Here is a 72089-nt window from a genome sequence, read left to right on the forward strand (position 1 = left end):
ACGAGCCAAAGGGGGACACCGGAAACATAATAAGGACACCCTCAAAGCCTCCCTGGTAAAGTGCAACATCACCACTGACACTTGGGAGACCCTGGCCGCAGACCGCCCGAGGTGGAGAAAGTCCATCTTTGAGTCTCAACGCAAAGAGCATGAAGAGGCTAGGCACAGGCAGCGGAAGGAGCGTGTGGCAAACCAGCCCCACCCCTTCCATCGATGAATGTCTGTCCCACCTGTAACAGGGTCTGTGGCTCTCGTATCGTACTGTTCAGCCACCAGAGAACTCACTTTGGGAGTGGAAGCAAGTCTTCCTCGATTCCGAGGGACTGCCTATGATGATGATGATGATGATGATGACCCCTGGTTCTATACTCTCCAGTCAGGGGGATACATCCTCTCTGCATCTACCCTGTTAAGACCCTGTAAGAATGTTGTATGTTTCAATGAGATCACCTCTCATTCTTCTAAAACTCGAGAAGTGAAATTTAAGTTTAGAAAAAAAGACTGATCAACTCTTTTAAACATAAGGTGCTGTATTTATTCTTTTTAGGAATGAGACATATCACAAAATATGCAACATTTTAAATTTATAAAGCTATTTTTAGCTCTGTTTTGGTGTCATTGAGGGAGGAGGAGTCAGTTGCTGCAGCTCCCTTGTCTGAATGGGGCTCTCAGCGCCGCCTCCCATTGGCTGGCGACCGCGTCACAGCCCCGGGCTGAGATCCCTCCCTCCAGGTGGGGGGGGAGGGGGAAGAAAAAGTAGTGCATGCGTTTGTTGGCTATTGCGGCCGCCTGGGGGACAGTCCCGGGAAGGAAACCCGTGGGGGGATGAGAGGGTTACGAGCGCTGGATGTCGTCCACGGTGGGTGTTGGGCGGGGAAGGAAGACGGGGTTACGGTAAGGCGGATGGATCTTGCGGGTTGGTCCTCCCAGGGCGAGGCGGTCGGGTCCTCCCAGAGTGAAGCGGCGGCGGCGGATGGATGGATGGATCTGCTGCGGTCGGTCCTCCCCGGGTGAGGCGGTCGTGTCCTCCGGCGGAGGGTGACGGTGCGGCGGTGGCGGGGCAAGGCGGGCGGGGGCGAAGGGTATAAAAGGAGAGTCGGCAGCGGGCGGGCGTGTACTTTGTCGGCGGCTGGCGAGCGTTGGGTAGGTTGGTGTTCGCGGCGGGTTTAAAATGGCGGGGCGTGAGGGAATTTCTTCCACATGGCGAGGCGATGGTTTGATGCGAGAAGCCACGGGGGCGGGCGGACGGGCGATCGGTGAGGGCCCCCGGCTCCCCTCGCTGCGGTGCTCCAACTCCCTCCCTCTCCCCCCGGGCCCAGTGCTCACACTGCCCCCCATCCTCCAAACTGCCCGAGCCTTTCCTCTCACCTTAAACCTGACTTCTCCAAAACGTTATTTTTTCACTAATTGTCTTTTTCAAATCCTTTTAAAATTGTCTTTTTTTCCAGACCCTTTTAAAATTGTCTTTATTTTCAGACCTTTTTTAAAAATTGTTTTAAACCCTTTTTTAAAAATTTTTTTCAAACGTTATCTCATTAATTATCTTTAAAATAGCTTTTTTAATCTTTTTTAAATTAGCCATTATCTACCTTTTTAAAATTAGTCTTATCTTCGTCTCTTTATCCTTAATTGTTTTATCTAAATTCTCTGTTAATCCTTTAAATTCTCTTCGTTCAACCTGAGTCTTTTTTCCTCCCTGAAGGGCAATGAATTATTTCTTTCCCCCATTCATCATGCGGCACGGTACTTGCACGTAGGCATGTTCTACCGCAGTCCTAAATTAAAAATGTAAATAGTAATTTGGGGATAGTGGGTGTATTTGCATGTTTTTTTTGTGCTCCGGACAATGCTCCTTCTGAGGTTAAAACGGGTTGCTCCAGGCTTGTTGCGGGAGGGGATGAAATGTTCTACATGCCCTTGAAATGTGCTTCTGCTTCACGCTTGCTTATCTCTCTTGTGCGACCTCTTTCTTCCATTTCTAGTTTGCATCCAGCTTTTATTGGGAGTTTGGAATTACATCCTGGTTTTCCTCACCAAAGCAGTTTAAACTTAAAAAAAAAATTATTCTGTCAATTATCTTTGGAGACCAGATCGCTTCAAAAACTTTCCATCTGCAGTGTGGTAACCTGCTCCCTGGGTTAATTTTAATCTCCGTGTAAATCACTCCAGTTACTGAAGGATGGATATCTCCTTGGCCCAATGGTGAAGGAGGTAGTCATGGTTTCGCGTGTCCAGCAATGTGATACCTGGCACTCGTCAGGCAAGACCTTCACCCGATGTGACTTTGCTATCGAATTATCCAGATCTCTTCACTTTGGAACTATATCCTAACCTCCTAATACATCTTGTGCTATTTCTAACCCTAGCTAGCTTCACCTAAGGAGATAATATAACCCCACTTTCGCGCTCTCTAAAGGTGGGATTATATTATATCCATAGTGAAGCTAGCTAGAGTTAGAAATAGCACTGTGTGTGTTTATCTATATATAATATATATCAATCTCTATTTTATTTATCTGTTATATCTCTATGTATGTTATATATATCTATATTTATATCTATCGTATTTATTAACCTAGTTTTGCATCTCGTAATAGATGTGTTTTACTCTAACTGAGCAAGATTTTTGGTCCATAGAATTTGTCAAGTAGGGAAATATTCCATATTAAAGAAAACAAGTGCTTGCAGACCAAACCGTTCTGGCAAAGGTTAATTTATTTGCCTTTAAATGTTAACCTACCTGTTTTCCTAATTTAGCAATATTCCAAGGGCTACTCTTTCCTAGCTACTTCTGTTTTATCCAGCACATTAAAATTCAGTTGCAGCTTAAATTTTTTTTTGATCGTCTCTTCAGACGTCATTGGAAATAATGTGGTGTCAGTAATGCTGGCAGGGCTGGCATAGGGAGTTGCAAGGTGGCGTTACTCGGGTTGCAACCTATTGTGTGGCGTTACAGAACAGAGGATCGGTGCAGGTTGCTGCATTTTTCCGTGTGTGGAAGATGGAGTCTCCAGTTCCTTCACATTTTGAGATGTGAAACTGCAAGACTTGCAACAAGTCACCATGCGGTCGTTTCTGCGTTTTTTTTCCCCTCTGGCGAATTCTCAGCCGAATTTAACTAATGGGCTTCAGTTAAACCCCCTCCGCAATTGACTGGCGCATCTCATCCACGTTTTGAAATTCTCTTGATGCAGTAATTTTCGGAATGACTAGCGGATTTTTTCTCTTTTTCGCTCTTCCCCCTTTTCTGAGTCAGGGTCTGTGTGCGAGTCAGACTGCACGTAGCCACAGTGCTATAGGGACGTGACTCGATGCGTGGATTTAGTGTTGTAGGCAGAGCATCTCTAATCCCAACATCCAATCGTAATCGACCTTCCCGTGCCCTGATTTTTTGCGGCAGACTTATTTCTAAATGCCCTTTTCCCCATGCCTATGATTTCCATTCCGCTAAATTTTAACGGTGCCATAATAACTGCGGATGCTGGAAATCTGAACTAACACGAAATGCTGGGAACACTGGCAGGACAGGCAGCATCTGTGGAGAGAGAAAAACAGTTAATGTTTCAGGCAACAATATTTTAAAGATGTCTTTGGTAACTAGTACAGGATTCTGACTTGACATGTCAGTACCATACTGCTTTGTTCCAGTACTGCATTTATATATTTGAAATAAGTTTGCAGATGAAAGCCATTTTTCCTTTTATAATCCTGCTTCATCTGTGTTCTCTTCCTGCTCAGAAAAGCAGCTGTCTGCATCAGGACAATTTAAACAGAATTGAGTTTATAGTTTAATGCTTGCATAGCAATAGGTGCTGTACAGAATTTTCCAAGAAGATGTACTCCATCTCCCCTGAACATGAAATCCAAAATTACCTTAACCTCACTACAATTCCAGCTTTTTGAATGCTATATCTAACAGATTAATGTAATTAATCCATGTCGAGTAATATGAACAATTCATTGCATCAGTCTTGCATTAAAACTAATCTGGTAAAATGTTTTTTTATTCAGTTAGAATGTGATGTACTTTATGTATTATAATAAAACTTACTGCTGTGAGAATAAAATGTTGAATAAGTATTATTCCCTGTTGCAATTGTGCATAAACAATTAAACCATTGTAGTTGGGAGTCAGTTTCCAATATAGCTGGTCTCCACTATAATTTGGAGACCTGCTTCCTGCATCTATAAGAACATCAGAAATTGGGAGCAGGAGTAGACCATTTAGCCCCTTGAGCCTGATCCACCATTCAATAAGATCATGGCTCAAACTAGGTCCCTTAATCCATTGGGACATTTGTTGATCCTTTATGGAGATTTGCAACAGGCCAGTATGAATGACTATTCCCTAATTCTCTAGAGAAATCCTACAACTCTGATTAGGTGCTGTGGTCTTGATCAATACCATGAAAATAGCAAATTCTCTCCATTTATCTAGCAGTATATCTCCAATATCATTGTGCTTTGTTGTAGAGGATCACTGCCTTTCAACTATAGGCAGACCTGGACCATGGTTACACTTGGTGCTTAGTGAGCACATTGTTTGTCTTGTAAGTGAATTTAGTGTCTCAATCGAGTTCTCCCTTTTCCTAGGACTTCAGACTCAAGTCTGCCCTTCTTTCCTATCTTGTATTTTAACTGCCAGATTTGGTGTCTAATCACCGTTTGCTGGTTTGCTCAATTCTTTCATTCTCCACCCATTGCTTTAGCCTTCACCAGGGGAGTTTGACTGGTCCTGGAATAGGTTTCTTCTCTACCATCATGGCTGTAAATTGGTTTGAGGTCTGGAGTGGAATTACAGGATTCATGACCTTTAAAAACTATCATTGGATCACTTTACAAGGTTGTTCTGAAGCATTCTCAACCTACCGCCAACCCATCTCAAATCTAGGCAGCCATTTTGAACTGTTGCCAAAGCCCTTGAGTGATCTCCTCAGCCTCCATGACCGATGGCAAAATGCTCAGAAGAACTGACATATGGAATTTCTCCTCATCGGTTTTAAATGGGCAGCCCCATGTTCTAAGATCATGCCCTCTGGGGAGACTAGAACTAATGAGTGAAAACATCCTCTCTGCATCCACCTTGTCAAGTCCCCTCATAATCTTAATATGTTTCGATAAGATCACCTTGCATTCTTCTGAATTCCAATGAGTATAGGTTCAACTTTTCCTCATAAGTCAACCCCCTCATTTCTGGATCAACCTAATTATCTTCTCTGAACTGCCTCCAAAGCAAGTATATCCTTTCGTATATATGGAAACCAAAACTGCACGCAGTATTCCAGGTGTGGCCTCACCAATAGCCTATACAACTGGAGCAAGACTTCCCTGCTTTTATAGTCGGGAAATTGTGTTGGGGAAATTGATGGGATTGAAGGCCGATAAATCCCCAGGGCCTGATGGACTGCATCCCAGAGTACTTAAGGAGGTGGCCTTGGAAATAGCGGGTGCATTGACAGTCATTTTCCAACATTCCATTGACTCTGGATCAGTTCCTATCGAGTGGAGAGTAGCCAAATTAACCCCACTTTTTTTAAAAAAGGAGGGAGAGATAAAACAGGGAATTATAGACCAGTCAGCCTGACATCGGTAGTGGGTAAAATAATGGAATCAATTATTAAGGATGTCATAGCAGTGCATTTGGAAAGAGGTGACATGATGGGTCCAAGTCAGCATGGATTTGTGAAAGGGAAATCATGCTTGACAAATCTTCTGGAATTTTGTGTGTCCAGTAAAGTGGACGAGAGAACCAGTTGATGTGGTGTATTTGGACTTTCAGAAGGCTTTTGACAAGGTCCCACACAAGAGATTAATGTGCAAAGTTAAAGCACATGGGATTGAGGGTAGTATGCTGACATGGATTGAGAACTGGTTGTCGGAGACAGAAAGCAAAGAGTAGGAGTAAATGGGGACTTTTCAGAATGGCAGGCAGTGACTAGTGGGGTACCACAAGGTTCCGTGCTGGGGCCCCAGGTGTTTACACTGTACATTAATGATTTAGACGAGGGGATTAAATGTAGTATCTCCAAATTTGCGGATGACACTAAGTTGGGTGGCAGTGTGAGCTGCGAGGAGGATGCTATGAGGCTGCAGAGCGACTTGGTTAGGTGAGTGGGCAAATGAATGGCAGATGAAGTATAATGTGGATAAATGTGAGGTTATCCACTTTGGTGGTTAAAAACAGACAGACTATTACTGAATGGTGACAGATTAGGAAAAGGAGAGGTGCAACGAGACCTGGGTGTCATGGTACATCAGTCATTGAAGGTTGGCATGCAGGTACAGCAGGTGGTTAAGAAAGCAAATGGCATGTTGGCCTTCATAGCGAGGGGATTTGAGTACAGGGGCAGGGAGGTGTTGCTACAGTTGTACAGGGCCTTGGTGAGGCCACACCTGGAGTATTGTGTACAGTTTTGGTCTCCTAACCTGAGGAAGGACATTCTTGCTATTGAGGGAGTGCAGCGAAGGTTCACCAGACTGATTCCCAGGATGGTGGGACTGACCTATCAAGAAAGACTGGATCAACTGGGCTTGTATTCACTGGAGTTCAGAAGAATGAGATGGGATCTCATAGAAAAGTTTAAAATTCTTACGGGTTAAACAGGTTAGATGCAGGAAGAATGTTCCCAATGTTGGGGAAGTCCAGAACCAGGGGTCACAGTCTAAGGATAAGGGGTAAGCCATTTAGGACCGAGATGAGGAGAAACTTCTTCACCCAGAGAGTGGTGAACCTGTGGAATTCTCTACCACAGAAAGTTGTTGAGGCCAATTCACTAAATATATTCAAAAAGGAGTTAGATGAAGTCCTTACTACTCGGGGGATCAAGGGGTATGGCGAGAAAGCAGGAATAGGGTACTGAAGTTGCATGTTCAGGGATGAACTCATTGAATGGCCTACTCCTGCACCGATTTTCTATGTTTCTATACTCCATCCCCTTTGCAATAAAGGCCAAGATTACATTTGCCTTCCTGATCACTTGCTGTACTTGCATACAAACCTTTAGTGTTTCATGCACAAGTACCCCCAGATCCTGCTGTACTGCAGCACTTTGCAATTTTTTGTAAATAGTTGGGGTCCCAACACTGATCCCTGCGGCACCCCACTTGTTACTGATTGCCACCCTGAGAATGAACCATAACCCTATATGAACCTTCCTCGCAAACACTGGACAATCATCAACTGCCTCGGAACTGACCATGATGGATGCTGCCACCTTCTCCATCAGTAGAAGATTAAAGCATCCCCATCGTGTGACTGTCGCTCTGAATTAGATCCTGGATCACATCACAGGAAATGGGCAGGCAGCCTACAAGATATTCACACACTGGAAGCTTTGGCCTGGATATCCAACTTGGATATTGACATTTGATTTGCTTTGCTGCTATCCATGCAAAAGAAGTGGTCTTGGCAGTGATCCAGGTGTCTTGGGTGTGGTTTTAGAAGGATGAAGGTGTGCTTTCATCTGTATAAATGACTCTTAATCTGCTACAAGAATTTTTGGGTCATTACTACAATCTGGGTCGAGTTCGGTTACCAGCTTCAATATTACTTAAGGTTCTCTGGTCTGAAGGATCAGACCTTGAATGTTACATTGTATATACAGCACAGAAACAGGCCATTCACCCCAACCAGTCCATGTTGGAGTTTATGCTTCACTCGAGCCTCTTCCCATCTTTCCTCATCTAAATCAGCATAACTTGCCTCAACTGCTCCTGGTGGTAGAGTTCCATGTTCTTGCCACTCTGGGTGGAGAAATATCTTCTGAATTCCAATAGTTGATGATTTTGCTGACTTTTGTATTGATGATCTCTAGTTTGGCACGACCCTGCAAGTGGAAACACCTGCTTTGTATCCACTCCCTATCAAAACCTTTTATAATTTTCCATCATCTGCTGGTCACCACTCAGCCTACTCTTCAAGAGAAGAGACCAGCCTGATCATTTTCTGATGGATACAACCTCACATTAAGTACAAGTTGCTTAAAACTTTCACCTGCTGATGAGGGATACGTTCTCAAGATTGCTTGTTTTTGCTGTCGCTTTTAATAAAAGTCTTAACAGTTGTGGTTTTGAGAAGAGCGAGCCCCCAGTGGGTAAATGCATTGCCATTACCAGATAGTGAGCTGTGTGGATGGTCCTGAATTTGGTTCACGCTGTTAACTGATTTCGGCAAGTCCTGGCTGGGGTAGTGGCGCAAAATAAGTGCGATAGCCACCCATGATTACTAATCACGGACAGCTTTGGGAAATGCAGATATGGATGTTGATTTGAGGATGGACATTTTATTGTTACTTCTATTGTTGTGTAGTCTGTCTTGGCTCATGGGTATTTTTGCAAACTGGAACTATGCCCAAATGTCTATGCCATAAAATAGTAATTGCTGAGATTAAAGCTTTCATCTCAAGTAATGTGTTCTGAAAGTTGTAGCAGAAGAGGAGAAAACTTGCTTTCCAGCCTCTGGACGTTCCAGTCCTTGGTCAATGAAGTGTAGTCACTGTCGGAAAATGTGATTCAGATATTGAGCCCAGATGATGCAGTATGTTAGAGTGCATCTGCAGAGAAATGCTTTTCGATCAGCCATTTCTATTGTAAATTCTGTTTTGAATCGCCCAAGTAAATCAGCTGGCTTTTTTTTTTACTGAATCTAAAGCACTATATATGGAGATGTGTAGTGGGCAAGTGCAAAATACAAACATGACTGAGATTTTAAGTAAAGGAAGGATTCTTCAACACTGACTCTTCTGCTATCTTGCATGCAATGCAATGGTATTAATCATTGCCAATACGAATCCAAAGTGCAAATTATGTGGTTGGAAAAATTCCGTCATTCAAGTGTACGTCATTCTCGATTTTATAAAATCTAACTATCACTTTTATAAATGCATTTTGTCCCACAGGAACTGTGCTACATTTTGGTTTCGAATCATCCAATCGGTTTGCAAATATTGGAGCTATTGTACTACCAGCATTTATATAGCCCCTTAATGCAATATCCCAAGGCACTGGATTTAGAGGGGCCCCTTTAAAGATGGGGACAGTGAGGCAGAGGAGTTCAGGGAGAGTTCCAAATATCCAGTTCTGTTGCTGTGCATTCCACGTCTTCTGCTCCACCATTGGTGGCAGAGCCTCCTGGACAGTGGAGCAGAGGAAGTTGGCCAGAACTGGAGGACAAAAGAATGGGGGATGGTAACTGGTGACTTGCACTGGAGGACAGAAGAACCAAGCTGTGTTTTGTACATAAAAATCTAGCATGCACTTTATAGAGCCAGACATTCTGCAATTATTGACTACTGCTCTAGTTAAATTATATGAATACAATTATTTATATTAAGAAAAGGCAGTAAATGAATTTTGCTACATCTTATGAATCTCAAACTGCTTTAAAATAATAAATTGGTGAACCTACTTTCTCTATTCTTTACATCCAGCCTCCCTTTGTAGATGCATATTGAGCCATTGGTGCAAGTTAAGGTCTGAGTTGAGGATCTCTGGTGTCACCTTAAGAGCCAATCTTGGATGAGTCTTGTAACTTTCTCCATCTCAAGTCCAGAAAGTCCAATATCTTCAGCTCCCATCAGATTGATGCCTTGCCACTGATGGCATTGCTTCCTCTGACCACAGCTACTCTGAAATCCTGTTCAACCCTGAGCTGAACTTCAAGCCATTTATCCTTCCCATTACCAAGACCACTTGCTCTTGTGTATGCCCTGATCTCAGTTCTTCTGCTTTGAAAGCATTAAACAGTGCTTTTGCTGCCTCCACACTTGACTACTCTGCACTTGCTGTTCAAAAACATGCATGTAACATGTCCCACTTGCCCATCGCCCTTGTCCTCACTGACCTACAGCAGTTCCCATCCTCCCATGTTTCGATCTGCCTTGTCTGCACTGTCCTCTAACCTGCCCTCGCCCCCATTCCAATCTAAAACCACCTGCCTCTGGTGAAATCTTCCTTTTCTCCATCTCTTCCTGCCCAACAATTGGGGGTGACTGCTTTTTTTTTAAACTGACACAATTCCAGGGAGGTGAAATTATTTCCCTAAACCCCTTCCCTTTTTCTGAAGGCCATCTACTCAACCCCAGCTTATGGCGAACCCTCAATTTCTCCTTCCCAGCTTGGCAACCCATTTTTTCACATGTCTTGTGGAACACCTTGACATTTGTCATGTTAAAGGTGCTCTATAAATGCAAGTTGGTCAGAAGCCAACAGTTTATAGCCTCCAATTTTTTTTCCCCCGTGGGGATATTGACTTGGCATTGACAAGTGTGGTACTGAAGTGCTTATCCTTCAAGTATGAACTTGGTCGAGTGTCAGCATTTGGTGGTGCAGGCCTGGAAAAGAGTCCGTGAATAACATTGTGCTTGGAGTTGATGGCTGCTTGCTTGTGCTTCTTGACCCAAGAATATTGCAAATAGGATGCTAGTTTGTGATTTTAATGTGAAATACAAGTCTTGACTTCAAGAAGACTTGGTTACCAATATGCACTGCCAACTAGTGTATTTAAAGTCATGATACCCTCTACACTTAAGCATAACATTGTAAGGAGTCAGTCTGTCCTTGGTAAAGGTTATCCTGTGAGCACAGCTTTTATATAGGCTGGCTGCTTAATGAATTTAGCTGCACTGTAAAGCTGTTGTGACATATATTATAATTGCTGCAAGTTTGTCAGTTGTACTCAAAGTTATTGGTTTCAATATTGTGCAAGAAGAAAGCTACTCAACAAAAACTGTTAGCAAACCTAATTGGTTCAAAGATTTGTTTACACAATGACCTTAAACTCGTGGTAGAGTTAGCATGACTGCCTATGGCCAAGTAACGAAGTATCCCATTTTTAATTTCAATTAATTTTAGTTGCTTATGTATGGGTGAGGTGTTTATGCCACTTGCTGTTGAAGCACCAGTTTGGCACAGCCTGTAACGTCCCTAGTTTGCACTTGCTGAATTCCTTGAGTTCATTATACACTGACTTTAGTGCTGTGTAATTAATGTGCAGTGCATTATCTGAACTACCTTTTTAAAATGCAGTAGCCATTTTGCACACTGTCTTGCATGTGGTAATCTGAATGACTAGATTAACTATTGTTGGTGTGCCTATCGGGAACACTCCCTTTATTTGCTATGCCATGGATCTTTAGCTTGCACCTGAACCACTTGAATCATTAGGACTTTGGTTTAAAATCTTGTTTTGAATTCAAAGGACAGCATCTTCAATAATGCAGCACTCAGTACTCCACTTTCAATTGGTCTGCAATCCACACTGCCAGGATAAGGGAACTGGTCCCAGTCATTTAAACATGGAGAGCTAGTACATGGATGCCAGTCTTAAAGATCCACTTGTGTCTTAATGTCAACAATCTAATGGTAATTTTGGAGTTCAGCGTGCACTTTTTTAATAATGTAATCTAATCTTAATCAATAGGCCTATCATTAAATGCAACGACTTGCATTTATATAGTACTTTCAATGTAGTAAAACGTCCCAAGAGGCTTCACAGAACCATAATCAATTGATAGCAAGCCAAAGGAGACATTAGGACAGGTAGCCAAAAGCTTGTTGTAAGGAAAGGAGCAGAGTTGACTGGGGAGGTTTAATGAAGGAATTCCAGAGCTTGGGGCCCAGACAGTGGGAGGTGTGGTTGCCATTGGTGGAGTGAAGGAAGTTGGGGTGCACAAGAAGCCAGAATTGGAATGCAGAGTTCCTGGAGGGTTGTAGGGCTAGAGGAGGTTAGATGGGGAGGGGCAAAGCTTTGAAAGGATTTGACCACCAGGATGGGAATTTAAAATTTGAGGTGTTGGTGGACAAGGAGCCAATGTAGCAAGTGCAGTTGAATGGGGTTTGGTGTGAGTTAGGTTACAGGCAGCAGAATTCTGGATGAGCTCAAACTTATGGGAGACTGGTCAGGAGAGCATTGGAATAGTCTAGTCTGGAGGTAATGCAAGCATGGATGTGAGTTTTTAAGCAGGGTGGAGACTGGAGAGATTAGCTTGGATTTTACCAAAGCAATGTGGCGGTGGCAGATGGGGAGATTTGGTGGGAAGCTCAGCTGTGGTTAAATAGGACGCCCGAGGTTGTGAACAGTCTGGTTCAGCCTGCAACAGGGGCCAGGGTGGGGAGTAAATTGGTGGCTAGGGAACATATTCCTAACTCAACCAGAAAATTCCCAACAAAAGCTGTTCTGTTTATATAAAAAAACTTAATTCTTGATGTGTAACTTTAGATTCGGCGTTTATAGTACTTGGGTCTTGCTCACCCTTCCAGTATCTCGTCCCAAGTTTTCAATCTTAATATTTTAAGCCTAGATAGTGAGTGCTAACATGCTATTTGACTGGGAGCATTATAGAATTGTCCAATCCTATACATACATATTTTCCAGCACTTGCACTAGATCTAGAATCGATCTGGTTTCTCTCTCCTGCCCAGAAATGCTGAGGCTCTGTTTGGGTGACCTAATTAAGATTGGCTAGCTCAGTACAGACCAGTTGATCCTGGACCTTTCTAGTAGTGTTGACTAGTTAGGTGCCTCTGATTGAATGCCCAGCACACTGGGTTTCCAGAAATGGCTCAGTAGTGAGAGGTTGTGGGTTCATCCAATCTTAGTGCAGCTTTGGCTCTTTGGTGTTAAAAGGTTGTTTTTGCTCTCGTAAGTGATTTCAAAAGTACTTCACTTGGTGCAAAGCTCTCTGGGATGTCCAGAAGATGTGGAAGGATAGGAATGGAACTTCCTGCCAGGAATGCATTAGGCGATAGGGGTGCTCAGCTCAGTACTTGGCATTTTAAAGAAAAAAACCTGCAGTCACCCCTCTGCCTGTGTAATAATGAATCTTGGCTACAAAAATTAAGTATGGGCCATTGACTAAATACTGCTCAGCACAGACTTAAGTATTGTCTGTTTCTCTCCTTCAGGATAGACTCTGCAGTTGCCATGCCGACCTCAAAAGACGCCACGCACGAAATGGGAACTGCGTTTGTTCAGCGCCAGCAGCTGAATGCTGCCATGGCTGACACCTTCCTGGAGCACCTGTGTCTGTTGGATATCGACTCCGAAGCAACAACTGCACGGAATACTGGCATCATCTGTACCATTGGTAAGTATTGGTGAATAGCCACCAAATGCTTTCTACAGTTCAGGTTTAGTTTGTACTCTGGTATGGAATTAGTTAAGATCTTTGTATTTGATATTTTGACTCTTTTACAGCTGCATGGCTCTGAACAAACTTTTATTTAAAATTTAAATATGTACGAGACATTTGTGGTGCCTTGTTTATTTTAAGTCATGTCTTGAATTTATTGACAGATGTATTCTAGGAACTGTTTGCCACCCTTAGTAGTTGAATCTAAACTCCATTCTTCTCCTGAGCTTGTGATCAAGACTGCCTGCCGCCTTGTAAAGTACACATGCTGTGGTTTATTACAAATGCACATCTTTGCTGCTGATATTTTCCCCAGTTCAAATATTCCTAGTTTCTGAGCCCCTTTTGGATTATCTGCCTAATCTAAAGTATAATTTTTTTTTGTTGTCTCAGCCTGTAGCTTCAATATCGGGGTATATATATAGAGTGATGAGAACTGTGCAAATACTTCAAGCTCATTCACATCTTGAGAGCTGAGGGAAAATGTAGGTGCTGCCTTTCATCCACAGGATTGCAAGGTGTGGTGGCCAGGTCTCTGTATGGCAGTGTTGGGTTTGCTAAAAATCTAGACGTGCAAGATCCTCTTGCGTTCCCCATGTTTGCTTAATCTGATTTCTTCCAGAAAAACACTCCACACTTGTCCTATATAAGGCCAGGTTGACTTAAGTGCTTGGTGATGCTCCCCAATACTTTAGATATCCAGCTCAATTAGGTGGCCTTTCCCCGGGTGTTTTTAAAAAAAAAAAAAAAATGCAGGGTTATATATCTTGGTTTGATCTCATAAATCATCGCCATTTTGGTCTCCAGTAATTTCCTTAAGTTTAGCCACAGGAATGTGACCTGTTTTAGCCCCTTGGGAAATTTTACTATGTTAAAGGGGCTATATAAATTTTTGTTGCATATCTTGTGCAGTTAAATGGGGAGCAAGTGCCTTGTCGTCTATGGTACCTATGATGCCCATCATCCCTATGTCATCTCTATGTAAATTATTCCTCCCATGTTGGGAAGTGCTGGGTCAACAAAAGCACTTTTTTTCCTTTTGCAGTCCCTTGCTTTCAAAGCCTCTTGAAGTTTCTTGCTGCAAAGTTAAGCATTTTGCTTCAAATATAGTGAATGTTGACCAAAGTCTGAATTTGGGTTCCATTTAGCACTCCTTTTTTAAAATCTTGTATTAATCTATCGCATGTTTCCACCTGCAGAGTTTAAATTTGAAACTTCCCCCCCTCCCCATATTTCTTGCACTACTTTTGGCCAATAATTTCCTCCTTGTAGTGTGTTTATTTTCTGTCATTTATATTTTTCCTTTGAAGGTCTAGCTGCCCACCAATCATGGTTTCCTCATTCCTTCGAGATTTGTTTTCCTAAAGTTTGACCTGTTGTGCTTGGGATGCCTGTCTGCTCTTTGGAGGTGCTGTTATGACACATCCCCCCCCCCCCCCCACACACCCACACACCCACAATCACCATCCTGGGTTTGATGTGTCTCCATTCTTAATGAAGGTTTCTTTAATTGTGTAATCAATACGCTGATCAGAAATGTTTTGTACTCCTTTCATCAGGACCTTCCCATTTATCCTTGTAGCCTTCCTTAACAATCGTGCTTTCCTTCTCATGCTAATCTCTGCCTGATCTGGTGGCCTAAATGGGACCTGATAGCTTAAAGGATTGCTGTTATTTCCACAGGATTGCACTTTATCTCTACCTGATCCATTCCTTTCTATGTTGATTTGTATACTTTTCCTGATTCCTGATTGTTGCATCCCTTCAAGTTTATCCTTTTATCTATGAACTTGGAAATGTTAGTTGCATTTCCAAAGTTATTGTATTTGATCCCCCAGTGGATCAACCATAAGCTTCTGTCTTTACTCTTGCTCCACATTTTTTTTTTATTTGTTCATGGGATGTGTGTCGCTGGCAAGGCCAGCATTTATTGCCCGAGAAACATAGAAATGATCAGAGCAGAAGGAGGCCATTTCAGCCCATCGTGTCCACCACACGGCCCTCAGTCAGTAGCCCTGAAGGTTACATATAAACTAATGAACAATAGCGGACAGGTAAAGAGCATCCGCCCCAACCAGTCCACCCCACACAACTGTGACACCCCATGTATCACCATTTTATACTCCACCCTATCCAGAGCCATGCGATCTCCTGGGGGAAGCTTAAAAACCCAGGTGTATGTCGTAGGTTTGGGAGGTGCTGCTGAAGAAGCCCTGGCGAGTTGCTACTGTATCTTGTGGATAGTACACACTGCAACTAAGGTACGTCCCATCACGCCTTTGGTTGTGAAATGTAGTGTGTGGTAGTATCACATTGTATTTCTCCTCCTTTGTCAGAGGCAAATGGAAAATAAATCAACAATTATCTGCTTGGTTGAAACTGATGTTTCGCTGCTTACTTACTTCCAGGACCTGCCTCCAGATCTGTTGAGACACTGAAGGAGATGATCAAAGCTGGGATGAATGTGGCACGGATGAACTTTTCACATGGTACACATGAGGTAATCTGAATTATTCAACTCTAAACTGGAACGCTGTGTCAAACCTTAGTGGAGCACTAAGCCATGCAAGTCAGAAGGTTCTGATTTGATTCTAGTCTGTGCAGTTGGCTAACTCCTCCAGGGTGACAATTTGAAGCGTGGAGAGTGCGGTCAACCCTTGGCTAGGGACGGGGAAATTTGCCAGTGTTCATGCTCCTTGCAACTATTTAGTTAATGTGGATATTTGGCAAGCTTAAAATCTTTGACTACAATGCTGTCTATTGAGTGGTAGTTGTCCAGGCTCACGAGGATTGGCCTTGATGACAATGTACTGGAGGACTACTGTTTGCTAGCACATAAATCTAGGCTGACACTCGAGTGCAGTACTGTTACTTCCATTAACACAATCAGTTGAACCAAGCCTTTCCCTGACTCTCCAACTCTAAATATACTAACCTCTGGAGCCACATTTACTTAAAAAAAAAAAACATATTTACAAAGTGCCTTTCATGACCTCGGGGCATCCCAAAGTGTTTGCAACCAATGAGGTACATTTGCAGTACAGGTTGTACCTCTCCAGTCCGGGACTCTTTGGTTGGGCATCATTCCCGGGGGGGGGGGGGTCGTCACGACCCACGCTGTCACCTGGGGCTGACTGCTCCTCTTCTCCCTGCTCTCTCTGGTGTTCCCTCCTTGGCTGGGTCAGCGCGAAGAGGGAGCGACGAGTGGCCGCTGCCTGACTGAGGCGCTGAAGCTGGGCCTGAGCAATGCTACGCAGTAGGCTTCTGCGCAGAACGTACCCGGTAAGTCGAGGGTACTGCTGACAATGCTAGGGTTGGCATCACCTCCCGTGGTCTAGAAAATTCTTTGGTCCGGCACTGGTCAGGTCCCAAGGGTGCTGGACTGGAGAGGTACAACTGTGTATAGTAACTGTTGTAGGAAAAGTGGCAGCCAAATTGCATACAGCAAGCTCCCTAAACAGTGATGGCAAGATAATTTGTTTTTGTGATGTTGATTGAGGGATAAATATTGGCCAGGACACTGCTTTGAAATAAGATCATTTACATCCACCTGAGGGCAGGAAGGGCCTCTGTTTAACATCTGATCCAAAAGACGCCACCTCTGACAGTGCAGCACTCCCTCAGCACTGCACTGGAGTGTCAATCTAGATTTGTGTGCTCAAGTCTCTGGGGTGGGTCTTGAACAAATTTGAAAAAAATTGTCTTCTGAAAATCAATCTTCCTACAGTAGGAAACAAATTGGTGTAGCACTTTTACAATGTCAGTTTTCTTGTTGTTGAATCTTTTCTTTTCTACTGTTGGGTAGATTAAATAACTCTTCAGGTTTATGCTCCTGAAATTGTTTCTTTCGCCAGTCTCTGTTGGTGGCTGGGTGGTCGTGGGAAGGAGAGGTCCATGTGTCGACACTGGCAAAAACACTATGCTGGGTGGATTAAGGTTAATTTGCCAGTAGCTCTACCTAAAATAGAAGTTTCAACCTTGGTCACCAGGGGTGGTTTTATATTTAGATGTTGGGTAGAATTACACTAGAGGTATTCCAACTTTACAAAGTTTCCTCTGAATCTTTTAGCTGAGTAAATGGGGTGCCAGTTTTAAGTTGGAGGTTTTGTACATGGAATGATTGCAATGGACGTGAACACTTGCATACTGTTGAAGGAAAGCTTTCCGTGGCTGGAAAGTGGATAGCAGACTACCACAAGGTCAAAAATAATCAAATTACAGTATCTATTGATGACTCTTTCCTCAGTGCCTCAGGGCATGGTAGCATTTTAAAAGGTCATTCTGACGAACCAGGTAGTAACAATCCATTAATTGGCAGCTCAAAGCAGATGGAGCACATCTGATCTTGGAGTATCAAAGATCAGGATTTTGCATGCTTGATCTATCCAATGCAGGCTGGTCAGTGAGGTCAGCTGACTGTCTGCTTGACCTTTTCAGATGTTGAGACTGGAATGTGTCACTTGGTGTGCATGTCTGTACAGCAGAGGTCAAGTGAAATGGAATATGTTCCATTGATCAAGCTCGACTATTTATAGGTTCTCTGGCTGTGCTGTGCAACAAATTGTATCCCTTCCACATGCTGCAAATAAGCAGGGTGTCCTGTAGTAATGGACATGGTAGAATAGATGCTCCAAATAATGCAAAAGATGGTTTAAGGCAAGTAAAACATCAGCCATGATATTTAGTGGTGCAGCTTCGAAGGGCTGAATGGCCTGCTCCTGCACCTATTTTCTATGTTGTAGAAAATCATGAGAGATTTGCCCTATTTAAGTTCCTACCCACTTGCTTTACTAATTTAACTTGAGTACAACTAGTGCACAAGTGAGGTGCACACCTTGTGGTCATAAACAGAAACCTAGAAAATAGGTGCAGGAGTAGGCCCTTCGAGCCTGCACCGCCATTCAATGAGTTCATGGCTGAACATGCAACTTCAGTACCCCATTCCTGTTTTCCTGCCATATCCCTTGATCCCCCTAGTAGTAAGGACTACATCTAACTCCTTTTTGAATATATTTAGTGAATTGGCCTCAACAACTTTCTGTGGTAGAGAATTCCACAGGTTCACCACTCTGGGTGAAGTTTCTCCTCATCTCAGTCCTAAATGGCTTACCCTTTATCCTTAGACTGTGACCCCTGGTTCTGGACTTCCCCCAACATTGGGAACATTCTTCCTGCATCTAACCTGTCTAACTAAACTGTCAGAATTTTAAACATTTCTGAGATCCCCTCAATTCTTCTGAACTCCAGTGAATACAAGCCCAGTTGATCCAGTCTTTCTTGATAGGTCAGTCCCGCCATCCCGGGAATCAGTCTGGTGAACCTTCGCTGCACTCCCTCAATAGCAAGAATGTCCTTCCTCAAGTTGGGAGGCCAAAACTGTACACAATACTCGAGGTGTGGCCTCAAGGCCCTGTACAACTTTAGTAACATCTCCCTGCCCCTGTACTCAAATCCCCTCGCTATGAAGGCCAACATGCCATTTGCTTTCTTAACCCCCTGCTGTACCTTCATGCCAACCTTCAATGACTGATGTACCATGACACCCAGGTCTCGTTGCACCTCGTCTGCTACCCACTTTCCAACCACAAAGCTTTCATTCAATACTCTGCAAGTGTTCATGTCCGTTGCAATTATTCCAGCTACAAATCCTCCAACTTAAAACTGGCATCCCATTTACTCAGCTGAGAAGTATGTTTGATACTCTTATTAACTTGGGCGGCTTACTGAACATTGTCCTTGCTACTGAATTGTACTTCGGAATAGTGGGTGGGTTTGCTTTTGGCTTTATTCACTTCAACATGCAATGTGAGATTCCAATGCTCTTCCCAGAGATGAAACAATGTCCTTCCCCAGGCACCATTTTATCTACAGCAATAGATCTCTTGTAGAATTAGTATGATCTGTTTTGAATTGTATGCCAGCATTTTTCATTGCTGTCTTACTCACCTGAAAATAACTTTGCAGATTTGTGCCTTGGCCTCCAGTACCTCTCAGCTGGCTAGCTTCTCTTCCCATGAGTGTAGTCAGTAAATGCTGGTGACTTGACTGGGGAGCATCACAGCAGAGCTCGCTGTTTTCATTTTGGTTTCGAGCAGGAATTTCGAGATAAGAATCTGAAGTAGGAACTCTTGTTCTACATTATTGCTCTAAGAACTGCAGACTGATTGCATCATACTAGTCTGGTTCAGTATCATACTAGATGATGTACTTGCCAATTACACCATTAGATGACATGAAAATAGCTTCAGTTTTGTACACAAGGCTGTAAATGGGGTTGCTTGGTCTGTCTGAGCAGGGCTAATGGTTGACATTTGGTGCAGAAAATTTTGCTGCTTTCTCCTGCGCCTGCAGTGGTCCTGCAGCGTAGCTAAGCAGTTCAGCTGCCTAATGAACAGAATGTTGATCACTGGCAATCCCTTGAGAGCAATTCCATGAGCCCATACCTGATGGTGCTACCTTTTGTGTGGGTGACTCAAAATGGCAGCTTTCCAGAGAATAGAATGAAAGTAGGAACCACTGTTATACAAATTGGTACTGTTGCAGATCACAAACAATTCAGATCTGATTTTCAGCTTACAGGTACTGTAAGATTCTGCTAAACCCTGCCCTTGCCTTTTGAAGTGCTGAAATAATTTAATATTCTAAGTGTTCACCTGTCATATTCAGCTATTCAGATTCCATTACTATGTAGCTTTATAATGACCTAAACCCCACAGTATATTTTGCAATACTATTGCACAAATTCAAATGTTGTAATTTCATGAGTTTACCCACTATTGTATAGATTAAACACATTTCCCAGGGAAGTAAAATAATTGTTAAAATGCTTGATGCTATAACTGCTGCTAATGATTGAATAGACTGGGCCATTTTGCCCAATATAATTTTAAATGGGTCAGTCCTCTGAACAGATTAATTTGTGTCTCGTCTTTAGAGCATGAAAGTATGTTGAGCCTGTTATTCTTCGGCCGTGGGAAAGAATAACTCGATGTTTGTACAAAAACCAACATACATTGTATTTGTTCAAATGGTCAGTGAAAGTAATGCACTAGATAGATAATATTGACAGAAGCTCATCAATAAAGATAACAAAGTTTGATCTGGGGGTCATTGAGTAACTGGAACTCACTGCAGAATTCATTGCTGCTGAGGCATCTACTCCAAATTGAATATTGGAAGTGGCATGGTTCAGGTGCTCATATTGTGGCAGAATGAAGGGGGTGGAAGATGGTAAGGTGGCTCCAGTGCCTGTAATAGTGACTCTGCTAGCAAGGCGGTCTTGTCTGTCTGATTCTGTGCCAGACTGCACCCAACTGGAAATGGGATTAAGGAGTATTGTAGGGCATGTGCAAAAAGTCCCACGAGTCAAATATCACACGACTGGTGCTGCGTTTTGTATCTGGCAGTACCGCTTGGGTGGTGTGCAATGTTTGCTTTAAGCTGCACGATCGCGCAGCTATCTGGACACCTTGCATTGCTGGCTTTTCAATGAGGAAAACCATGTATTTTGAATAGGCTGCACACCCAAGGAGCATTAGCGTGTAGAATTGATCTTGTAGAGGCAGACTATCACATTGATTAGTTCTTTTTCATTGGGGTGTTAAATATGACCTTTATCTGCATAGGATGCTCTACCTACATTCAGTAACTTCACTTGACTTGAGGCTTTTCCCGTATGGGGGAAAAAAGTTTGTCAGCCCACTTGCAAAGGCATTCTTGCTGGGGGGGTGGGGGGAAGGGAAGGAAAGGAGAGAGATTGCATTTTGTTCTACTGCAGTCGGGAACAGCTGTGCACACAAGCGAACCTATATGTAATATCTAACTTAACTTGTTTTGTTAAAATTTACCTGAAGCCTTTGCGAAGGCACTTAATTTCAGTATAAAACTTCAGAAACTTAACCTGAACTCTCGTTTACAGTACCATGCAGAGACCATCAAGAATGTCCGTGAGGCCACAGAAAGCTTTGCTTCGAACCCCATCGGCTACAGACCAATTGCTATTGCTCTGGACACAAAGGGACCTGAAATCCGCACGGGACTTATCGAGGGAGTAAGTACTTTGTGTAATGCGTCACTGCAACTCAGTGCTATTCTACATGAATTGAAATCTGTATTGGAGATACCACTCCTGCGGTGGGGATGGGGCAGCTCTTTTTGATAACGACTGGATCAACGAATTGAGGTTTATGTGGTACATCAAAGGGAAGCTGCTTGAATTTTCTGTATTGTGGGATTGTCAGGCAATGCAGTGGACAGCACTAAGTATTTGGGCTGAGCTGGTTCACCAGGCTCAGCTTGTATTAAAATTTTGTTGCAATTTTTACATTGAATTGAACTTTTTAGCATTTCCTTCTTATAGTGCACAAAATGCTTAAATCAAAAACTACCTGATGATTAGAAACTCGTGTGCTCATCACAGCCCTCCAGTTTAATATTGCATTCTTACAAAGTGCAGTCATAATCTGTTCTCTATATATACTTCAATGCAGAAGATGTGCATCACTGTTACGTGCAGTATTACAATGGGAGAGCTGATATAGCATGAGTTTCTAGTCACCTCTGGTCTTTGGGTTTATGCACCACAAAATGAAATGCAAAAAAGGCAATTCTTTGTAAAAATCACAACAAAATTTGAATGCATTTATGCTGGTGGCCTGCACAGCATTCCTCTGCTGGGATATTGAGGGGCAGGAAAGAGTTAATTTACAAAAGGCTTCTTGCTGTAAGCGCAGTCCCTTTAAATTTGCTGCGTGCCATCGTCCAACAGCAACAGCTAGCACGGGACCTGATGTGCACCTTAGGGTGAATATTGGCCACAGGTACTCTGAAATGGCAAGATCAATTTGCCATTTGTATCATTTGGTTACTAATTGCCCAGTTTCTTTTCAAATTACAAATTGCTAACATTTGCACTTTAACCAAGAAAATAAAGGAGAGTTTCAAATTAAAAACCAATGTGTATAAGGTGGCCAAGGTTAGTGGGAAATTGGCAGATTGGGAAAATTTTAAACGACAGCAAAGAATGACTAAAAGCAATAAAGGAAGGAAAGATAGATTATGAAAGTAAACTTGCGCAAAACATAAAAACAGATAGTAAAAGCTTTTACTGATATATAAAACGGAAAAGAGTGACTAAAGTAAATGTTCATCCCTTGGATGATAAGGAGGATTTAATAATGTGAAATGTGGAAATGGCTGAGACCTAAACCAATTATTTTGCTTCAGTCTTCACAATGGAAGACACAAAAACCATGCCAAAAATTGCTGGTCGTGGGAATGGAGGACCTTGAGATAATCACTATCACCTGGGGGGGGAGTAGTGCTGGGCAGGCTAATGGGTCTCAAGGTAGACAAGTCCCCTGGTCCTGATGAAATGCATCCTAGGATATTAAGAGATGGTGGAAGTTATAGCAGATGCATTCGTTATAATCTACCAAAATTCTCTGGACTCTGGGGAGGTACCAGCTAATGTAACGCCTCTGTTTATTATTAAAAAAAGGCAGGTAACTTTCGGCCGGTTAGTTTAACATCTGCTGTGGGGAAAATGCTTGAAGCTATGATGAAAGAAGAAATAGCGGGACATCTGGATAGGAATAGTGCAATCAAACAGACGCAACATGGGTTCATGAAGGGGAAATCATGTTTAACTAACTTACTGGAATTCTTTGAGGATATAACGAGCATGGTGGATAGAGGTGTACTGATGGACGTGGTGTATTTAGATTTCCAAAAGGCATTTGATAAGGTGCCACACAAGGTTACTGCAGAAGATAAAGGTACGCGGAGTTAGGAATGTATTGGCATGGATAGAGAATTGGCTGGCGAACAGAAAGCAGAGAGTCGGGATAAATGGGTCCTTTTCGGGTTGGAAATCGGTGGTTAGTGGTGTGCCGTTGGGACCACAACTGTTTACAATATACATAGATGACCTGGAAGAGTGGACAGAGTGTAACAAAATTTGCAGATGACAAAGATTAGTGGGAAAGCGGGTTGTGTAGAGGACACAGGTTGCAAAGAGATTTAGATAGGTTAAGCGAATGGGCTAAGGTTTGGCAGATGGAATACAATGTTGGAAAATGTGAGGTCATCCACCTGGGGGGGGGGGGGAACAGTAAAAGGGAATATTATTTGAATGGAGAAATTACAACATGCTGCGGTGCAGAGGGACCGGTGGGTCCTTGTGCATGAAACTCTTTTTGTGCATGAATCCCCAAAAGTTAGTTTGCAGGTGCAGCAGGTAATCAGGAAGGCAAATGAAATGTTGGCATTCATTGCGAGAGGGATGGAGTACAAAAGCAGGGAGATCCTGCTGCAACTGTACAGGGTATTGGTGAGGCCACACCTGGAGTACTGCGTGCAGTTTTGGTCACCTTGCTTAAGGAAGAATATACTAGCTTTGGAGGGGGTTCAGACGATTCACTCGGCTGATTCTGGAGATGAGGGGGTTACCTTATGATAGATTGAGTAGACTGGGTCTTTGCTTGTTGGAATTCAGAAGGATGAGGGGTGATCTTATAGAAACATTTAAAATAATGAAAGGGATAGACAAGATAGAGGCAGAGAGGTTGTTTCCACTGGTTGGGGAGACTAGAACTAGGGGGCACAGCCTCAAAATACAGGGGAACCAATTTAAAACCGAGTTGAGAAGGAATTTCTTCCAGTGGGTTGTGAATCTGTGGCATTCTCTGCCCAAGGAAGCAGTTGAGGCTAGCTCATTGAATGTATTCAAGTCACATAGATTGTTAACCAATAAGGGAATTGAGGGTTATGGGGAGCGGGAGGGTAAGTGGAGCTGAGTCCACGGCCAGATCAGCCATGATCTTGTTGAATGGCGGAGCAGGCTCGAGGGGCTAGATGGCCTACTCCTGTTTCTAATTCTTATGAAGTATTGTAATTCTCAGCTTTGCTCATTGGTGGGTGATTTTTTTAAAACTTGTGACTAAGTCATAGGCTGCACAATTGCATATCTTTATCAAAGTTGTAACTAGCCCATTTTGTATCACACACTTTGCATTGTTGATTTGAGTATAACATGTTAGTTCCAGTCTTAATCAATTCTTTGCTACTGTCATTCTCATCCTTGTTTACCAATCCCTCCATGGCCTCGCCCCTCCCTATCTCTCATCTATTCCAGCCTCAACCCCACAAGATGTCTGCGCTCCTCAAATTCTGCTCTCTTGAGCATCCCTAATTATAATCACTCGACCATCGGTAGTCGTGCCTTAAGCTGCTTGGGGCCCTAACCTCTGGAACTCCCTGCCTAAACCTCTTTGCCTCTACCTCTTTCCTTTTAAAGATGCTCCTTAAAACCTACCTCTAACCAAGCTTTTTGTCATCTGCCATAATTTGTGGCTCGGTGTCAAATGTATGTTGTCTTATAACATTGCTGTGAAGCGCCTTGGGGCAGTTTAATATGTTGAAGTGCTGTATAAATAAAAGTTGTTGTTTTTGCCGAGGCAACATTTATGTCATGTCTTCTAGTTCAAGGTATAAACATGACTCCACAACTATTTACTAAAGCCAATTTCTTTTCTGCAGAGTGGCACTGCTGAAGTTGAACTGAAGAAAGGAGCTAAACTTAAAATTACACTGGATGATGCCTATAAGGAGAAATGTGATGAACATGTGCTGTGGTTAGACTACAAGAATCTGCCAAAGGTGGTTGAAATCGGTAGTAAAATCTATGTGGATGATGGCTTAATTGCTCTCCGTGTGCTGGCCAAAGGTAAGAGCAAAATTGATCTGCACTTTTCTAGACAGCCTAGTAGTTTCTGTCAAACTCATTTTCTCCACCCAAACCTTTCCTGCAGTTTTTCAATTTTCTCTGGCACTGCCAAGACTCTGTCACTCCAAACCCTTCATTTTTCCTTCAAAACAGGATTCAAGTTCTTGTCCTAGTTTGCCATGGTGTCATCAGTAAAGATGTCAAGTGTCTGATGTTTAAGCACTTACAAAACCATGCCCATTTCCCCTCCTGGGCCAGGTGCTGATCAGAAATATCATTGTTCCAGTTCAGTATCCTGCAAACGGCAACTTGTATTTATATAGCACCTTTTTTTAAAGTAGTAAAACGTCAAGGTGTTCCACAAGTATTGACACAAAACTTGGCACCAAACCACAAGAAATTGGGGCAGGTGACCAAAAGTTTGCTCAGTTAGGTTTTAAGGAGTGTCTTGAAGGAGGATAGAGGGGTGGAGAGATTTAGGGCCTGGGCAGCTGAAGGCACAGCCACCAATGGTTGAGTGATTATAATCAGGGATGCTCAAGTGGGCAGAATTAGGAGTACAGACATCTTGGGTGGGGGGGGGTGTGGTTATGGGGCTGGAGGAGATTAGAGATAGGGAGGGGGTGAGGCCATGGAGGGATTTGAAAACAAGGATGAGAATTTTAAAATCAAGGTGTTGCTTAACCAGGAGCCAATGTTGTCGTCATAGGCAGGAGCCAATGTAGGTCAGTGAGCACAGAGGTGATGGGTGAGTGGGACTTGGTGCGAGTTAGGAAAGTTAAAACACAAGCAAGTGAGTCAGTAAGATGTTTGTTAGCTTGGTGGTTAGAACTGTAGCAAAATCTTGGATTGTACACAGGTTCTTTTCAAAAGTATCCAACTGCACTGAGGTGACTCTTGGAACATAGGAAATAGGAGTAGGCCATTTGGCCCCTCGAGCCTACTTTGCCATTCAATAAGATCATATGATCTGTAGTTACTTTCCCATTTTGAATGTCCAATTAAGTCTACTTGCTTTATAGACTTGTCTTTTGCTGTGTGCAGTCTGTGACCACATGCGACCCTGTTCATGTCATTACAGGTGCAGATTTTTGTGACACCGAGATTGAGAATGGAGGATCCCTGGGCAGCAAGAAGGGTGTAAACCTGCCCGGAGCAGCAGTCGACCTTCCTGCCCTCTCCGAGAAAGATCTCGCTGACTTGAAATTTGGTGTAGAGCAAAATGTCGACATGGTGTTTGCTTCTTTCATACGCAAGGCTGCTGATGTTCATGCTGTGCGGGCTGCGCTGGGTGAACAAGGAAAGCGCATCAAAATCATCAGCAAAATTGAGAACCACGAGGGTGTTCGCCGGTGAGTAGTTAATAACTCGCCCGAGACCAGTATCTAATGCTACACATTATACACTGGCATGTTCTTGCTCACTCGCATAACCTGTCTATATTCCCTTTGAAGACTTTCTTACTGTCCCACCTAACTTTATATTGTCAGCAAACTTGGATACATAACACTCTGTCCCCTCATCCAAGTCATTGATATGGATTGTAAATAGCTGAGGTCCAAGCACTGATCCTTTCACTACCTGACTAGTTATAGCCTGTTTATTCCTACTTTCTTCTGTCTGTTAACCAATTCTCAATCCATGCTAATATAGTACCCCCAGTCCCATGAGCCATAGGGGTAGCAGAAGTAAACAAATACAAATCAAGATTACTAAGTTAGTCTGGGTAGTTTTAAAATGTCACGCTTTTGTGATTGTTCCCACTTTTTGACACTTGGTTGGCTCCAACATGTTTTTGTCACAAGATCTGCTTAAACTCCGTGTTCAATGGAACTGTTGCGCAGTGACTTGAATACAGCTATTGGTCAAGTTGGAACAGATCTGACCCATGGAATGATGTAGCTTTTGCAACTACAAATACTAACTTGTGCAGAAACTAATGAAGTGTCTACACTCTGCCTGTACAAGAATAGTGTGCAGCAATTAAATGCCATTCATTACTTTCAACCCTTGTCAAAAGTACTTTGAGATTAAGGTTTGCATAATCCAGTAAAATGAGCATTTGATTTGAACCTTGTTTCAGTCCACTCTGCTTTACAGGCAAAGTTCTGATTTTACTTTGCATCCTGTATTGACCCCACCATAAATAAAAGGCTAACATAAATAACTTATTTTTGTATAATGGGGTATCTTAATGTCCAGGTTCTCTGGACTCTTCTAGTTTAGCTTCTGCTTTAGTACTGAATTAGACTAGCAAGTATAACAGTAAAAGTGGAATAATGAATGACCAATATTAGAAGTATTTCTGTAACTTAAAGAATGAAATATCCTTCCTCTAATGAGCCCAGAATTGATGTTGGACAATTAAGTATAGCTGTATGCTTGGATCTGTATAACAGTGACGATCCCACAAAGGCAATTGTAAATCGTCTTCTAAAATGGATATGTCTCCTTTTCAGATTTGATGAGGTCCTGGAGGCTAGTGATGGCATTATGGTTGCTCGTGGAGACCTGGGTATTGAAATTCCTGGTGAAAAAGTTTTCCTTGCTCAGAAAATGATGATTGGACGTTGCAACAGAGCTGGCAAACCTGTCATCTGTGCTACTCAGGTATGTAGTTACGTTTTTCAAACACTATTTTGGTATACAAAGGAGCCCTTCATAGCCTGAGGTGAGGTTTTTAATCTCCATCCTATAATACTCACTGGGGGCTATGTTTCAATTACACATTTATAATGGAACTTTGCAGTTTTAAAAGTCTAACTGGTTCATGTCTGATAGGAGTGTCCTAATAACTGAGCAGTGTACTGGAGCTGACCTCCTTTCACAGCAAGGAAGGCTTGTGATATCCTATAACCAAATGTACATGGAACTTTCTCAGAGGCTTGTGAAGATTAATTGCTGTAGAGTTCATACTTTTTTAAAACAAACTTAATTGAAATTACAGGCATCTACATTTCTTTTCTGAATTGGGAATGCACAAGATTCACGATCATGCGCTAAGTTCAAACTAAACTGAAGTTCGGAAAAAAACTAGTTATGCCTCAAAATGGGGGATTTCAGTGAAGAAATTTAACTTTTCCCCATTTCATTGCCCTGTTAGGATTTAGCACATGTGGTTATGAAGAGTAAAGCTCCCTTGCCTCTTCCAAACCTGGAAGAGTACCCTTTACTGTATCGGTGATTCTTTCACACCAACCGTCCTATTGACACCTGAATACGTGCCAAATGTTGAATGAGCAGCAGTTTTACTCTGGGTCCATTGACTGCCCAAACTCATGGCACTTGGCAGCTTGGTCGTCTTTGATGGCTGTGTTCATTCTGTCTGGGTTGAGTTTGAATGCAAGTCCCAGGGGTTAAATGCCAGTGCATGGCCCAATTGGTTATCTGGCTTGCATTTGTCTATTCTGCCACAGAAAAGCTGCCCTCCCAATGGAAATGCTTGCGCTACTCAATAACTGCTCCAGCTCCTTTCGGTATAAATATGTACGACATAAGCTGGTCTTGTGAAGTAATTTTGTATTTTATTTTCCAAGTTCCAGATTTCTTGATGGTTTTCCACATTAGATCTTGACCATAATTTGGAATAGAGCTGTCCTTCAGCAAAGCTGCTGGAGCTTTCTCTCCCTAGAATGTTGAACAGTTATCTGTTAACGATTAAGTGCACTGTGCTAATGTAAAGTGAGAGTAATGATTTCAGACCTTTTAGCAATTGTGTTGAGGTGGACTCAGAAGATTGAAGTGCTTGCTTCTAAACTTCATGGAATGCATCTTGCAACATGTTTTTTTTTTTCCCCCCCTCCTACTTTCAGATGTTGGAGAGTATGATCAAGAAACCCAGACCCACCCGAGCTGAGGGCAGTGATGTAGCTAATGCTGTGCTAGATGGTGCAGACTGTATTATGCTGTCTGGGGAGACTGCAAAAGGAGACTACCCCCTCGAGGCTGTGAAAATGCAGCACCTGGTACGTAAACAACATTAACCTTATGATTTGACCACTCTTTTGGAAACCATTAATAGTTGCAAAAGTCAAGGTGGGAGGAATTTGATCCGGGAACTAATGATTGTAAAAGTAATATGTTAAGACTCCTACTTTCAGGTTCCTGTAAGGAAGATGGGGAAACCATTTTGGGGAAAGTTCAAAGATCGTGTAATGGGAGGATATCCTTAATGTTACCTTTGCAGTTCCAGTCCTTTTCCAATCTGCAGATTCCTGGGCTGTTCAACTATTGCATTAAATGTTAAAATGAATAAAATAGTTGCTTCTGGTGCTTTGCTTTCTGCCTTGGGGATACTTGATATTTGGTTGGTTTATCGTGGCCACCATATAGCAAGTTGACAGATTTTTATCTGATTGCAATAGTTATTTCATCTTCTTGCCAGATCAATGTAATTGGCTTTATAGGAAAAAGTCATGCTGAATCTGCCATGCTTGCAGTGGGAAATGGAGAGCTTGGCTAGTTTGGCTTGCTAAAACAAAGGAGTAGCTTAAGCCACACTGTTTAACAAGATTTGAGTATTGGATTCTGAGTCGTGAAATCGTTGTACGCGTCTGGACACTTGCGTTTGACTGCTGCAGGACACAAATACATGAAAATGGCTGACTGGAGACGACTCAGCCGGTCCATCAAGCCTGGTAGTCATTATCGTGATGCAGCTTATTCACAGACATGACTGCTGGCCCCCCCAGCCAGCTGCACCATCTTTTGGGAGCGGCAAAAGAATTCAACGCTAATTTTGGGGGCGGGGGAGGGAAGACTGGGGAGGCCATACTTAACTGGGAGGCCCATTTTATTTTCATTTGTTCTGGGATATGGGCATTGCTGGAAAGTCCAGCATTAATGGCCCATCCCTAATTGCCCTTGAGAAGGTGGTGGTGAGCTTCTGTGCACGCAGTTAAGATTCCCCCACATTGCTGTGGGCCTAATCTCTCAGGCCAGACTGGGTAAGGACGGCAGATTTCCTTCCCTAAACTTGCATCAGTGAACCAGATGGGTTTTTAACGACCATCCGATAGTTTCATGGTCACCATTAATAATACTGTTTTATTTTTTAAATTCCAGATTTACTAATTAACTGAATTTAAATTTCCCAGCTGCCGTGGTGGGATTTGAACTCGTGTCCCTGGATCATTAATCCAGGCCACTGCACATAACCACTGTGCTACTGTACCCCCCACCTACCTCTTAAATCCAGCACTGTCAGTCTCCGTTTGGAACCTGTCTAGCTCTGAGCAGCGACCTATCCGATAGGTTGATTAATCTGAAATAATTAACACGACATCTAACCTAGTTTTTAGCTTGCATAACTTGTATTCATGTCCTGGTCCTTCCTAACCTATCTAACTCATAGACTATTCATTGGGATCAAATCTAATCATTTCATTATCTTAAAGACCTCAATCAAGTCCTTGGTCTATTTTTTTTAAAAAAGAGTAAAAAGCCCCAGTTCTTTCAGTCTATTGTGCCAATTCAGAGCTTTTAAACTAGGTATCAATCTAGTGGCAACCCTCTAATCCTTTGTCACTCAATGAGAGGTAGCCAACACTGGACACTATCTAGTTGAGGCATGTTCTAAGGTCTTGTACAGCAGTAGTGTATTTGATACTTCCTTACATTATGTGCTTGTAGTCTCTTTGCTTTTGCAGTAGCCTTGAGGCACTGGGTACAAACCGTCAGATTTCCTGTACTAAGACACCTAGGACTCTTGCAGTGGGCTTAAGTTTGCAATCCTGTATGAAATGCATATGCTTGGTATTGGCCCTGACCACATGTGTAACAGTACATTTATCTATGACAAATGACATGCCAGATGTGGATCTCCATCTCATCTAAGATCCTAACACCCCCACAAATCTCTTGCATCACCTGTGGAATTTCTTCCCTCTTTACCGCCCCCCCCCCCATACCCTGATTCAGATCATTGAAGAGCATCCAATGCTGATTCCTGCAAGACTTGCAGTAACTGGTCCCCATGTAGAACCATTGCTATTAATAAAACCTGCCTATGAGAATGCAACCAATTCATCAGACACAAAATACATTGTCTAATCTAATGGGGCTTTATTTTAAGTAGCCTATTGTGTGGTACATTTGAGGGAAACCTTCAACTGGACTATCTACATACTGCCTCAAAATTCAAATGGGTTGATGAAATATGGCCATCTTTTCCAAAAGCCATGTTGAGATTTTCTGTATTTCTATCAAGGTTATGGGATCTGCTGGGAAGGAGGTAAAGGATCTGCAGTATTGATCTAATTCCATTGGTTCAAAGCCTGATAAAACATGTCCAAATGAGTACAGTAGCATAGTGGTGGTTACTGGGTCAGTAATCCAGAGGCCTGGACTAATCTGGTGATGTGAGTGCAAATCCCACCACGGCAGCTGGCGAATTTACATTGTTTAAATCAATCTGAAATAAAAGGCTAGTATCCTATAACTACCCCATCTGCTTCACTAATGTCCTTGAGGGAATGAAATCTGCTGCTCTTGCCTGGTCTGGCCTGTGACTCCAGACCCACAGCAAGGTGGTTGACTCTTAACTGCCCTCTGAAATGGCCTAGCGAGACTTGGCTTGTTCAACGGCAATAAATGCCACTGTGACGCCCACAATCCTGCCAATGGATGTAAAAAAAAATAAATTGTGATGCTCACAATATTGTAATGCTCAAGTGATCTCATGGAAGTCTTTACTCTAGCTGTAGCATTCACCCAACCGCATTCCCTAAGATTGGTGCTTGCAAGGATTAACTGAAAACGATGCGCACTGCGCCTTTCTTGCTGTAACAAGAAATATCCCTATGATCACCAAGTCTGACTAAACATGTTCTGTTCACAAAAATTTCTCATTCTTTCTGCAAAAATTGAAGCTGCTAAGTTTAGTGTAGAAGACTCCAAAATCAACATGGATTTTAGGTCTTGATTTTATTGTCATGTAAACTTTAGATTTGGCATGGCACAGACTGAGTTTGAAGTGTTTCTGTCGCACTCAGTAGCCGAATCTAATACTCCAATCTCTGCTGCAAACGGATGAAGCAAACAGAAATGAGCACGTCTTGTACATGAGGAGATTTTAGCCACCAACTTGTGCAAAAAGATCTGCTTGACACTCAGCACTTGCAACCTTATTCAATTTGCACTGCATAATCAAATACTTGAAATTGACAAGTATGCTACATAGGTGGCTTTGTATGCAGATTTAACTCATCTCAGGATTTTGTTGCATGATGTCTAGTTGGTTATTGCATCTATAAATGTGGAGGCACAGCAGCCCATGTCCTGCCAAGACTGCAATAGCTTTACCCAAACTGCTGCAATACTGTTGAGCAGAAGGAGGGATTTTTTTAGGAATGGGATTTTTAGCTGTTATTTCAGCCCTCTCACTGATCTTTTGTATTGCAAGTACTTAATTTTGCCCAGTAAAAGGTCAAAACATTGGATGCACACAGCTGCTTTCCAAATGGCATTTACTGTAGCCTAGATCTGCAGTCATCTCATTTTAGACATAGCTCTGAAGATGACCAAGGCAAATTCATCTGAGCCACCTGTTGCCATGATTCCTTCTGTCGCTGGGTGACTGCGGCAGTCTAGCCTGTGGCTCGCTGGGCCTGTTTGATCCTTGTCTCAGCCCACAATTTTTTTTTGTCTCCTCCATCTATCCTGTCCTGCCCCTCCCAGCCGTCAGATATTCATGCTTGGTCATTAGTTTGGGCTTGCCCCAATGGTTCAATGCTCATGCTAATCAAGCAAAGTTGATTTTGGAGAGGGGAGACCAACTAGGCTATGATACACCTCCAGAATTGGGAGAAAGTTGTTAGCTGTCTGCTCCTGGACCATGGGATTTTTGCAAAGATGGTTGAGTGGCCATGTATAATCCCATTTTCTTTAAGGAAAGGGTTTGCTTTTGCTCGGTACCCTCCCACCCCCAAACATGTTTGAAATTGGAAACCACAGAAGTGAAGATATTCTTGTGCAGTAACCACAATCGCTCTAGAAAAGTAATGGGTTGACTGACTTAACTCCCATTGATGCTTATTGGACAGGGTCAAAATTCTCTTGCTGATCCCAGTTTTATCGTAAAAGTTGATGTTTGCCTTGCTAATCCTGCCTTTAGACATGCAGCTGCTCGCTGATGCTTGCTAATGCTGCTGTGAACCGTGCAGATCCAAGAAGCTGACTGAGATCTGCTTTAGGCCATTGAAAAGACAAGTGCTAAATGTCCAGTCTTGTGGTAATTGATTATTCTGCTGAGCTGGCAAAGCTTTTGGAAGGATTTGGAAGATGTATGGGTTACATTGCTTTATCATGGGTTTTGATGCATGAGAAAGTTTGAATTAAATTGGTATTTAACTGTTGTGGTATTAAATTGGTATGTGTGTCAAGCTAATAAAACTAAAGGTAAAATTGGATCATAGTACCATTAATCTCTGGAGAGCTGCCTAAATTCAGAAGTGGTGCAATATTTTTTCCATCTATTGAACATATTCTAAACAGTTGTTCCAAAGAATGCTCGGACCCAGCTGAAGTCAACAAGCTGGATTTGTTTGGTTCTTTCACTCCCATGCTACCTTGATTTCAGTGTGTCCAGTATGCCCTCCATGTTTCACTTCACTGGAGGAGTTACTCGCCTGGAATTTCCTGCATAATTTGAGCCCAGAGAAGGGATGCATGCAGTAGAGATGGGAAACGGATACCTGACCTAAAAGATTGTAGAGATGTAGGTACAGTTGATTTATGCACGCAATTGTGTCCAGCTGTCCTCCTTTTGCGATAACTGCTCTCTCTGCCTAATCGCCTCTCCGTTCATAATGGCCCTGTTCCCAAGTTAGTGTGGCTCCTGAGTTTCCTGCTGTTCTTGCTCCGAGGTGCTCAAACGCACAGGCACCCACAGTCACCTGAAGCAGTTACAGCTGCTCCAGGAAGCATTGAAGCCATTTTGTTAATACAAACTGCCATTTTCCAATCTCTTAAAGAAATACAAATGGCTTTTTCTGGTTCTACCCGACTTGCGATTGGGGAAAAGAACCCGAGACTAGCGGCCTGGATCGTGAAGCACTACCAGCGAGACAGCACCCCAGACACACACACTTGCCCTGGAGTTAAAAGTAATGGCATTTAGTGTGAAAGAGCAGATTCATCTTTGCTGCCCAGCCACAAAACAACTCTATGCAAATTATCTAGATATTGCCCACTTCCAGCTGAAGGAGTTTACTGGCAGTTGTATTTCTTGTAGATTGTGTAGGCGTGTAAAATAACTTCAAGGATGTCTTGACATTTTTAGATAAGTTATGCTTTGCATGAAGTCTTGGCACTGAATTACTCAATCCTTAAGACTTAAATGAATTTCTTGAAGGGTTTAAATGTTTTGTACAAGAAACAAAGGGGGCATGGAACTTAAACACATCTATACTGAATATTTTGCTCCAGTGACCTGAAGCGTGCACTTTGGCCTTACTAATTGTCCAGCTGCGATTTGCAGTAGCGAGACACCTAGAAGAGGCTTGACGAAGTGTTAATTCTCCCAACCTGGATCCCAAACTAATTGCACCCTCCACAATTAACTTGGCACAAAGCAAGAATGAATGTAACTGTGATTCATGGGCTGATGCCACTCAGTATACTTGTCCACTGCACTTAAGTTTGCTTACCTACAGAAACTTTTTGTCTGGAAATTATTCCCCATTATATGGGTATAATATTTCCATTTGTGTTACCACACTCTGCTGGTGTGGAAGCAAACTTTCCATATATTTTTGGGAAGTTTTTCAACCTAATTCCACATCAATATGGTGTTGGAATTAGGACTGAGAAAGCTGGTTTAAAACCTTATGCACGTGATCCGAGATCTTCAGTTTATAAATCTCTTGGCGCAAGGGGACAATTCAACTCCAAACGGAGGAAGAAGAATTGATGGGATATTTCAACTGCGCTTCCCTGGAAGATCTTGTGGTATTCTTTTTTCTAATTTCTCTTTTCTCTTAACCCACCCACTCATTCATCTCAAATCTTTATCAGAGAATCCATCCAATTCCAATAACTCAGTAGACCAACATAAAGCACTCAATCAACTAACGGTGCCAGGTGCTATTGCATTTTGCCTTAAGTTCTGACTTCAATTTAATGCTAAATTTGCATGTATTTAGCCTTTAATCTTCTGATCTGAATGAAGCACTGGCATGTTTAGGTGGCAGTTGTGCAACTTGTATGTAATGGCTAGAGAACATAGCTTAAAATGAAACTCTGCACAACTTGGATCTCTACTGATTGATCACCATTGGCAATTAAAATTCTGCATTGGTTTCAAATGCCTGATACAGATTCTTTGCAGCTTTAGTGAGGGCAAACAACACCCATCTAATGTAATAGTGTATAGCATTTGTTTATTCCAGCTGCTGAAGCCATCAAAATATAAGTGGGCTTTTATTCTGGTTCTGCTTAAATATTCCTGCTATGACAAACATTGCACAACTACCTATAATACTTTCACTAATATATCGTGTATAGCCCTTGCATCTTTCTCTGTTCCTGTCTTATTTGTGGCCCACAGATAGCTCGTGAGGCAGAGGCTGCAATGTATCATCGACAGATGTATGCGGAGATCTCCCATCTTGCGCCTCCCACGGGTGACACCACCGAGACTGCTGCCATTGGTGCTGTGCAGGCCTCTTTTAAATGCCTCGCTGCTGGTATTATAGTCTTGACCAAATCTGGCAGGTAGAGTAGTAAATGAGGAGTGATGCTGTGCAGAAGGTTTTACAGCTAACCATTTCTCCTTGCAGGCTTCTGGCTTGTTAAAATGGCCTGGCAGCTGGCTAGCCAAATCTTGTGGTTGGGAAATCGCTATTCTAACTGATATTGGGAGGGCGTTACAAAAAGGCTGGACATTTGAAATGCCCCCAAGTGGCCTCATCCAGCTGCCAGGCCAGAAAGGGTTGTCCAGGTCCACGATTGCAACACACCGTCAATTGGGTTGAGCTTGGCTGGAAGGTAAGTGAAGGGTAGCTTGAAACGGCAGGATGTAGGCAGGATGAATGGAGCAGAAGTGGTGCTGACTGATCGGAATGTTCCCTTCCCCGGTGCTGTTTAATGTGGCGCCTGCAGATTGCTCGTGAGGCCGAGGCCGCCATGTACCACAGGCAGCTATTCGAAGAGCTGCGTCGCCTAGCGCCTCTGTCCCGAGACCCATCCGAAGTCGCAGCCATCGGTGCCGTGGAGGCCTCTTTCAAGTGCTGCGCTGCAGCTATGATAGTCCTGACTAAGTCTGGAAGGTAGGAATGATTCTGTTGCTTGTGCCTGAACTGTTGACATTTTGCTTGCCTATTTTTGTCCCGCAGCTGGTTATCGTTGTCCTTGCAGGATACATCGAAGTCCAGACTGCAAACGTCAGTCTGATTTTAAACTAGATGTCTTTGTCCTTCTGCATTAAAATGATGTTGCCAGACCAAATTCTGTACATTTAGTATTGCATTCAGTACTATGTTATAGACAGTTTTGCTGATGTAATTTGAAACTGGTGTACAGCCAGCTAGGAACCTGAATACTGACTTGTAGATTTCTTGCCTGAGCAACTGGACCTAAAATCTAACTTTAGAAGTATTGGCTCTTCAAGTTGCAGCTTCATACTAGACCAGAAGGGCAACCAGTAATTGAGCTCTCTGGTATGAAAAAACATTACTAGTCTCTCGTGAATCACTTTTGGCCATATTACTTGGGGTTTTCCATTTTATCCATTTGCTGTTTGACAAGTTTGCTGCAAAATGAGTATCAATCCAGGGTTCTAGACAACTGTTGGGCTGTTGGCTAATTGTCAAATGGTTTGATTCTAAGCCAGGAATCGACTGAACACTGTCTTGCTCATTGCAACTACTTTGTGCAAACCTTCAATCCATTCATTCGTTGCCAATTTTAGTTACTTAAACCTGTAGAATGCAGGGCACGGAAGGCTTATACTTTTCAACCTGCTTTCAAGTGCACTTTGAAGTTAAGTCTTGGTGTATTTGGGGATTTTTAAGGCGGCACAATAGAGGTTACACTGCCAGCCCAGTACTTGGCAGGAAATGGGGAGCACAGGTTCTAAATATCAATGCAGAAAATTAGTTAGAAATCTGTCGAGCCCAAGAGCATAAATGGGAGTCAGCCCTTCGAACCTGCCCGCTGTAATTAGCACCGAACGCATCATGAAAGGAGAAAAGATGTATTCATTTGGTCTTGACAGATTACTGACCAATGTTCTCTATGCTGTTTGCCTGCACAGGATCGGCTTTATCACCATTCAGTTGCATGCACGAAGCTGTAGGCCGCATAATCCCTTAAAAGGGACTGCTCGCCCCCCCTCCCCCCCCCCCCCAAAATTAAGGGGAACATTGCTGCTGACTCTTGCTCTTTCATGCAAAATCAGCTTTACAATTCCAGATTCTAGGTGTTCTGCATACTGAAATGAAGGATCCAGTTTCCCCCTCTTCTGTAAAGGCAAAAGGAAGTGGGCATTTCTGGTTCATGTTAACATTGGATTTTGCTGTGGATTCTGTTGACTAGCCTGATGGCACTTGCTGTCCAGGTTCTTGCAGCTCCAATGCCTCAAGGACATTCTTTTGAGCAAGTACCTGTAGCACTCAGCAGAAGTTGGTGCCTTCAGGAGAGTTGGGTGAAAATGAATATTGGCCCTTGGACCTGCAGGCACAGAGCAGTGAAATGTTTACTACACAATTTCTAATTTCTAATCAAATTGCATTTCATTACTTTTTAGTTTGAGGCTGTATGTAAGACAGTGCGGTAGACTGTATCATGAAGTGGAACTGGTTTGAAAATCTCCCTCTACCCAGTTACTGTTGAGTACTAACATTGCTATTTCTGGTTAGGTCAGCACACCTGGTATCCAGATACCGCCCACGAGCTCCCATCATTGCTGTAACCCGTGACGTTCAGACTGCACGTCAGGCCCACCTTTACCGTGGCATTTTCCCAGTCCTCTTCAGACAACCCGCTGATGCAGTGTGGTCTGACGATGTTGACCACCGAGTGAATTTTGCCATGGATGTCGGTAAGTTAAACGTGTCAGCAAACTCATTTGCTTGTGGGGAGAAAGCTTACGTGAACCTTTGGGAATGGATTTCAACTGTGCATTAAAAAATATATAGGATCAGCAGTAGGCCATTGAATGAGATCATGGCTGATCTACCTCAGTTCCACATTCCTGCACTATCCCCATATCCCTTGATTCCCTTAATACCCCAAAATCTATCTGTCTTGAATATGCTCAACAACTGAGCATCCACAGCGGTCTGGGGTAGAGAATTCCAAAGATTCACCACGGAGTGAAGTTTCTCCATCATAGTCTTAAATACCTTATTCTGAGACTGACCCCTGGTTCTAGACTCCTCAGCTAGAGGAAACATCCTCCTTGCATCTACCCTGTTGAGCCCTGTAAGAATTTTGTATGTTTCAATGAGATCACCTCATTCTTTGAAACTTGAATATAGACCAAGTTTACTCAATCTGTCCTTGGGACTATCTTCCCCCCCCCCCCCCCCCCCTCCCCAAAATCCCAGGAATCAGTCTTGTGAATCTCTGTTGCACACTCTCCATGGCAAGTATATCCTCCTTTGGGTAAGGAGACCAAAACTGTATACAATACTCCAGGTGTGGTCTCATTGCAGGAAGATGCCTTTACTCGGATACTCAAAATATCTTGTAATAAAGGCCAACGTAACATTGTCTTTTATTCTACATAATTACTTGAATCGATTTTTAACTTGCAGGCAAGACTCGTGGTTTCTTCAAGAGCTGTGACATGGTGATTGTGCTGACTGGTTGGCGCCCAGGCTCTGGATCCACCAACACCATGCGTGTGCTGCAAGTGCCCTGAGTGTGCGGGGGACCTGTTTCTGATGTCCGCTGCAGTACCCCCCTCCTCCCTTTTAGGCAGCTGCAGCTTTCTGTACTGCAGAGTAGCTGCCTGCTGCTAACCTTCAAGCAGCTCCACTTGAGCAAAGTAAAGAAAAAAATGCAACATTCTTGTTTATAACCTGTTCTGCTCCTGATCACTCTGCTCTGCTGTACTACACCTGGCTGTCTGATGTAAGGCGATTATCTAATGTTTCAGTCAGTGTACTGCGTTGTACTAAGTGCACCATACCTTCACAAACCCTTATTTATATGTTTTGTGGTTGAGACCTATAAAAACGGTTAGTTCCCAATAATGCATTTCTGCATTAATCGGGCAGTGTTTTGGTTAAATGAGTTGTGCATTATTCAGAATCACTAGTTTTAAATCTTACCTAATTTGCAGTGTCTGAGATTAGGCCAGATATTTCACTTGGTACAACATGCTGTTGTGAATATAGGAGTAGAATCACGTTTAATTGTTGCATGTTTGTGGATGACATCAATAAAAGCTAGCTCCCACAAGATACCAGCTGTCTCGTCTCCTTTTCAAGCCTAATCAAACACCAGCTTTAGACTGGCATGTCTTACTACTTGGATTGTTGGAATATTCTGACTCCTGTCGACCTTGGACCACGTGAACTAGCAAGCCCTGTGTGCGTTCTGGCTTACAAATAGCATCCTGTAATAGGTCCATGCTGTAAATGTATGCAGTTGAGGGCACTACATGGGCACAGTGTTAATAAGAACATAATAGGAGTAGGCCATTTGGCCTGTCTAGCCTGCTCTGCCATTCAATAAGGTCATGGCTGATCTGATCATGGACTCAGCTCCATTTTCCTGCCCGCTCCCCATAACCCTTTACTCCCTTATCGCTCAAAAATCTTGTCTGTCTCTGCTTTAAATATATTCAATGACCCAGACTCCACAGCTCTCTGGGGTAGAGAATTCCACAGATTTATGACCCTCTGAAGAAATTCCTCCTCCATCTCAATTCTAAATTGATGACCCCTTATTAAACTATGCCCCCACATTCTAGATTCCCCACAAGGGGAAACATCCTCTCTGAATCGACCTTGTCAAGCCTCCTTAGGTTTCAATAAGATCGCCCCTCATTCTTAACTCCAATGAGTATAGGTCAAACCTGCTCAACCTTCAAGTTAACCCCTTCATCTCTGGTATCAACCTTGTGAACCTTCTCTGAACTGCCTCCAATGCAAGTATATGTCTCCTTAAATGAGACCGAAACTCCAGGTGTGGCCTCACCAATACCTTGTGCAGTTGTAGCAGGGCTTCCCTGCTTTTATACTTTAGCACAGAAACAGAAAATAGGTGCAGGAGTAGGCCCTTCGAGCCTGCAGCACCATTCAATATGATCATGCAACTTCAGTACCCCATTCCTGCTTTCTCTCCATACCCCTTGATCCCTTTAGCTGTAAGGGCCACATCCAAGTCCCTTTTGAATATATCTAACAAACTGGCCACAACAAGTTTGTGGTAGAGAATTCCACAGGTTCACAATTCTGAGTGAAGAAGTTTCTCCTCATCTCTGTCCTAAATGGCTTACCCCTTATCATTAGACTGTGACCCTTGGTTCTGGACTTCCCCCAACATTGGGAACATTCTTCCTGCATCTAACCTGTCCAATCCTGTCAATTATGTTTGAGATCCCCTCCTAAATTCCAGTGAAATATAAGCCTTGTCGATCCAGTCTTGTCTGTCCTGCCATCCCAGGAATCAGTCTGGTGAATCTTTGCTGCACTCTCTCAATAGCAAGAATGTCCTTCCTCAGATTAGGATATCAAAACGGTACACAATATTCAAGGTGTGGCCTCACTAAGGCCCTGTACAACTGTGCAGTAAGACCTCCCTACTCTACTCAAATCTTCTCACTATGAAGGCCAACATGACATTTGCTGCCTGCTGTACCTGCATGCAAATTTTTAGTGACTGATGTACAATGACACCCAGGTCTCGTTGCATCTCCCCTTTCCTAATCTGTCAGCATTCTGATAACCTGCCTTCCTATTTTTGCCACCAAAGTGGATAAACCTCACATTTATCTACATTATACTACATCTGCCAAGCATTTGCCCACTCACCTAACATGTCCAAGTCACCCTGCTGCCTCTTGGCATCCTCCTCACAGCTCACTGCCTCCCAGCTTAGTGTCATCGGCAAACTTGGAGCGAGTGCGTTCAATTCCTTCGTCTAAATCATTAACGTATATTGTAAATAGCTGGGGCCCCAGCATTGAACCTTGCGGTATACCACTAGTCACTGCCTACCATTCTGAAAAGGACCTGTTTATTTCTACTCTTTGCTTCCTGTTCGCCAACCAGTTCTCTATCCAACTCAGTACATTACCCCCAATACCATGTGCTTTAATTTTGCACCCTAATCTTTTGTATGGGACCTTGTCAAAAACCTTTTGAAAGTCCAAATACACCACATCCACTCATTCTCCCTTGTCCACTCTACTAGTTACATCCTCAAAAGAAATTCCAGAAGATATGTCATGTATGATTTCCCTTTCATAAATCCATGCTGACTTAGACTGATCCTGTCACTGCTTTCCAAATGCGCTGCTATTACATCTTTAATAATTGATTCCAACATTTTCCCCACTACCGATGTCAGGCTAGCAGTCTATAATTCCGTTTTCTCTTTTTTTAAAAAGTGGGGTTACATTAACTACCCTCCAATCCATAGGAACTGATCCAGAGTCTCTAGAATGTTGCAAAATGGCCACCAATGAATCTACTATTTCTAGGGCCATTTCCTTAAGTACTCTGGGATGTAGACTATCAGGCCCTGGGGATTTATTGGCCTTCAATCGCATCGATTTCCTAACTAAAGGATTTCCTTCAGTTCCTCCCTAGACCCTCAGTACCCTAGTATTTCCAGAAGGTTATTTGTGTCTTCCTGAGGTGAAGACAGAACCAAAATACTTGTTTAATTGGTCTGCCATTTCTTTGTTCCCCGTTATAAATTCACCTGATTCTGACTGCAAGGGACCTACATTTGTCTTCGCTAATCTTTTTCTCTTCACATATCTATAGAAGCTTTTGCAGTTAGTGTTTGTTCCCTGCAAGCTTCCCCTCATACTCAATTTTCCCCTTCCTAATTAAACCCTTTGTTGTCCTCTGAGTTATAAATTTCTCCCAGTCCTCTGCTTTTTCTGGCCAATTTATATGCCTCTTCCTTGGATTTAACACTCCCTAATTTCCCTTGTTAGCCACTGTTGATCCACCTTCCCTCTTTCATTTTTACGCCAGACAGGGATGTACAATTGTTGATGTGCTCATCCATGTGATCTTTAAATGTCTGTCATTGCTTATCCACCATCAACTCTTTGTATAATTCACCAGTCTCTTAGCCACTTCACGTCTCATACCATCGAAGTTACCTTTAAGTTGAGGACCCTAGTCCCTGAATTAACTATCACACACTGTCGTAATGGAGAATTCTACCATATTATGGTCACACTTTCCCAAGGGGCCTTGCACAACAAGATTGCTAATTAATCCTCATTACACCCAGTCTAGGATGGCTAGCTCTTTAGTGACGCATTGGTCTAGAAAACCATCCCTTATACACTCCAGGAAATCCTCCCCCACTGTATTGCTACCAGTTTGGTTAGTCCAGTCTATGTGGATTAAAGTCTCCCATGATAGCTGCTGTACTTTTATTGCATGCATCCCTAATTTCTTGTTTGCCATCCCCAACCTCACTACTACTGTTTGGTGATCTGAACACAACTCCCACTACCGTTTTCTGCCCTTTGGTATTCCGCAGCTCTACCCATACAGATTCCACATCATCCAAGCTAATGTCTTTCCTTACTATTGCACTAATCTCTAACCAGCAACGCTACCCTACCTCCTTTTCCTTTGTCTATCCTTCCTTAATATTGAATACCCCTGGATGTTGAGTTTCCAGCCTTGGTCACTCTGGAGCCATGTCTCTGTAATCCCATTACATCATATCCGTTAACAACTAATTGTGCAGTTAATTCATCCACTGTATTACGAATGCTCCTCGCATCGAGACGCAGCCTTCAGGGTTGTTTTTTTTTTTCCCCACTCTTGTCCTTTTTAGAATTATGTTGTAATGTGGCCCTTTTTGATTTTTGATTTCTCTGCCCTGCACTTTTACTTATATCCTTTCTCCCTTTTGCTTCTGCCCCCATTTTATTTCCCTCTCTCCCTGCATAGATTCCCATCTCCCTGCCAAATTAGTTTAAACCCTCCCCAACAGCACAAGCAAACACACTCTCCCTCTGACATCGGTTCCAGTCCTGCCCAGGTGCAGACCGTCCAGTTTGTACTGGTCAGTCTTTCCCCAGAACCGGTTCCAATGTCCCAGGAATTTGAATCCCTCCCTCTTGCACCATTCCTCAAACCACGTATTCCTCTTAACTCCTGCTATTTCTACTCTGACTAGCACATGGCACTGGTAACAATCCTGAGATTGCTACCTTTTTGAGGTCCTACTTTTTAATTTAACTCCTAGCTCCCTAAATTCAGCTTGTAGGACCTCATCCTGTTTTTTTTTTAAAACCTATATCATTGGTACCTATATGCACCACAACAACTGGCTGTTCACCCTCCCTCCAGAATGCCCTGCAGCCGCTCCGAGACATCCTTGTCCTTTGCACCAGGGAGGCAACATACAATCCTAGAGTCTCGATTGCGGCTGCAGAAATGCCCATCTATACCCCTTACAATAGAATCCCCTACTGCTATAGCTCTCCTACTCTCTTTCCTGCCCTCCTGTGCAGCAGAGCCACCCATGGCGCCATGAACTTGGTTGCTGCTGTTTTGCCCTGATAAGCCATCTCCAACAGTATCCAAAGCAGTATATCTGTTTTGGAGAGATGACCGCAGAGACCTCCTGCACTACCTGATGGTCACCCATCCCCTATCCCCTATCTGCCTTTGTAACCTTTTATTTGCCTTTATCAACTCACTAAACGTGCTATTCACGACATCCTCAGCGTCGCAGATGCTCCAGAGTGAATCCATGCGCAGCTGCAGTGCTGTCATGCGGTCTGACAGATTGCAGCTGGATACACTTCCTGCACATGTCGTTCCAGTGTCCCTGATTTCCCACATGGCACAGGAGAAACATGACCTGGGTCTGGGCTCTCCTGCCATGACTTAACCCTTAAATTAATTTAATTTGGCAACAATGCCAAAGGTTTCTTACTGAAAAGAAAGATAAAATACTCACCAATCCACCAGCCAATCACCTACCCGCTTGGCTGTGATGTCACACTTGGAGATTTTTTTTTACTTTGTTTACTTTCTGCCCTTGCATACCAACTTTTTTTGTTTCATGCACAAGGTCCCCCAGGTCGCTCTGTATTGCAGCAATTTTAGTTGTCCTATTTTATATATTTTTTTAAACAGCTTTTGCCAGTGGGCTGATCTCTTCTTCGTACTTAGTCGGCAAGCTACCAACTGATAACTTCCAGTATCATCTTGGAGATTAAACTCCGATCTCATCATGGGGATCAGAACAGACCTTGAATCTTGTCTAGATATAATACCAGACACACTTGCCTCTGAAAATCTACCTCCAGGCTTAATTGTGACAGTTAATTAGACACACAGCCACATTGTGATCTGAATAGAGCATTGTTTCTCTGCAGCTGTTATTTTATGGGTATATTCTTATACTGGTCCTGTTACTTACTGCAGGCTTAAATTGGTCAGAGGAAGAATTGTAAGCTGAGACACTACCAGATTTTGAAGTGCTTGAGATGACAACTTTCATGGTCTGGTTTCTGAACTGATGGGATATTTGACCGCCACTGCAGTTAAATTGGGTGGTACCATTGCTAACCTTCAGTCAGTGAACTGAAGATTGCATTGGATTGGACCCAGAATGGAGATGATTAATGACTCGGAATCACAGAAAAATTATAACACAGAAGGAGGCCATTTGGTCTATCGTGTCTGTGCCGGTCAAAAAAGAGCTACCCAGCCTAATTCCAGCTTTCCAGCACTTTTGTAGCCCTGTAGGTCACAGCTCTTCAAGTGCACATCCAAGTACTTTTTAAATGTAGTGAGGCTTTCTGCCTCCACCACCCTTCAGGTAGAGTTCCAGACCCCCACCGCCCTCTGTGAAAAATAATTTCCTCATCTCTCCTCTCATCCTTCTACCAACTACTTTAAATCTAAGCCCCCTCTGCTAAGTGAAATAGTTCCTTCCTATCCACTCTGTCTAGGCCCTTGGTAATTTTATGCACCTCAGTTAAATGTCCCCTCAGTCTATCCAATCTTTCCTTTATAGTTAAAATGTTCCAGTCCTGGCAACATCCTCAAAAATCTCTCCACTCTCTAGTGCAATCACATCTTTCCTGTAATGTGGTGACCAGAACTCAAGCTGTGGCCTAACTAGTGTTGTATACAGTTCCAGCACAACTTCCCTGCTCTTGAATTCTATGCCTCGGCTAATAAAGAGCATTCCGTCTGCCTTTTAACTACCTTATCGACCTGGCCTACCTTTTAAGGATCTGTGGACATTTACTCCAACATCTCTCTGTTCCTCTGCTCCTCAGTATCCCCCTATTTATTGTGTATTCCCAGATGCATTACCTAACACTTCTCTGGATTGAATTCCATTTTTCTGCCCAACTGACCAGTCCATTGATATCTTCCTGCAGTCTAAATCTTTTCTCCTCGCTGTCCATTTGTGTGCAGTGTTATGCACCCCATTTTAGAAAGGTGTAGCCATGGAAACTATGCCTTGTATTCGCTTGGGTAATGGGGATCAGTGGGCGTAGTTGAGAATTAAAATGTCACGGTATAGTTAGCAGCTGAAGGGGAGTAAAATAAGTTTGCTAATTCTGAGTTCTGAGAAATAATGAAGTTCCATTTCCACGGGTAAGTGAATCAGTAACAAGGGGCATAGACACGAGATGAGTATTGGAGCAAGAAATGGGGAAAGTTCTTTCCCTACGAGAGTTATTTGAATGTGGAGTACATTACTGGTGCAGTACTGAAGGATTGGGAGGATTTTAGCATTCAGAAAATGAGGGTCAAGAAATTGATGATTGGGAAAATAGAATGAGAGTAAATTAGCGAGAGACATAAAAACAGACGGTAAAAAGGAAAAGATGAGCGAAAGTAAATGTGGGTCCCTTACAAGCTCAAAGGAGAAATTATAATAGAGAATAAGGAAATGGTAGAGAAATTACACAAATACTTTGTTTCTGTCTTCGCGGAAGAAGACACAAAAAAACCTCCCGGAAATAGTGGAGACCCAGGAGTCTAGCGAGAATGAGGAACTGAAAGAAATTAGTATTTTTTTTTAAAAAGGGCTGGAGAAATTAATAGGACTGAAAGCTGATATCCCCTGGACCTGATGGCCTACATCTTAGGATTTTGAAAGAGGTGGCTATAGAGATAGTGGATGCAATGGTTGTGATATTCCAAAATTCCATAGATTGTAGACTGCAGATTGGAAGGTAGAAAATGCAACCCCGCTGCCATTAGCGGCAGGTCGGGGCCATAAAAGGAGTGGAGGTGCAGCGGCCCGGGAGCAATGTGGAGGCGTACCACTTCAGGGAGCAGCGCGAGCTGGTGCAGGAAGGCGACGGCAGCGAAGAGTGACGTCATCAAGGTCCGGGTCGGCGATTGGAGCGTGGGCAGGTACAGCAGGAGCGGTGAGATTGGGGCAAAGGAGCGGCGAGTGATTGTAGAGCGACGTGATCGGGGCCCGGGAGAGGCGAGGGCCCAGGGGCAGCACGGACCCAGCCCACACTGCGATATGTGCGCACTCGGTTCGTGCAGCAGAACTGGTCTCCAGTCGTCTTGGGTAACCCTTGCCACTGGACCAAGACCTAGCTCTGTCAAGCCCGTGTGGTGGCTGGTGTGCAACGGCCACCCCACGTTAAAAAAAATCCACGCACAGGCATCTTCCACTCTTGAGGATGTAGTTCGGGTCCTTCATTGAAACACCTGTAAACTCATCCTTTTTTGGCGTGGACCCAAGTCATCCTCGTTTGGAGGGACCGCCTATGATGATGATGATGACATTACTGGTAACTTGAAGTTGAAACGCTGGGAAATTTAAAAGCACTTAAAAGATTTTAAAAGTGGAGCACTGATGGCCAAACTATGAAAATCCCACAATTTCTGATATAAGTGAGCTTATGAACCAGTTGTAGGGCCAAATTAATGAGGTTTAAGATTGGGAGACCTGCTTGTTATTACTTGAATAGCAGCAGATGTTCTTCCACTGAGGCATTTTCACCGTCATTCTCCAGAAATACAGAACAACCAGTCTGAGGACCACCGGGCTTGCCCTGGTTGAGAACTCACCAACTGCGCTGTACACTGGCTCTTACAGACATCAAGAAGTAACATTAAAAAATTAATTTCTGCACCCCACCCAAAGGAAACTAAAATTGACAATTTTGCTGAGAGCAAAGGAACTCAAATCTTACTGCAACCCGTGATAATAAAGGATGAAACATCGGGCAATAGAATTCTGATGTGCTACTATTTATATAGCACTTTCACTCGCTCAGGATGTGGTAAAAGTGTTTTGCAACTGAAGAACTTTTTGAAGTGCAGTCCCTGTTCTATTGCCAAGCATGGCAACCATTTTGCACACAGCAAGATCGTAGCAGCCACATTGAGCTGAACATGTGTTTTTGGTAGTGAGGATGGGAAAGAACGTTTTGCGTGGTGGCAAAGGGTCTTTTATGAACCGCTAGAACAGGCAGGGTAAGGTCTGTTTAACCTCTCATTCAGTACAGCTCTCCCATGGTGCTCCACTGACATTTCAATTCCTGGTGTGGGATTTGAGCCCACAGCTTTACCCAGAGTAGCAGAATTGTAATTGAGGTCTTTATTAATCCTCTTAAATGTATTCGGGTTCCAACTTGTTTCACTTAACATACAATGCTTAACATTTATCAGCATTACATTCAATTACCCTGATTCATTATAATGCGCTCTCCTATTTAACATTTCTAGATTTAAGTTTATAAATTGGTCCATGCATCAAAGCTATCTACAGATGTTGGAAGCTTTGAGCCCCGGTCCCCTGCCCAACACTGAGTCACCGTCTAACATTAAATCTTTCTCTCAAGTACTGTGTGTATCCAACTTTTTAACCAACTTATTATCTGGCCCCTCAATCAATCATTTTTAATTTTAAATACTTCATGTGGGACCATCACCTTTTTTTTTAAAAGTCCGAATAAACTGTTGTAAAGAGTCTCTCTATCTGCTGACGACTTTGAGGTTGAATTAAACCGCCCAGTAACTGGTAATGAGCCAGTTAACGTTTTGTGGTTTGGAATTTCCACAGGCGGTAGGTGAAATGAATAACACAGTCTTACTTGTGTAAGTCTCTTCAGGTAGAGTAAGTTTTGTATTAAGTGGAGGGGCGGGGTTCAAAAGCCATTAAACATCAAAATGCAGCGACTAAAATTGCTCAAGGTAACATTTTTTGGCACCAAGAAGGCTGCCAGTGACTTGCTATGGCTGAAAATAAAATTCAACGGTGGAGCTGGATTCCAGCAAAAGTAATTTTCTGAAGATCAAGAGTCGGAGCGGTACTTCACCTCATTAAGGAGAACAACACAATTTGAGATCAACGTGACCATCCCTTCGGTGATTTCGGTAAGTGGTTTCAAACATGTCATTCACTGTTCAGAAATATAAAGAAAGACTTACATTTATATAGCGCCTTTCGCGACCACCAGACGTCTCAACATACTTTACAGCCAATGAAGTACTTTTGGAGTGTAGTCACTGTTGTAATGTGGGTGACCCTCAGGTCTCCTACCGCAGTGCCCTCTGGTGGCACATCTTATGTGACTATACAGTTAGTACACATGGTCTATGTACATGACAGTTATGTTGATTGGGGGATAAATATTGGCCTGGACACCCGGGATAACTTCCCTGCTCTTCTTCGAAATAGTGCCGTGGGATCTTTTATGTCCACTTGGTGGGATCTCAGTTTAACGTCTCATCCGAACGACGGTACCTCTGACAGTGCAATGCACAGGGAACGTTCGCCTAGATTTTTTGGTGCCCCAACCTTCTGACTGAGGCGAGTGTGCTACCCACTGAGCCACAGCTGACACGGATAGACCATATAATGTAGGTAATGCAGCATAAATGCGTGGCAACAATAGGACAAAGCTGGAGAAACAGTCGGCACCTGCAGTATTTTGCCATTTCAGTGAATGCTGGGCACGATTCAGTCACGTAGACTTGGAAAGTTCCAGGCTGAAGCCTCGGCCTATGCCGAGTTATCTGATCTTAGCCGAGCAGAGGTTGGGGTGCTACAGTTCACCTCAATGCCTTTTGAGCGAGAGAGGGGAAAAATCAACCAGGATTCCCATTCCTGATTACTACTAGGTGATGCATATTTGCATATGTAGGGTGAAAAAAAATCGTGCTCAGCTGTGGTGGAAAAAACAGGAAGGCAGAATATTATCTGAATGGTGACAGATTAGGAAAAGGGGAGGTGCAACGAGACCTGGGTGTCATGGTACATCAGTCATTGAAAGTCGGCATGCAGGTACAGCAGGTGGCGAAGAAGGCAAATGGCATGTTGGCCTTCATAGCGAGAGGAATTGAGTATAGGAGCAGGGAGCTCTTACTGCAGTTGTACAGGGCCTTGGTGAGGCCACACCTTTAATATTGTGTACAGTTTTGGTCTCCTAATCTGAGGAAGGTCATTCTTGCTTTTGAGGGAGTGCAGAGAAGGTTCACCAGACGGATTCTTGGCATGGCTGGACTGACATATGAAGAAAGACTTACATTCACTGGGATTTAGAAGAATGAGCGGGCATCTCATCGAAACATATAAAATTCTGATTGGATAGGTTAGATGCAGGAAGAATATTCCCGATGTTGGGGAAGTCCAGAACCAGGGGTCACAGTCCAAGGATAAGGGGTAAGCCATTTAGGACCGAGATGAGGAAAAACTTCTTCACTCAGAGAATTGTGAACCTGTGGAATTCTCCACCACAGAAAGTTGTTGAGGCCAGTTCGTTAGATATATTCAAAAGGGACTTAGATGTGGCCCTTACGGCTAAAGGGATCAAGGGGTATGGAGAGAAAGCAGGAATGGGGTACTGAAGTTGCATGATCAGCCATGATCATATTGAATGGTGGTGCAGGCTCGAAGGGCCAAATGGCCTACTCCTGCACCTACTTTCTATGTGATGCTCCTGTAATTGCTGTCTGTGGGAGCTTGCTGTGCTCAAATTGGCTACCGCGTTTCCCACATTACGACAGTGACTACACTCCAAAAGTACTTCATTGGCTGTAAAGCGCTTTGAGACGTCCGGTGGTCGTGAAAGGCGCAAGTCTTTATTCCATGGCTTAAATGCCAGGTTACTGCATAATAGACACTTGCAACTATTCTGAGGACATCTTGAGCTTATTTAATTATGATTTTGCAACTACAGCATTGTGGGCTGCAGATGGCAGTCTCTTACTGAACAGAATCCCTTTACTGTGAATTCAACGGACTATTAAGAAAACAGAAGAAAAAATGCCCATTACAGAGCTTGGCTGTTGATTTGTCTGGAGAATTTGAGTATAGGAGCAGGGAGGTCTTACTGCAGTTGTACAGGGCCTTGCTGAGGCCACACCTTGAATATTGTGTACAGTTTTGGTCTCCTAATCTGAGGAAAAACATTCTTGCTATTGAGGGAGTGCAGCGAAGGTTCCCGGGATGGCAGGACTGACATTTGAAGAAAGACTGGATCGATTAGGCTTATATTCACTGGGATTTAGAAGAATGAGAGGGCATCTCAGAAACATATAAAATTCTGACAGGATTGGACAGGTTAGATGCAGGAAGAATGTGCCCGATGTTGGGGAAGTCCAGACCAGGGGTCACAGTCTAAGGATAAGGGGTAAGCCATTTAAGACTGAGATGAGGAGAAACTTCTTAACTCAGAGAATTGTGAACCTGTGGAATTATCTACCACAGAAAGTTGTTGAGGCCAGTTTGTTAGATATATTCAAAAGGGAGTTAGATGTGGCCTTTATGGCTAAAGAGATCAAGGGGTATGGAGAGAAAGCAGGAATGGGGTACTGAAGTTGCATGATCAGCCATGGTCATATTGAATGGTGGTGCAGGCTCGAAGGGCCGAATGGCCTACTCCTGCACCTATTTTCTGTTTCTATTCAAAACTTTCATTATTTAACCCGCGTCAGATCCCGTGATGTTTTAATTTTATATTCTATTGTGACGAGTAGGATTTTGGCCCAATTTTTTTTCTTTTTAATTTCAAAAAATTTGCTGATTTCACTACTCCTTTACATAACAGATGCGGTGATTTGCACAAGCGTCTTTGTTTCTGACCCAGTCAGATCTCAAGAATCAATTTAAAGTGCACTGTATGTCAGTGCACTGTCAGTCTGAGCAATGAAGTGATAAACAATTAGCATGCCAGATTTCAAAATGTTCTCGAGATGACAGTTCCCCTGTTCTCTGCTTCCGCCTACAACTTTTGTAAGTTGTTTAACAAATTACAATGTCAAACAGCAAATCTGACTATGCTCAACAGGGCTCTTCAGTATCTGTCTGAAACATTCCATCTCATAATGTCTTGATCACGGAGGCATATGCTCAACAATAATTACTATAACTTGAAATTTGTTTATTTCTGCCTGCGTTTTTCTAACCCCTCCCTATCTTTGTAATCTCCTCCAGCCCCACAACCCCCCCGAGATGTCTGCTCTCCTCAAATTTTGCTCTCTTGAGCATCCCTGATTATAATCGCTCAACCATTGGTAGCCATGCCTTCTGTTGCCTGGGCCCCAAGCTCTGGAACTCCCTCCCTAAACCTCTCCGCCTCTCTACCTCTCTATCCTCCTTCAAGACGCTCCTTAAAACCTACCTCTTTGACCAAGCTTTTGGTCACCTGCCCTAATTTCTCCTTATGTGACTCCGTGTCAAACTTTTCGACACATAATACTCCTGTGAAGCTCCTTGGGATGTTAAAAGCGCTATATAAATACAACTTGTTGGTGATTATTGGCAACATTTCCTGTAACATTTGGCCAATTGAGGTTGCTCTTCCATTTTGTTAGCTGTCGTTTATTTTTAATCCTAATTCACCTTTCCCCATGGTACCATGGACACCATACTGGAGATTAATTCTCCAGGACTACATAGAATTAACAGCACAAAAAACAGGCCATTCGGCACAACTGGTCTTTGCTGGTTTTTATACATCATACAAACCTCCTCCCACTCTACTTCATCTGACTCTATCAGCACATCCTTCTATTCCTTTGTCCCTCATGTACTTACCGAGCTTCTCCTTAAATGCAATTATGCTATTCGGCTCAACTGCTCTCAAGTTCCACATTCTTAACTACTCTTTGGGTAAAGAAATCTCTCCTAAATTCCTTATTGTATTTATTAGTGACTACCTTATATGATGGCCACTAGTTTTGGACTCCGCCACAAGTGGAAAGATCATCTCTACATCAACCCTATCAAACCCCTTCATAATGTTAAAGATCTCAACCTTTTTCTAGAGAAAAGAGCCCCAAGCTGTTTTAGTCTTTCCTGAGAGTTATAATCTCCCTGTTCTGGTGGTATCATTCTAAGTATAATGGAAATATAGGGGAGAAAATTTTGGGGGCGGTGGGGAAATTGTGGGTACTGCAGTGCATCAGGGACATACTGTTGGATAAGTTATAAAACCCCAGTTCTAAATGATTAAAACCAGGTGAAAATCTCAGCAGAATGATAACACGAAAAGCAACTCAATTCTCTGTGGCCAAGCATTTTAAAAATTCGTTCACGGGATGTGGGTGTCGCTGGCAAGGCTGGCATTGATTGCCCAACCCGACTTGCCCTTGAAAGAGTGATGAGAATGTGGAACTCGCTACCACAGGGAATAGTTGAGGCGAATAGCACAAATGCATTTAAGGGGAGGCTCGGGAAGTATATGAGGGAGAAGGGGATAGAAAGATATGCAGACTAATGCAGGGTTAGATGAAGTTGGGTGGGCGGAGGCTTGTGTGGAGCATAAACACCAATTGGACCGTGCTGTACTGTACATTCTACGTAATTATGAGATTTATTTGGAATTTTAGAATTCTGCTGTTATTGAGGTCTGACCCCATCCACCATTCCACTACCTAGCCCAAGTATGGTGAGAACTGATCAGCAACAGCACCTTATTTAACTGGCTCCCACAAACTCACCATACTCGGGCTAGGTAGTGGAATGGTGGATAGGGTCAGACCTCAATAACAGCAGAATTCTAAAATTCCAAATAAATCTCATAATTATGTAGAATGTACAGTACAGCACGGTCCAATTGGTGTTTATGCTCCACACGAGCCTCCTCCCATCCAACTTCATCTCAGCTTGGATTAGTCTGCATATCTTTCTATTCCTTTCCCCCTCATGTACTTACCTAGCCTCCCCTTAAATGCATCTGTGCTATTAAACCGAGGCCCTGTCTGCCCTCTCAGGTGGACGTAAAAGATCCCATGGCACTATTTTGAAGATGAGCAGAGGAGTTATCCCCGGTTCCTGGGCCAATATTTATCCCTCAATCAACCTAACAAAAACAGATTATCTGGTCATTGTCACATTGCTGTTTGTGGGAGCTTGCTGTGCGCAAGTTGGCTGCCGTGTTTGCCACATTACAACAGTGACTGCACTCCAGAAGTACTTCATTGGCTGTAAAGTGCTTTGAGACGTCCGGTGGTCGTGTAAGGTGCTATATAAATGCAAGTCTTTCTTTTTTTTTGCAAGAAATGTGGGGCGTTTTGTAGAAGAAGGGATGGTTGTACCCCAAACCTACCATTATTGAGGGACTTCGGCTGATTGGTCCACAGTTTGCATCGAGCGAGATTTCCTTCAGTTGTGTGTTGGTAACATTATAAAAGATGCTGGTTCTGATTTTGTTAGAATTAGTGGTGAAATCTCACCACTACATGTTGCAGCAGTGATCAGAGGAAATCTGCCCTCAAGTGTCCTTCTCCCTTCTCATTAATTTATTTGACATAACATTCATCATCAACAAACTATGTGTCTTTTACACCACTATTTCTCTTAATATTAACCCTGCCCTGGAATTTAAAGTGTCCTTGTACTTTCCTCTTCTTTAGTTTGACCAATCAATCAGCCATCATCAATCCACAGACACATCACAAAGCCTTTTAAATGCAATTGCTTATTCATAAAAGATGAGAATCAATGTGTCATCTTACTTCAAGACCATGAATCTGATGATTTTAGCAATGCGTATTTGAAGTGTGATCTTTTGACAGCTAGGCTAATCAGTGCCCCTGAACATGATTAGGCCTTCGCTGCAGATATCACCATTTTTGTTGTATTTCCTTGACATATTTCACTATTTGCTCAACAACAACAATAAATTGTATTTATATAGCACCTTTAACGTAATAAAATGTCCCAAGGCACTTCACAGGAGTGATATAAGACAAAAAATTTGACACCAAACCACATAAGGAGAAATTAGGGCAGGTGACCAAAGGCTTGGTCAAGAAGGTAGGTTTTAAGGAGCATCTTAAAGGAGGAAAGTTAGATGGAGAGGTTTAGGCAGGGAGTTCCAGAGCTTAGGGCCTAGGCAACAGAAGGCACGACCACCAATGGTTGAGCGATTATAATCAGAGATGATCAAGAGGGCAGAATTAGAGGAGCGCAGACATCTTGCGGGCGTGGTGGGGGCTGGAGGAGATTACAGAGATAGGGAGGGGGGGGCGAGGCCACGGAGGGATTTGAAAACAAGGGTGAGAATTTGGAAATCGAGGGGTTGCTTAACCGGGAGCCAGTATAGGTCAGCGAGCACAGGGGTGATGGGTGAGCGGGACTTGGGACACCAAACAAAAGAACCTAACAAGAAATGTATGGAACAGTAAAATTGTTATATTTGGCAGAGCAATAATCATGCTCATTCCCAATGTGCTGACAGCAACGTGGAATTTTGTGACTCCTTTCACAACTAGTCGCCATGCACCTTACAGGGACGAAGGCCTCAGCAGGAAGAGGCCATGAATCGGGGAGATGGCCAAAATCAGAGCGAAAGAGATAGATTTTGAGCAGCCTTCTGAAGGTTGGGGCATGCATAGCAAGTCGAGAGGTTTAGGGAGAGAATTTATGGAGCGCAAAAGGGTGTGATGGTCCAAGCATTCTTCTACCATTGAGTGAACAGAGGGTGGGGGAGACATGCAATGGACGGGAGTCAGACTCAGAAGAGTGGAGCTGGTTGACTAGGTTGCAGGTTTGGCAAACATTGAATAAGTCGTCATCATCATAGGCAGTCCCTCGAAATCGAGGAAGACTTGCTTCCACTCTAAAAGTGAGTTCTCAGGTGACTGTACGGTCCAATATGCAAATTACAGTCTCTGTCACAGGTGGGACAGACAGTGGTTGAGGGAAAGGGTGGGTGGGGAGTCTGGTTTGCCGCACGCTCCTTCCGCTGCCTGCGTTTGGTTTCTGCATGCTCTCGGTGATGAGACTCGTGGTGCTCAACGCCCTCCCTGGATGCTCTTCCTCCACTGAGGGCGGTCTTTGGCCAGCGATTCCCAGGCGCCGGTGAGGATGTTGCACTTTATCAAGAAGGCTTTGAGGGTGTCCTTGGAGCAAGCGGAGGATGGTGACAAACTTTTGGGGGAAGCCGAAACGGAGGAGGATGCTCCATAGTCTCTATGAATAAGTAGGGAGGAGTAAGACCATGAAGGGGTTTGAAAATGAGGACTACTTTCGGATATTGAGCTAATGGAGATCATTGAGGATGGGGGTGATCGGGGTGTGCGACAGGAGTTGGTTGGCCGAGTTCTGGATGAGTTGGAGTTGTGTAGGTTAGAGCTTGGGGGCCAGTGAAGTGAGTATTGGAGGAATCAAATTGCTGATGAAGTTATTGATTAGGGTTTCGACAGTGATGGGGGTGAGCCTGGAACATTGGTGGGAAATATTGCAAAAGATGGAAGTAGGTAGTCTTAGTGATGGATGAGGTTTGAAGCTCAGTTTAGAGTAGAGCAATATACCAAGGCTACGTACGGTTTGGCTCAACCTTTAATGAGCAATCAGAAAGGGGAATGGAATTAGTAGTGCCAGCTGTGGCTCAGTGGGTAGCACCCTCGCCTCTGAGTCCAAAGGTTGTGGGTTTAAGTCCCACTCCAGGGCCTTGAGCTCAAAAATCTAGGCTAACACTCCAGTGCAGTGCTGAGGGAGCACTGCACTGTCGGAGGTGCTGTCTTTCGGATGAGATGTTAAACTGAGGCTCCGTCTGCTCTCTCATGGGGACATAAAAAGATCCCACGGAACTATTTTGAAGAAGAGCAGGGGAGTTATCCCCGGTGTCCTGGTCAATATTTATCCCTCAATCAACATAACAAACACAGATTATCTGGTCATTATCACATTGCTGTTTGTGGGAGCTTGCTGTGTGCAAATTGGCTGCCGCTTTACCCACATTACAACAGTGACTACACTCCAAAAGTACTTCATTGGCTGCAAACTGCTTTGGGATGTCCTGAAGTACTATCATATATGTAAGTCTTTCTTTAATTGTAGTACACCATATATAACAAGAGCCAAACTGGGTGGAATCAGTCTTGCCAATCATCATAGGCAATCCGTCGGAATCGAGGAAGACTTGCTTCCACTCTAAACATGAGTCCTTAAGTGGTTGAACAGTCCAATATGAGAACCACAGTCCCTGTCACAGGTGGGACAGATAGTCATTGAGGGAAGGGGTGGGTGGGACAGGTTTGCCGCACGCTCTTTCCACTGCCTGTGCTTGATTTCTGCATGCTCTCGGCGATGAGACTCGAGGTGCTCAGCGCCCTCCCGGATGCACTTCCTCCACTTAAGGCGGTCTTTGGCCAGGGACTCCCAAGTGTCAGTGGGGATGTTGCACTTTTTCAGGGAGGCTTTGAGGGTGTCCTTGCAATGTTTCCTCTTCCCACCTTTGGCACGTTTGCCGAGAAGGAGTTCTGAATAGAGCGCTTGCTTTGGGAGTCTTGTGTCTGGCATGCGGACAATCTGGCCTGCCCAATGGAGCTGATCAAGTGTGGTCAGTGCTTCAATGCTGGGGTTGTCGGCCTGGTCGAGGACGCTAATGTTGATGCATCTGTCCTCCCAGGGGATTTGCAGGATCTTGCGGAGACATCGTTGGTGGTATTTCTCCAGCGACTTGAGGTGTCTACTGTACATGGTCCATATCTCTGAGCCATACAGGAGGGCGGGTATTACTACAGCCCTGTAGACCATGAGCTGTATATTAAGCTGAAGTAATGCATCGAACTGGGGGCTGTTTAGACTGTGTGGCTTTGCTGCTCACTGTAAACCCGCTGAACTAAGGGAGCGTGGCTGAAATGCTTTAATATAAATCTGGTTCCTCAGCTTTGGTGTGCAGAAAAGGCCTTGTATTGATGCTGTGCAAATATTCACCTTCAAATACTTAAGACGTTCGCAGGAAATTCTATGGTGACGAGTTCAATGGAGGCAATAGCTGATTTATTTCGAGCAAGTTAACGGCCATGTTAAAAAGCAAGACATTTCACACAAATCATTCAAGGGGGGAAAATTCAGGAGCGTCCCGTTTGGGGCAGTAACTTTCAAAAGTAGAAAAAATTACCGCCAGGCACTAATCTTTTTCTACTTTAAAAAGAATTTGGGGGTTAGCGCTCCAGGAAGCAAGTGGAGTGCTAAATCTGGTGCTCCACTTCCTTTCTGGAGTGCAAGAGGCAACAGGTGGAACGGTAACTTGTGCAGCGCTGCACACTAGGCCGTCGTTGAAAGGCTCCTTGCCTCCCTTAAAGGGAACATCCATCGCTCCTGGCTCTGCAAAAGACAGCAGCAATCCGGCATCATCATCAACATCACAGGCCGTCCGTCGAACGAGGATGACTTGCTTCCACATGAGTTCACAGATGTTTCAATGAAGGACCCGATGTTCCAGTCCTGAACTCCAATTGAGGGGGTGGAAGATGCCTGTGCCTGGATTTTTTTAACGTGTGATGACCCCATCAGCCCAATGCAGGAGCGGCGAGGTCGGGGTGAAGGAGCGCCGAGAGATTGTAGAGTGATGTAATCGGGGGCCCAGGAGAGGCCTGAGTTCGGGGCCCAGAAGAGGCGAGGGCCCAGGGGCAGCACGGGCCCAGCCCACACTGCGATATGTGTGCGCGCTAGGTCCGTGCAGCAGAGCTGGTTTCCAGTCGTCTTGGTCAATCCTTGCTACTGGACCAAGACCTAGCTCTGTCAAGCCCGTGTGGTGGCTGGTGTGCAACGGCCACCCCACGTTAAAAAAATCCACGCACAGGCATCTTCCACCCTTCAAGATTTAGTTCGGGACCTGGAATTTTAGGTCCTTCATGAAACACTTGTGAACTTTTTGGTGTGGAAGCAAGTCACCCTCGATTCGAGGGACTGCCTATGATGATAATGCATTGCCGCAGAGGGCTGGGCTAATCGATCGCGGGCAGGAACGAGCAACAAAACCTGCAAGAGAGGATTTTAACATTTTTCCCCACTTACCTCAACCACCTCGCCTTTAAGACCCGCCCCCCCCCCCCCCCCCCCCCCAAGCGCTCGGCCTCCCGATGAATGCCTCCTGCAGCTGCCAGTGTTTTTGCCCGGTGATGCTGGGCGGGTGGTGGGGAGGAACCCAAGTTCGGGTCCAGGACGATGCGCACAGCTTTGACGCCACGATCTGCGGGCGAAGGAGATAAGGGCGCAACACCGTACCACCACCACAAACCTCCCGCCGAATACAGCGGAGTCAATGTTATCGCCGTGTCCGGTCGGTACCCAGTTAGCGCCCCCCAGAGGTGATAAGAGGAAGCGTCAAAAGAGGCCAATTTCTAGGCCTCAGTTTTCATGTGCTAATATTCACACAGCATCATTTCAAGGCCAGTGATTTTAATAAGAACATAAAAATTAGGAGCAGGAGTAGACCATTCACCCCCTCGAGCCTGCTCTGCCATTCAATAAGATCACTGCTCATCTTCTACCTCAACTCCACTTTCCTGCACTGTCTCCTTGATTCCCTTCATATTGAAAAATCTTATTGATCTCAGCCTTGAATATACACAACGACTGAGCATCCACAGCCCTCTGGGGCAGAGAATTCCAGTAATTGAAGAAATTTCTCCTCATCTCAATCCTAAATGGCCGACCCCTTATTCTGAGACTGTGACCCCTGGTTCTAAACTCTCCAGCCCGGGGGAAACAAGAAAAAAGAAAAATTTGCATTTATATGACGCCGTTCACGACCACCGGACGTCTCAAAGTGCTTTACAGCCAATCAAGTACTTTTGGAGTGTAATCACTGTGGTAATGTGGGAAACGTGGCAGCCAATTTGTGCACAGCAAGCTCCCACAAACAGCAATATGACAAGGACCATATAATCTTTTTTTTTGTTATGTTGATTGAGGGATAAATATTGGCCCGGACACCAGGGATAACTCCCCCTGCTCCTCTTCAAAATAGTGCCATGGGCTCTTTGACATTCACCTGAGAGGGCAGATGGGTCCACAGTTTAATGTCTCATCCAAAAGGCAGTACCTCCAACAGTGCAGCACTGCACTGTCAGCCTATAGTTACGTGCTGCAATCTCTGGAGTGGGACTTGAACCCACATCCTTCTGACTCAGATGCAAGAGTGCTACCCACTGAGCCACTGGTTAATACACAGCATAGGCCTAAAAATTAGGCTACGTGATTTTGGTGTACAAATGCTGAACATGTCCACATTCAGTTACTTTTTTCCCCTATATTTTAAAAGAGGCATTAAATCAATTTCTATCGCACTGCATAATTTCGAGGCAATGACTAAATAAGTGGCTTTCTGGTGACATGATTTTTTTTGAACTCCGGCTACTCTAAATGGTAAATAATACTAAATGGACAAGTTTCCTGTCTGCAGTGGTCATAAACTTTAATTAAATAGGACTTTGAAATTAGACCTGCGTAAATACAAAGCAACACCAGAGCTGCCTGGACTACAAAAGGCATCATTCACTTCACATTGTCAAGGTGGATGCAGAGAGGATGTTTCCACTGATAGCGGAGACTAGAACTAAAGGGCACGATCTTAGAATAAGGGGCCGCCCATTTAAAACAGAGATGAGAAGAAATTTCTCCTCTCAGAGGGTTGTAAATCTGTGGAATTCGCTGCCTCAGAGAGCTGTGGAAGCTGGGACATTGAATAAATTTAAGACAGAAATAGACAGTTTCTTAAACGATAAGGGGATAAGGGGTTATGGGGAGCGAGCAGGGAAGTGGACCTGAGTCCATGACCGGATTAGTCATGACCTTATTGAATGGTAGAGTAGGCTCGAGGGGCCGTATGGCCTACTCCTGTTCCTATTTCTTGTGCTCTTATGTAACACAACTGGAAAATCCTGTGTAAGTGTTGATTCATAACATGCTTTGATCTAAGTCGCCAATGGATTGTAGCAATCGCCTATTCTGATGCAGAACTCGCTGACTGGATTTGAGTGGCCCTGCCCTTTTTATATTGCGGACACAAGCCCTATGTGGGTGGTCAATGCAGAGACATTATTTATCAGCGGACCTCCCAAAATGTCACGGAAACCCATGTCTTAGAAATAATAGATTTGAACACCATTGCCTAATGCCAAAAGATTTGCAGAGTCATCCATTGATCTAATCTTCTACTCATCCTGTGTGCGGTTCTGGTCTCCTTTCCTAAGGAAAGAAATACTTGCCTTAGAGAGGGAGTGCAACAAAGGTTCACGAGACTGGTTCCTGGGATGAGGGGATTGCCCTATGAGGAGAGATTGAGTAGACTGGGCCTACAGTCCCTCGAGTTTAGAAGAATGAGAGGTGATCTAATTGAAGCATATACAATTCTTACAGGGCTTGACAGGTTAAGGCTGAGAAAATGTTTCTTCTGGCTGGGGAGTCTGGAACACGGGGTCACAATCTCAGAATAAGGGATCGGCAATTTAGGACTGAGATGAGGAGAAATTTCTTCACTGAAAGGATGGTGAATCTTTGGAATTTGGAGGGCTGTGGATGCTCAGTCGTTGAGTATATTCAAGACAGAGGTCGGTACATTTTTGGGAATGAAGGGAATTGAGGGATATGGAGATCGGGCGGGAAAATGGTGTTGAGGTAGAAGATCAGCCATGATCTTGTTGGATTACGGAGCAGGCTCGAGGGGCTGAATGGCTTACTCCTGTTCCTAATTCTTATGTCCTTATGATAAACTTTTGGTCATGAAGGGAATTGAGGGATATGGGGGAGTGCGGGAAGGTGGAGTTGAGGTAGAACATAAGAAATAGGAACAGGGGTCAGCCATTTGGCCCCTCGAGCCTCATGGCTGATTTTGTTGAATGGCAGAACAGGCTCGAGGGGCCAAATGGCCTACCCCTGCTTTCTTATGTTCTTATCCTGCCTACCCTCTGAACAGGAAGTGCTCAGGCCCTTTGTGTGACTCAGCCTTCCCCATTATCCTGGATCACACACTATTTCTGTTGCTTTGTGTGTGGACACAATGTGATTGTAACTCCCCATTGTTATTCATTCTGGTTGTCCAAGTGATTCTCCATGAGGGTTGGATGAATATGTATTTGACAGTGTACTTATGCAAACGAGGCCCACTCCACAGTAAGTAACCGTAATGGAACCACTAAAGGAACTGACATTCAGTCAATCCTCAATAGAGAGGGGGAAAGCGGAATTCAATCCAAGGCTAAAGATATGCGGAGAAAAAAAGAACAGAATATATGAATAATACATTAAAGTCACTGAACACATTTACTTTTACCACCCAGGCCAATTACGGCCCTTGAGCATATGTTTTCTCTCTAAAACTGCTGCAAAAAGCAGCTGTATAATCTTAAAGAAAGACTTGCCATCATATAGCGCCTTTCATGACCACTGAACGTCCCAAAGTGCTTTACAGCCAATTAAGTACTTTTGAAATGTAGTCACTGTTGTAATGTGGGAAGTGCAGCAGCCAATTTGCGCACAGCAAGCTCCCACAAACAGCAATGTAATAATGACCAGATAATCTGTTTTGTTATGTTGATTAGGTAGTTGGTTATGCCCGGGGTATGGGAAATGGTCCTCGTTGTCCAGGGCCGCGCCGTGGATCTTGATGACTGGGGGGGCAGTGCTGTGCGGCGAGGACAGGCTGGTGGAGGACCTTTGTCTTACGGATGTTTAGCGTAAGGCCCATGCTTTCGTACGTCTCGGTAAATACGTCGACTATGTCCTGTGGTTCAGCCTCTGTATGTGCGCAGATGCACCCTGAAAGCCTCTCGGATAAAATGCAACATCCCCACCGACACCTGGGAGTCCCTGGCCAAAGGCCGCCCTAAGTGGAGGAAGTGCATCCGGGAGGGCGCTGAGCACCTCGAGTCTCATCGAGAGCATGCAGAAACCAAGCGCAGCAGCGGAAAGAGCGTGCGGCAAACCAGCCACACCCACCCTTTCCCTCAACGAATATATGTCCCACCTGTGACAGGGACTGTGGTTCTCGTATTGGACTGTTCAGCCACCTAAGGACTCATTTTTAAGAGTGTGGAAGCAAGACTTCCTCGTTTCCGAGGGACTGCCTATGATGATGCACTTGAAATGCCATGACCAACAAGGCTACGGACCAAGAGCTGGAAAGTGGGATTAGGCTGCAAGCTCTTTTTCAGCCGGCATGGACATGATGGGCCTAATGGCCTCCTTCGGTGCCGTAAATTTCTATGATTCCCACACTCTTTAATATTAATTTGTTTGTCAAGCAACTATTTAATTCCCTTTGAAAAGAATGCACGAACTCTGTCTGAATAATATTATTGAGAGTATATCTATCAGGAAAAGATGAACAGGCTGGGTCTCTTTTTTTCTTGAAGGCTTGTCTGCCTTCTTGAACCGCTGAAGTCCAGGTGGTGAAGTTGCTTACAGAAAATGACTTGCTTTTGCCTACTACTGATTTAACAGTGTGTTTAATTGGCTCGCCGGAAGCTATGAAATGCAGTATAGCGCAATTTTGCTGATATACTGCATTAATAGAGGTCTTTAAAATGATGAAAGGTTTTGATAGAGTGGATACAGAGAGAGTGTTTCCACTTGTGGGGAAGAGCATAACTAGAGGCCATCAATATAAGATAGTCACCAAAAAATCAAATAAGGAATTCAGAAGAAACTTCTTTACCCAGAGAGCGGTGAGAATGTGGAACTCGCTGCCACAGGGAGTGGTTGAGGTGAATAGTATCGATGCATTTAAGGGGAGGCTAGACAAGCATATGGGGGAGAAAGGAATAGAGTGTTATGCCGATAGAGTTAGATGAGGAAAGACGGGAGGAGGCTCGAGTGGAGCATAAACGCTGGCATGGACTGGTTGGGCTGAATGGCCTGTTTCTGTGCCGTATATCCTGTGTAATCCTCTATAATTGTGGTAGAGCATGCCACATTCTAACCACGCTCTGTGTATCTAACCTTCTTAATTTTTTTTGCAATTCTGAAATCTGTGGAAACAATCTATTACTGTTTCATATAACATCAGCATCATAAAATGTAGTACGAATGTTCAGTACAATTCCACTGCTGCACCTTTATCTTTCCATTCCCGTGTAAGCAAAACATGCTTTTACATGATTTTGATAACTGCATTCCAACTTGCCCAGAATTTGATCCATTGACCAGGATTTTGTTAAGTTAGGAATTTTATAGATAACTCGTAAATTTCCTATGGGTAAGATATAGAATTTGTTGATTCCATATTGGTCTCCGTATCATATTTCATTTACATTGCTAATTTATTTAGAGGTCTGATTGAATCCAAGTTGGCAGGGTCTAGAAACTCACTCCACAGAGCCATCTAGCGGCCAGGATTTGCGAGTGCACTATGTCAGTTGGCATAATAAGATTAACCGGGCAATGTTAACATAGCTTTTTATAATGCTAAGTGCTGACCGTCATGGGGCAGGAGCAACAAAGTGGAAAATCTCCCCATATATACTTTGACTTGAGCAAAATGGCACTATACTGCAATTTACAGCTTCAGACAAACCAATTAAATCAGTTAACAGCGCTAAGTAACAGCTCTGTAAGCAACTTCACCACACGGACTACAGCGGTTCAAGAAGGCGTCTCACCACCACCACCTTCTCAAGGGCAATTAGGGGATGGGCAATAAATGCCGACCTTGCCAGCAACACACAATTCCTGGGAACAAATTTTTTAAAACTTCCTCACAAGAGAAATCAGCGTAATATATGAAGTTATAATCCAATAAAGCAATTTTTCTTTCTCAGTAGAACTCTAACTATTAACAGACCCAGACCCCTATCTTGGAGTACAATCCCTCCTAATAACCCGACACTAAACGGGTGAGGCTGCTGCTTTAAATGTTGACTTTGACTCATCTCTGCAGGGTGGGCCTATTTGCATTTTGACACAGGAAGCTGCCAGGTTACTTTAGAGTAATTGACCTTGGGCACGCCTGTTACTGTGAATCTTTTTACTTTATTATATAGTTGGTTTCAAATGATCCTTCATTTCTTTGCAGATAATGTGTTGCTGATTACCTACACGTCGCACTTGTCAGTCAATTCTTTGGTTCTGAGCCAGGTACTTTGCTCGAAGATCGAATTTTCTCCCAAATCGTTAAATGTGCCTATTTGAAACTATTGTAAACATAATTTATAGTACTAGACTATAGTTTAGAAATTTTAATTAGGGTGGAAAAGATCTTCAGATAATTCAAAGTGGAGGGTGGTGAGTGGATTAGGTTAGACACTGGCTTTTCAACTCTTGGACTTGGGTTCAAATCAAGAAGATATCCTCTCTGTCTAGGTGTCCTGCATGAATTAAATTTGCACCGTCAAGCATGCTCAAAATTATACCTATTTCAGCATTAACCGGCACGAAGTTGCTAATCTCACTCGAGAAAGAAAGACAGAAAGAAAGACTTGCATTTATATAGCGCCTTTCACGACCATCGGACGTCCCAAAGTGCTTTACAGCCAATTAAGTGCTTTTGGAGTGTAGTCACTGTTGTAATGTGGGAAACACGGCAGCCAATTTGCGCACAGCAAGCTCCCACAATCAGCAATGTGATAATGACCAGATAATCTGTTTTAGTGATGTTGATTGAGGGATAAATATTGGCCCCAGGACACCGGGGATAACTCCCCTGCTCTTCTTCGAAGGGCCATAGGATCACGAGAATGGGAAGTAGAAAATAATGCACGGATGTAACAAGGGCATCTCTGCTGATGCGTACTTGGAGGAATATCCGCGCTGGGTTTGTGTTTCACCTGATCTGGGAGTGTTTGCTGCTGACTCGGAGTGTCGGAGATGGGAATGCCCGAGCACCAACAACCCTTCACACTGAGTGCAGAGTTCAACATTTGCATCGAAGTAATAATCAAATGTACCATTTAGTTTTTAATAGCAAATCTTCAGCAGAAATAGACATGCCAAGCTTTGGGTGACGAATGCAGCAGCTTTTTAAAACTAGGCGTGCCAGCGAGGATAAAGAATTCACTCCAACATTTTAGCGTGAGTTTAAAGTATAAACCAGACTAGATACAAAAGAAAACAAAGTTCACCTGAGGGTGCTTTTACACTGAAAGTTTAGCAACCCGATTTTCCCCTTTACACCCCTCTAAACTGGCAGCGTGTATCTGCAACAACTCCAACTTGCATTTATATAGTGCCTTTAACATAGTAAATCATCCCAAGCAATGTTTCTTTGTTACCTCTAGACTTGACCATTCCAACGCACTCCTGGCTGGCCTCCCATTTTCTACCCTATGTAAACTTGAGGTCATCCAAAACTCAGCTGCCCGTGTCCTAACTCGCACCAAGTCCCGTTCGCCCATCACCCCCTGTGCTCGCTGACCCACATTGGCTCGCGGTTCAGCAACACCTCGCTTTCAAAATTCTCATCCTTGTTTACAATTCCCTCCATGGCCTCAACCCTCCCTATCTCTGTATTCTCCTTCAGATCCACAACCCCCCCGAGATATCTGCGCTCCTCTAATTCTGCCCTCTTGACCATCTCTAATTATAATCACTCAACCATTGGTGGCTGTGCCTTCAGCTGCTTGGGCCCCAAGCTCTGGAACTCCCTGCCTAAACCTCTCCGCCTCTCTGCATACCTTTCCCCCTTTAAGAAGCTCCTTAAAACCTACCTCTTTGACCAAGCTTTTGGTTACCTGTCCTAATTTCTTCTTATGTGGCTCAGTATCAAATTTATTTGTTTTGTCTTCTTCTTCATCATCATCATCATCATAGGCAGTCCCTCAGAGTCAAGCAAGACTTGCTTCCATTCTAAAAGTGAATTCTCAGATGGCTGAAGAGTCCAATGTGAGACCTACAGTGTCGACAGACAGTGGTTGAAGGAAAGGGTGGGTGGGGAGTCTGGTTTGCCACATGCTCCTTCTGCTGCCTGCGCTTGATTTCTGCATGCTCTCGGCGACGAGACTCGAGGTGCTCAGCGCCCTCCCGGATGCTCTTCCCCCATTATGGGCGGTCTTCGACCAGGGACTCCCAGGTGTCGGTTTGAATGTTGCACTTCATCAGGGAGGTTTTGAGGGTGTCCTTGTAAAGTTTTCTCTGCCCACCTGGGGCTCTCTTGCCGTGTAGGAGTTCTGTGTAGAGCGCTTGCTTTGGGAGTCTCATGTCGGGCATGCGGACGCTGTGGCCCGCCCAACGGAGCTGACCGAGCATGGTCAGTGCTTTGATGCTGCATCTTATAACACTGTTTTAGTATGTTAAAGGCGCTATGGAAATACAAGTTGTTGTTGTTAAGCCACACGGCCGCGCAGCGCTCCAGGGGTCCCATGCAATCGGTGAGCCGGTTATAAAATTGAAACAACTGTACAAGCGCATTGAAATGGCCGCACGGCCTCCCCAAACAAATCACAGGGAAAATTGATCCCAAGGCAGCAGTGTAATCGGACAAAAATTGACATTGAGCCAAAGGAGACATTAGGACATGTGACAAAAAGCTTGGTGAAAGCGGTAGGTTTTACCGAGCAGCCATGATCTTATTGAATGGCGGAGCAGGCTCGAGGGGCCGAATGGCATACTCCTGTTTCTATTTCTTATGTTCTTATGTTAAAGGAGGAGAGCGAGGCGGGGAGGTTTAGGTCTGAGCCTGGAGTGCGGCTCACTGGATGGAGGGGTGGGGAGTGCCACATGGGTTCGATTTGATACCGCGTCAAGTGTAAACGCAGTGCGAGACCAAACCAGCTTAGGCAGGGGTTCAGTCTGAATTTTTAGAGCACTTATTGACCTGAATTGAAAAATGTTAACGGTCCAGGATTCTTAGAAACATAGAAACGTAGAAAATAGGTGCAGGAGTAGGCCATTCGGCCCTTTGAGCCTGCACCACCATTCAATAAGATCATGGCTGATCATTCACCTCAGTACCCCTTTGCTGCTTTCGCTCCATACCCTTTGATCCCTTTAGCCATAAGGGCCATATCTAACTCCCTCTTGAATATATCCAATGAACTGGCATCAACAACTCCCTGCGGTAGGGAATTCCACAGCTTAACAACTCTCTAAGTGAAGAAGTTTCTCCTCATCTCGATCCTAAATGGCTTACCCCTTATCCTTAGACTGTGACCCCTGGTTCTGGACTTCCCCAAAACCGGGAACGTTATTCCAGCATCTAACCTGTCCAGTCACGTCAGAATTTTATATGTTTCTATGAGGTCCCTTCTCATCCTTCCAAACTCCAGCGAATACAGGCCCAATCGATCCATTCCCTCCTCATATGACAGTCCTGCCATCCCGGGAATCAGTCTAGTGAACCTTCGCTGCGCTCCCTCAATAGCAAGAACGTCCTTCCTCAGATTAGGAGACCAATATTCAAGGTGTGGCTTCACCAAGCCCCTGTACAACTGCAGTAAGACCTCCCTGCTCATACTCAAATCCCCTAGCTATGAAGGCCGCTTTGGGTATTGTTGAGGGGAATGACTCATCAGGGGAGGGCAGCAGCAGCCAAGTTCATGGCACCGTGGCTGGCTCTGCTGCACAGGAGGGCAAGAAAAACAGTGGGAGAGCGATAGTGATAGGGGATTCAATTGTGAGGGGAATAGATAGGCGTTTCTGCGGCCGCAACCGAGACTCCAGGATGGTATGTTGCCTCCCTGGTGCAAGGGTCAAGGATGTCTCGGAGCGGGTGCAGGACATTCTGAAATGGGAGGGAGAACAGCCAGTTGTCGTGGTGCACATTGGTACCAACGACATAGGCAAAAAAAGGGATGAGGTCCTACGAAACGAATTTAAGGAGCTAGGAGCTAAATTAAAAAGTAGGACCTCAAAAGTAGTAATCTCGGGATTGCTACCAGTGCCACGTGATAGTCAGAGTAGGAATCGCAGGATAGCGCAGATGAATACGTGGCTTGAGCAGTGGTGCAGCAGGGAGGGATTCAAATTCCTGGGGCATTGGGACCGGTTCTGGGGGAGGTGGGACCAGTACAAACCGGACGGTCTGCACCTGGGCAGGACTGGAACCAATGTCCTAGGGGGAGTGTTTGCTAGTACTGTTGGGGAGGATTTAAACTAATATGGCAGGGGGATGGGAACCAATGCAGGGAGACAGAGGGAAACAAAAAGGAGCCAAAAGCAAAAGACAGAAAGGAGATGAGGAAAAGTGTAGGGCAGAGAAACCCAAGGCAAAGAACAAAAAGGGCCACTGTACAGCAAAATTCTAAAAGGACAAAGGGTGTTAATAAAACAAGCCTGAAGGCTTTGTGTCTTAATGCAAGGAGTATCCGCAATAAGGTGGATGAATTAATTGTGCAAATAGATGTTAACAAATATGATGTGATTGGGATTACGGAGACGTGGCTCCAGGATGATCAGGGCTGGGAACTCAACATTCAGGGGTATTCAACATTCAGGAAGGATAGAATAAAAGGAAAAGGAGGTGGGGTAGCATTGCTGGTTAAAGAGGAGATTAATGCAATAGTTAGGAAAGACATTAGCTTGGATGATGTGGAATCTATATGGGTAGAGCTGCAGAACACCAAAGGGCAAAAAACGTTAGTAGGAGTTGTGTACAGACCTCCAAACAGTAATAGGGATGTTGGGGAGGGCATCAAACAGGAAATTAGGGGTGCATGCAATAAAGGTGTAGCAGTTATAATGGGTGACTTTAATATGCACATAGATTGGGCTAGCCAAACTGGAAGCAATACGGTGGAGGAGGATTTCCTGGAGTGCATAAGGGATGGTTTTCTAGACCAATATGTTGAGGAACCAACTAGGGGGGAGGCCATCTTAGACTGGGTGTTGTGTAATGAGAGAGGATTAATTAGCAATCTCATTGTGCGAGGCCCCTTGGGGAAGAGTGACCATAATATGGTGGAATTCTGCATTAGGATGGAGAATGAAACAGTAATTTCAGAGACCATGGTCCAGAACTTAAAGAAGGGTAACTTTGAAGGTATGAGGCGTGAATTGGCTAGGATAGATTGGCGAATGATACTTAGGGGGTTGACTGTGGATGGGCAATGGCAGACATTTAGAGACCGCATGGATGAAGTACAACAATTGTACATTCCTGTCTGGCGTAAAAATAAAAAGGGGAAGGTGGCTCAACCGTGGCTATCTAGGGAAATCAGGGATAGTATTAAAGCCAAGGAAGTGGCATACAAATTGGCCAGAAATAGCAGCGAACCTGGGGACTGGGAGAAATTTAGAACTCAGCAGAGGAGGACAAAGGGTTTGATTAGGACAGGGAAAATGGAGTACGAGAAGAAGCTTGCAGGGAACATTAAGGCGGATTGCAAAAGTTTCTATAGGTATGTAAAGAGAAAAAAGTTGGTGAAGACAAACGTAGGTCCCCTGCAGTCAGAATCAGGGGAAGTCATAACGGGGAACAAAGAAATGGCGGATCAATTGAACAAGTACTTTGGTTCGGTATTCACTAAGGAGGATACAAACAACCTTCCGGATATAAAAGGGGTCAGAGGGTCTAGTAAGGAAGAGGAACTGAGGGAAATCTTTATTAGTCGGGAAATTGTGTTGGGGAAATTGATGGGATTGAAGGCAGATAAATCCCCAGGGCCTGATGGCCTGCATCCTAGAGTACTTAAGGAGGTGGCCTTGGAAATAGCGGATGCATTGACAGTCATTTTCCAACATTCCATTGACTCTGGATCAGTTCCTATGGAGTGGAGGGTAGCCAATGTAACCCCACTTTTTAAAAAAGGAGGGAGAGAGAAAACAGGGAATTATAGACCGGTCAGCCTGACCTCAGTAGTGGGTAAAATGATGGAATCAATTATTAAGGATGTCATAGCAGTGCATCTGGAAAATGGTGACATGATAGGTCCAAGTCAGCATGGATTTGTGAAAGGGAAATCATGCTTGACAAATCTTCTGGAATTTTTTGAGGATGTTTCCAGTAAAGTGGACAAAGGAGAACCAGTTGATGTGGTATATTTGGACTTTCAGAAGGCTTTCGACAAGGTCCCACACAAGAGATTAATGTGCAAAGTTAAAGCACATGGGATTGGGGGTAGTGTGCTGACGTGGATTGAGAACTGGTTGTCAGACAGGAAGCAAAGAGTAGGAGTAAACGGGTACTTTTCAGAATGGCAGGCAGTGACTAGTGGAGTGCCGCAAGGTTCTGTGCTGGGGCCCCAGCTGTTTACATTGTACATTAATGATTTAGACGAGGGGATTAAATGCAGTATCTCCAAATTTGCGGATGATACTAAGTTGGGTGGCAGTGTGAGCTGCGAGGAGGATGCTATTAGGCTGCAGAGTGACTTGGATAGGTTAGGTGAGTGGGCAAATGCATGGCAGATGAAGTATAATGTGGATAAATGTGAGGTTATCCACTTTGGTGGTAAAAACAGAGAGACAGACTATTATCTGAATGGTGACAGATTAGGAAAAGGGAAGGTGCAACGAGACCTGGGTGTCATGGTACATCAGTCATTGAAGGTTGGCATGCAGGTACAGCAGGCGGTTAAGAAAGCAAATGGCATGTTGGCCTTCATAGCGAGGGGATTTGAATACAGGGGCAGGGAGGTGTTGCTACAGTTGTACAGGGCCTTGGTGAGGCCACACCTGGAGTATTGTGTACAGTTTTGGTCTCCTAACTTGAGGAAGGACATTCTTGCTATTGAGGGAGTGCAGCGAAGGTTCACCAGACTGATTCCCGGGATGGCGGGACTGACCTATCAAGAAAGATTGGATCAATTGGGCTTGTATTCACTGGAGTTCAGAAGAATGAGAGGGGACCTCATAGAAACGTTTAAAATTCTGACGGGTTTAGACAGGTTAGATGCAGAAAGAATGTTCCCAATGTTGGGGAAGTCCAGAACCAGGGGTCACAGTCTGAGGATAAGGGGTAAGCCATTTAGGACCGAGATGAGGAGAAACTTCTTCACCCAGAGAGTGGTGAACCTGTGGAATTCTCTACCACAGAAAGTAGTTGAGGCCAATTCACTAAATATATTCAAAAGGGAGTTAGATGAAGTCCTTACTACTCGGGGGATCAAGGGTTATGGCGAGAAAGCAGGAAGGGGGTACTGAAGTTTCATGTTCAGCCATGAACTCATTGAATGGCGGTGCAGGCTAGAAGGGCTGAATGGCCTGCTCCTGCACCTATTTTCTATGTTTCTATGTTTCTAAGGCCAACATACCATTTGCCTTCTTCACCGCCTGCTGTACCTGCATGGCAACTTTCAATGACAGATGTACCTTGACACCCAGGTCTCGTTGCACCTCCCCTTTTCCTAATCTGCCGCCATTCAGATAATAATCTGACTTCCTGTTTTTGCCACCAAAGTGGATAACCTCACAGTTATCCACAATATACTGCATCTGCCATGCATTTGCCCACTCACCTAACCTGTCCAAGTCACCCTGCAGCCTCTTAGCATCCTCCTCACAGCTCACACCGTCACCCAACTTAGTGTCATCTGCAAATTGGAGATATTACACTCAATTCCTTCATCTAAATCATTAATGTATATTGTAAATAGCTGGGGTCCCAGCACTGAGCCCTGCGGCACCCCACTAGTCACTGCCTGCCATTCTGAAAAGGACCCATTTATCCTGACTCTCTGCTTCCTGTCTGCCAACCAGTTCTCTATCCATGTCAATATATTACCCCCAATACCATGTGCTTTAATTTTGCACACCAATCTCTTTTGTTGGACCTTGTCAAAAGCCTTTTGAAAGTCCAAATACACCACATCCACTGGTTCTCCCTTATCCACTCTACTAGTTACACCCTCAAAACATTCTAGAAGATTTGTCAAGCAAGATTTCCCTTTCATAAATCTATGCTGACTTGGACCGATCCCGTCACTGCTTTCCAAATGTGCTGCTATTTCACCTTTAATAATTGATTCCAACAT

General features: G+C 43.9%; 1 protein-coding gene across 3 annotated transcripts; it reads left to right on the top strand.

Moving 5' to 3' along the window:
* Positions 1-941: 941 nt before the first annotated feature.
* Positions 942-39263, top strand: pkma (pyruvate kinase M1/2a). Of its 3 annotated transcripts, none has more exons than XM_070865071.1 (11): positions 942-1010; positions 12904-13085; positions 15539-15630; positions 21049-21180; positions 24669-24855; positions 25937-26207; positions 27315-27465; positions 28668-28820; positions 35402-35568; positions 37713-37894; positions 38613-39263. In XM_070865071.1, the coding sequence occupies exons 1-11, from the start codon at positions 982-984 to the stop codon at positions 38717-38719; spliced, it is 1653 nt and encodes a 550-aa protein (XP_070721172.1). In that variant the 5' UTR covers positions 942-981; the 3' UTR covers positions 38720-39263. The 3 variants fall into 3 exon arrangements, with proteins under 3 accessions (XP_070721172.1, XP_070721171.1, XP_070721173.1); XM_070865070.1 differs by lacking the exon at positions 35402-35568 and adding an exon at positions 35956-36122; XM_070865072.1 differs by lacking the exons at positions 942-1010; positions 35402-35568 and adding exons at positions 1072-1143; positions 35956-36122.
* Positions 39264-72089: the final 32826 nt, after the last annotated feature.

Source organism: Pristiophorus japonicus, chromosome 21, assembly GCF_044704955.1.
Source record: "Pristiophorus japonicus isolate sPriJap1 chromosome 21, sPriJap1.hap1, whole genome shotgun sequence".
Classification (NCBI taxonomy): Eukaryota; Metazoa; Chordata; class Chondrichthyes; family Pristiophoridae; genus Pristiophorus; species Pristiophorus japonicus.

Coding starts and splice junctions, on each gene's coding strand:
- pkma (XM_070865071.1), top strand. CDS start 982: ATGGATCTGCTGCGGTCGGTCCTCCCCGG. Junction 26,208..27,314: donor AACCACGAGGGTGTTCGCCG/GTGAGTAGTTAA, acceptor TCTCCTTTTCAG/ATTTGATGAGGTCCTGGAGG. Junction 28,821..35,401: donor CTGTGAAAATGCAGCACCTG/GTACGTAAACAA, acceptor TGTGGCCCACAG/ATAGCTCGTGAGGCAGAGGC.